This window comes from Suncus etruscus, chromosome 7 (genome assembly GCF_024139225.1).
Source record: "Suncus etruscus isolate mSunEtr1 chromosome 7, mSunEtr1.pri.cur, whole genome shotgun sequence".
NCBI lineage: Eukaryota > Metazoa > Chordata > Mammalia > Eulipotyphla > Soricidae > Suncus > Suncus etruscus.
In genome coordinates this window covers 114786635-114858723 of record NC_064854.1, presented here as the reverse complement: position 1 = coordinate 114858723, position 72089 = coordinate 114786635, and the positions used below count along the sequence as shown (strand labels likewise).

At 37.5% G+C, this 72089-nt stretch overlaps 2 non-coding genes across 2 annotated transcripts; one reads left to right on the top strand and one right to left on the bottom strand.

Annotated features, from left to right (window-relative positions):
* Positions 1-49603: 49603 nt before the first annotated feature.
* On the bottom strand, positions 49604-49737 carry LOC126014697 (small nucleolar RNA SNORA51). Its single transcript, XR_007497698.1, has one exon. It is a non-coding gene; the product is annotated as a small nucleolar RNA SNORA51 (small nucleolar RNA).
* A 1309-nt stretch (positions 49738-51046) lies between these two features.
* Positions 51047-51153, top strand: LOC126015086 (U6 spliceosomal RNA). Its single transcript, XR_007497985.1, has one exon. It is a non-coding gene; the product is annotated as a U6 spliceosomal RNA (small nuclear RNA).
* Positions 51154-72089: the final 20936 nt, after the last annotated feature.

The following is a 72089-nucleotide window of genomic DNA, read 5'->3' as shown; positions in this document are numbered from 1 at the left end:
TTCCTTTATTTCACAATTTGATTTGGGGATTGAAACAGGAAGGATAATTGGTCATTATTGTGGCCCTCAAAACATTTGAAACCAAAGGGATGAGTAGGTGCCAAGCAGAATTAACAGTGAAATAGAAATATGATCAACAAGTCTGGTGCCTGGTGGAGTGGAGGACTGTAACTCAAAAAGAAGACAGGGAAATAAGGCCAACAGAGAGGAGACAGTGCCAAGCTATACCATTTCAATTTTATTCTTATTGAAACTGGTGCTTTAGATGCTTTCAAGCATGGAAGTTATATGATCTAATTTAAATTTTAAAACATTTTTTGGGGTACTACATGGAAAATAAAATATGGTTAGATAAAAGAAGAAAAAAACAAACAGTTAAGAGCCTGTGTCTCCAAGTATGAAGATAAATGGTGGGTTCTGGAGCCAGTGATGTGGAGGTGGTTCTGTGAAAAGTGGTCAAATTCTGGAAATATTTTGGCAAAAAGAGTTAGTCTACTTACTGATGCCTGGGAATCTGCAGCAGTTAAAGAAATGGGGCAAAGCAACCATGAGTAACACTATGAGGCATTCAGAGAAACAGATAATCCTGCTGGACCCTCTCACCTCCAACTTTAATCAAAGGGAAGATAAGCCATCTTAATACTCAATAGTGACAACTTTAAAGACAAAATAACTCACGAACAATACAGCTTTCTCAGCAGATGAAGCCTGAAAGACCAATTCCTGCCTTTCTTCTTCCTACTGAAGCCTATCGGGCACTCCCTCAGAACAATGGATATCAATGACTTAAATAAAAGGAAAATGAGTATCTCTATGACACTAACACAGGAAGATACCTAAAGCCAACTCCAGACAAAGACTGACTTTTTTGTTTTGCTTTATCATTCCTAACTATTGAGCCAGAGAGAAATTACAAGAGGTTGGAGTGCATGCTGTGCATGCAGAAGGCCTGGATTCATTTCCCTGAGATATGTGATCTCTCATGCATTACACAGGAGTAGCCACTGAAAAGTACTGGATGTGGACAAACCTTGTCCCCAAGTTCTTTATATTTCAGATAAAATACTCTTAGTATTTTAATGATAAGTAAATGGTAATGCTAACAAATAATGGTAATCCACGACAATCTATTATAGGAAACAGCCAATTAGTCGACTTCTCAATACTCAGAAATTTTTAGCATCTAACTAGTGAAACAAAATAAACTAAACTTGCCCCTAGAACTCAACCTTTCAGCTGAAAAAAGGGGAAAAAAAAAAAAAAACCTATTTAATGAGTTTCTTTTCAGCTCTAAACTGAGCTTATCTTTTTGAACTCAATCTTTATTCAAAAAAAGAGCAGGTAAACCAGCAGCAACAGTTCAATAACAACCTTCTTCACGTAGAAGAGACAAAGCATTCCTCTCAGAAATGTCACACCTTCAGTATACTCATATGAAAACATTTATTATTCCTTATGAAAGATTCATTCTTTCCTGTCCTTTCCTCCTGAGACTGGTCAAAACACACATTTAACTAGGTTTGCCATTGTTATCCAATGGCCAACACCCAAACACTGTTTCTGCTTAGAGTTGAACTATTCTGACACATTTTGTATCTGAATTTAATAGAAGACTGAAAGAGATTCCACAAGAGATCTTCCTAACGGAGTCCTGTTCCAGGTTCTAGAATACAGAACAGCTGGTTTCAAATCCAGGAGGTTTTGTTCTTTAGATGCTGCCTCCTGACCACAAAAATAGGGCTGGCTTCGTCTCAATTCTGTGATAAAGTGTGCTGTGATAAAGCAATTAAGGACTGTTTTTGTCTTCTGAAGGATCCAGGAAGGTGCTGTTTTAGAATGTTCAAGCACTCATTATTTTTTCAATAAAAGATTCTTTGTACATAAAAAAAAAAAAAAAGAAGAAGAAGAAGGGGCCTATCATGCAATGGAAGCAAAGTCATTTCTATTTCTCTAGAATATTCCGCCAGAAAGGAGCTTGCCTTCCATGCTGGAGACCCAGGTTCCATCACTAGCATCCCATATGGTACCCCAAGCACTTCCAGAGTGATCACTGAAAGCAAATCCAGGAGTAAGCCCTGGGTACCACTGAATGTGACCCCAAACTAAAACCACAAACAAACCTGAAAAATGCTTGTTGAATTGCTGGCCAGATTTCAGGAAACAAGATACATGATCTTGTATCCCTCTGACTTCTTCAGAAGGTAGAAAAATAACAGATAAGCTGGAGAAAGATTGATGAGATAAAAAGTGAAAGTCTTATTCATAACATGTACACTTCCTATACACACAGGAAAAGTAACTGAGCACATGACCCTAGACATCACCTTCAATTGCACTAATATAGAGACATTTTATCATAAAGAAAAGAAGTTTGTGGGGTGGGGTGTTATTTGAAAATTACCACAGTAATCAAGGAAAACAGATTAAGTACATATTTTCCCTTGATTAACTGTCCTCCGGTATATTAGAGGAACCTACATGAAATCTTTCAAAGGCAACATTTATCAACTTTGAGGTCTCCTCCTGTAAATGAACCTTGGCCCAGACATCACTTTTGCCCCCACAAGAGCCAAGAAGATACTATAGTTAATAAGGACACAAATTTTCTCTATAAGTGTCTGGGTTCTCATTGGACTTTAAATAACTGTGGAAGTTTAGGCAAGGTTCTTTTGTTTGTTTCTGTCTTAACTAGCCCATAATCAAATTGGCAGACCATCTCAAACACTGGTTGAGGACTTTTGCATGTATAAGAACTGTCATGACCCTGGATATAATTCAAAGAACTAACATATGCATCTTCCATTCCAAGACGCGAACTATTAGCCAAAACACTACATGGGGACTGGCATGATAGCACAGTGGTAGGGCATTTGCCTTGCATGCAGCTGACCCAGGACAGACTTGAGTTTGATCCCCAGCATTCCATATGGTCCCCCAAGCCAGCAGCAATTGCTGAGCAGAGAGCCAGGAGTAATCCCTGAATGCTACCAGGTGTGGCCCCAAAAACCCAAAAACATACAAACAAACAAAAAAACAAAAAAACCCACTACGTTATTCCTTGTACTGGTATGTATAATCCTTATGACACCCAGCTTTTGGATTTGGCTCCTGAGAAATACCACTTAGCTGACCTGAAAACTAAAATACCAGTCACAGGCATTCACATACAATTCATCCATTTAAAGCATGTAGATAATTTATTAGTTTTTAAGTCTATTCATAGACTTATAATCATCACAATTACTTTGAGATGATTTTCATCAGAATCCAAGGCTCTTTTAAAAAAATATACCCCAGGTCCCGGAGAGATAGCACAGTGGTGTTTGCCTTGCAAGCAGCTGATCCAGGACCAAAGGTGGCTGGTTCGAATCCCGGTGTCCCATATGGTCCCCCGTGCCTGCCAGGAGCTATTTCTGAGCAGACAGCCAGGAGTAACCCCTGAGTACCGCTGGGTGTGGCCCCCCCCAAAAAAAATACCCCAAAGCTCATAAAACATAATCTCTGGGGCTTATACATAAAGTATCAGTAGTTGTGAAGATACCCAAATAATTACAAATGTGTAGACATGTTTTGGAAGCAGCACTTCACTTTCTGGATTACATAGAAAATAGGCACAAGGAAATTCTCAATAGAGAGGTTGACCTCTAATAACTACTAAAGTGGGCAAGCATACGGAAGAAGATCAAGGAATGGATCATTTAAAGCATTGCATTGGAATTTGTCTAGTTTGAATACTGTAAATGGTAATGTTTTAATCATAACACATTTGACAATAACATACTTCCAGATACAGCATACTGAATGTCTAGTGTGGAAATAAGAGCGTCAGTGTTGGGGGAGGGAACCTGGGAACATTGGTGGAAAGAAGTTGATACTGTTTATGGGCTTGGTACCGGAGAATTATATGAATAAAATTCAACTAAGAATAACTTTAAATCATATTATTTATTCAATAAAATAAAATTTGAAAGAAAAGAATGTCAGAGTTGGATAGAAACCATGGGGAACCATGGTTCCCATCAGGAGCCCACAACTTCCTCATCACAGAGTAATTATTAAGTTTTTTAGCATTCTAAGAAGACTTTTAGCCTTCAGGGTGTCATTAAAGTAGCTACCCCCTCTTGAAGACTTTCTCCACTGAATTTACTTCAAAATAGACCTATTCCGGTTAAAACAGCACTTTCTATAGGATGTCATTTTTACTTGGAAATTAGAGTCCACATTTTTTTTTTTTTTTGGTTTTTGGGCCACACCCGGTAACGCTCAGGGGTTACTCCTGGCTATGTGCTCAGAAGTTGCTCCTGGCTTGGGGGACCATATGGGACACCGGGGGATCGAACCGCGGTCCGTCCAAAGCTAGCACAGGCAAGGCAGGCACCTTACCTTTAGCGCCACCGCCCAGCCCCTAGAGTCCACATTTAAGAATGAGCTCTCTAACAATAAGCAATAATACTAAATATATTTTAAACCACCCCTAGAACATTCTACATGATCCAGGAAATCAAATAAAGTTTTCTGTATTGCTACAAAGAATTTGTAGCAAATAAGGCCTATGAAAAAATGGGTGAAAATATAAAGTGAATTTTCTCTAAAGTTCCCAGAACACTTAGTAACCACAATAGCTTATAGAAGACTGGAGAGTAAGACCAGCAATTGTACTATAAAAAATGTATCTGAAGGAGTGTTGCTGTGAGTTTTCTTTTAAACTTTATTGATTGATTGATTGATTGATTGGTTTCTGGGCCACACCCAAGGCACCCAAGGGTTACTCCTGGCTCTGCATTCAGAAATCGGCCCTGGCAGGCTGGGAGACCATATGGGACGCTGAGAATCTAACCAAGACCCTTCCCAGTCAGCTGCATGCAAGGCAAACACCCACCACTGTTCCATCTCTCTGGCCCCTGCTGTGAGTTTTGTTTTGTTTTATTTTATTTTTGAAGGGGACCAAGGTCTGTTTTTATTTAGATGCTCAAGGGGCAAAGGTGGATATTTTTTTTTAGATTAGTATAGCTATGATCTTCTCATTAGGGCATGGAATATGTGTTGTTTCACATTTTTTTCCTTTTGATTAGGCCAGCAGTATTACAGTCTGTAAGACACTTGCCTTGCACTTACCCGAATTGGACTCTATCTCTGGCACCCTCTATGCTTTTCCAGCATTGACACAAGTAATCCCTGAGTACTGTTGGATGAGGCCCCCCAAAATACTACATAAGATAAATGGCACAACCAGAGATCATTATTAAGAATACTAAATAATCTATTACCAACAACAAAATTAAGGGACAAAAATCATAGTCAAAGAAAAACAATTAATATCAATTAATTGTATTTTATAGTATAGATGATTAAGCAGAAGTCTTTCAGCTTTTATGTATTTATTTACAGGTTCAGTTTAAAGTACACAGAAATTTGCTTGTGTATAAGCAAACTATTTGAGAGCAAAAAAAATAAAAATAGGTTACCTGGGGAAATTTTCAAGAGGAAGAGCAAAAGAGTGCAACATTTCTGCAATGGCAGAGTTCTGGGAGTGAGAATAAAAGGTAGGAAATCTTAAGAAGGAATAAAGAAAATTTACATATTCAAATGAAATAAATTTACAATTAGAATAGTGCTTACATGATTACACAATAAGCAATGCTATTAAGAAAGGTTCTCTGCAAAGAGCATTCTTTGAGAAGAAAAATACAAAAAAGATCAAAAAGCAAGTTAACAAAAGTTCTTTAAGTAAAGTCCATCAGAACGAATTTCCTTTCATAATATTTTCCTTTAAGGGTCAGATAATATTTGATTTAGGTCACAGCAATGGAATCAGGAAAGACACCATATGTCAAAAATCAATGAATCATGATCTTTGGCCTTAAGTTTTTTCATTTTTAAATGAAGGAACCATTAAGATAGCATATTTTATTGAAATTGTTGTCCCCAGTTATACTCTTCCATTCTTTTCTTTCGTTATGTGCTATGCCATGTTTCTTATTTCAAGACCATGGCGTGTTTTTTGTTTGTTTGTTTTTGTTTGTTTTCTTTTGTTTTTTGTTTATTTTTTGTGGTGCTTATCGATATAGCTGGAGTCCTCACTGGATATTTGACACTTCTTTTGGTACTGGTGGAGTGTTTCACCTTCTTTTTCTCCTTCATCTCTCAAATCGATGATGAGAGCCTCTAGAAGGATTCCGCCCATTTTCGGTGTATTAGACTCTTACCCCAGTTTATTACTTTTCTCTTTTTCAAACAAAACCATGCAACTTGAACTAGCTAGTCCTGCCTCCAGTTAGAGGGGGGGAATAAGGGAGGCATCAAGACCAAACAGGTGCAAGACTACTAAGTAGTAGGTTAGATACAGAGGGGACCACATATTCTAGCCGCCCTGGGGGTGAGGGAAGAGGAAATGGGAGGTAAGACAAAAACGGAGGTGTAGGGAGGACAATTTGGTGATGGGAATCCCCCCTAGTTTTATGTAAATATGTACCTAAAATATTATTGTCAACAATATGTAAGCCACTATGATCAAAATAAAAATTATATTAAAAAAAAGATATCATATTTTCCAGCTTATTCTAGCAAATTTAACAGTCATTACTTGAATGAAGTATTCCACATTCAAATGAATTGAGAAAGAATTGGACATTCCAAATATAGGTTTTTTTCCTTTAGGAAGAAACATCCATAATTTGCTCAATATGTATCATTTTATTTAATCCTAGGTTTGCCTACAGGTAGTAACTGTTACTCCTGCTTTCTGGGTGATAAACATAGTGAAAAAAAAGTGAAACAAATCTTCCTAATCCCAAAAATCTCAGTAGCAAATCCAGAATTTAAATTCGTGCTTGCTAGGTCTCAAATACCAACTGATCCCTACAACTACCTGTTTTTGTGTCTGAGGTAGGTTAAGTCACTCATGGTCCCAAAATTATGAGAGATAGTATGGAGGTAGGGCATTTTCCTTGCATGCAGAAGGACGGTGGTTCGAATCCCGGCATCCCATATGGTCCCCGAGCCTGTCAAGAGCGATTTCTGAGCATAGAGCCAGGAGTAACCCCTTAGCACTGCCAGTGTGACCCAAAAACCAAAACAACAACAACAACAACAACAACAACAACAGAATTATCAGTATAGAATAAAAATACAAAGTATAAAGATCCACGTTTTAGGTGAGTCTGCCTTCAGGTGGACGGGTCTGATGAAGAAGGGTAGTAGCAGAGAAATAATTCGCATGCAGTCAGTTTCATTGGAGTCAACTTTTTTTTTTTTGTTTTTTTTGTTTTTTTGTTTTTGGATCACACCCGGCAGTGCTCAGGGGCTACTCCTGGCTGTCTGCTCAGAAATAGCTCCTGGCAGGCACGGGGGACCATATGGGACACCGGGATTCGAACCAACCACCTTTGGTCCTGGATCGGCTGCTTGCAAGGCAAACACTGCTGTGCTAACTCTCCGGGCCCAGAGTTAACTTACTTTTATTCCATTGCTCTGTCCGCCACGTGCATTTTCTCACAAGACTTATTGCTAAACATTTTTCTGCCCCTCTCTGCCCTTTGCTTCTTTTCTCTCACCTTCCCCCAGCCAAACCTTTTTATTCTTTTTTTGTTTTGTTTTGTTTTTAGGACCACACCCGATGACACTAGCAATTAGTTTTAATGACATTTTTTTATTAGAAGCAATTAGATGTAGTATTGGAAACTAAGAAGTTATTGGTCTTATTTACATCTAACCAACAGGATAAAGTCATATCAGACTATATATATATACACACACACACATATATATACTATATATCATATATATGACCCAAAACCAATATATATACTATACATATGTATATATATATGTATATACATATGTATATATATATATATACATACATATATATATATTTTTTTTTTTTCATATAGGTTTTTGGGTCACACCTCAGAAATCGCTCCTGGCAGGCTCAAGGGACTATATGGGATGCTGGGATTCGAACCACCGACCTTCTGCATTCAAGGCAAACGCCTTACCTCCATGCTATCTCTCTGGCCCCTGACTATATATTTTATTTTGGGGTTTTGGGGGGGCCACACTCGGTGACGCTCAGGGGTTTCTCCTGGCTATATGCTCAGAAATCGCTCCTGGCTTGAGGGATCATATGGGATGCTGGGGATTGAACCAGGATAAGTCCTGGGTCAGCTCCTGCAAGGCAAATGCCCTACCACTATGCTATCGCTCTGGGCCCCAGACATTTTTTATTCTTTATTTAAAGCAGCCTGCCCCATCCCAGGTGTGGGCAAGTCTGATCATTCAGGTGGGATTAACATCTCAAAAGAAAGCTTAGGTAAAAGGGTGTTGGGGGAAGGGTTCATTTTACAATCAGCATTCTTCTCCACCACATTCTTTCCCCTGCAAAAAAACCCCATCTCTTTTGAATTTCAACTTCTGGGCAGAAAAGACATTTGCTCAAAAATATACTAGTCCCGTGCCATTTCCATGTTCTACGTTCTCTCAACCTCCTGTCAACTCTCAGGCACCTAGCTTAGTGTGTATGGTGAAACAAGGAAGAAAATCCTGAGCTGAAACCTGGAAGATTTCAGGTTCTGCCAAGCCATCCCATGTATGTCCCCCCGACCCCTAGTAATCAGTATCTGCCTCCGAGAGGTCCAGGATAAACCTGCAGAATTCATAGCAGCTCTGAGAAGTAGAAAATCTAGCATACTCCAGACTTGTTTCGCTGTTTTCTTGAAAAAGAAGAAAAGACAGCTGTTTCCAATTCAAGACTAACAGGGCCAACAACTCTCCACATCTGGATTCTCACCTGTTCCCTTCCAAACAAGAAGGTTCTGTAATGGGTAACAATTTTTGGTGTGTTTACTTATGTTTCCTGCTTTTTTTTTTTTTTTTTTTACTATTATATTCTACTTTCCAACTTAAAAAACTGTGAGACTGAAATTGAGAAGTAGTTTTTCAAATGGGAAGCCACTTGCGAAGCAAGGGAAGGACATGAGCCTGGAAGTTCTTTCCAGTAACTTTCCCAGCTCTCATTTCTCTAACCTGTTCTCTTTAGGACTCTTCTTGCAGAACAAGAAAAACAACTACACCTGAGCTGAGATTTGGCTTATAAAATATAAGCTGCATGCTTCTATCTCTTTTTATGTTAGATTTTGCTTAACTATGGTTCTTTTTACTGAATGATCGCTTCCAAGAATACTACCAATCCGAATTATATTAGCTTAAAGTAGTTCCACCTGGCGCATCGCCTCAAAGTGGAAGGCGCCATAAAGTTTTCATAAGTTTAGAAAGTAGTCAGTCACCTGAAAAGAGTGATTTTGAATTGCATGTGAACTCTAAACTTTTCCTCCAAACTTCTCAAGAATCAATCACACTCTGGAAATGGAAGCAGCTTCAAAATCATGTAGTTTATCCTTAGACAAAAATAAAAAATCCCTATCTTGACTGTACCATGTCCAGTGGTTGGATCACACTGGAACTAAGAAATTATCTAAAACACATTGATATTGACATGTGCATGTACAAATACTTACGTAGCTTAATACAACTGTAGCACTGGTGTCAACAAGCTAAGTTTTTGGTTCTAGACACTCCATATTTTCAAGTCAAATACAAAGTCCTGAGACTAGAGAAATAGCATAGTGAGGAGGGCACTTGTCTTACATTTGGAAAACCCTTGTTCAATATCTTGTTCCATATATATTCCTCCCCATCCTTGGCAGGAATATATATTCCTCCCCATCCTTGGCAGGAACATATATTCCTCCCCATCCTTGCTCAGGGATGATCCCGGAGCAACCATAGGTATGGCAAAAATAAGTTTCATCAGTTAACCAGTGTTTGAAGAAGAAAACCATCAGTGTTTGAGGAGGATGACTGTTTTTTGCTCCTCTCCATCCATCCCTTCTGCTAGTAGGGTAAGAACACTTGCTATAGATATTCCTTGCATTCCTGGTATCCCCTCCTTTCTGAGACAGAGCCCCTTCCTTTTCCAAAAGACATTTTCCAAATGGCCTTTTCCTTATGTGCTTGCCTCTAAGGTTGACTGGGGGCTTCATGAGTTTGGAAATATTCCTTCTCTTGATACAGAAGAGAGTGACTAAACAAATACATATTTTTTTTCAAATACATCATTTTTTAAAATTATAGTCTTCAAAAAGTCTACCTGCCAGTAAGTAAAACTAGACAGATAGTGACATACAAGGTAGTGATCAAGGTCAGAAAAAATCTAAAGAAAGGGTCTTCTGAACTTGGTAAAATGGTAGAAATCATTCAGTAAAGAACATGAGTAAGAAGCAGTGGGTCATTGGTAGTGAAAAAAGAATGAGAAGTTTGTTTATACAGGAAAATAAAGTAAATATATCCAGCAATTCTTGGATCAGGAATTGCTGAGGTAATGCAATCAGCAAGGTAAGTGGAGATTCAGTTGACAAAAGAGTTTTAATACCGAACTAAATATTACAGATACTTTTGTTGTTGTTGTTGTTGTACCTTAAATTACTCAAGATCCACTCATGGCCTGTTGCTTAGGGACACTCATGTGATGCCCAGAGGATTATATATGCCAGTTATTGAAATAAAGTCTCCCCGAAACTAATTATGCACACTAGATCCCCAGCCTCACTATAATTATTTCATTTTGTCTAGATATTAAAGAGTGAACATAAGGGATATTAATCTTGCTATGATGAGCAGAAGTACTTAGAAGACTGGAACTTACAGCAGTCTTTATGATGCATATGCATTAGGTATAGAAACTGGTTTGCACAAAGCAGAGGAAACCCATTCATTAACTATTTTGATCAAACAAAATTTTCTTTTGAAAGACCACAGCACCAAGAAAATGATCATTAACAGAAAACAGCTGGTAATAGAGACAGAATTCATAGGTCAGATGAGATAGATCTTTCACATACAAATTCTAATTCAAAACTCAGATTCGAGAACATTCTGCACAAATAAATCAGCAGATTGTTTATTCATCAGGAAACAAAATTTATTCCGAAATTTGCAATCCCAGAATTTATTCATGTGAGAATTTAACACTTAAATAATGTGTTAACAAGTGAGCTGTGCCAATGGCCCCTAAACTAGCAACAAGGAAGAGTGACTACCAAGCCTTTTGCTGATGGACAGGAATAGCTACTCAATAGTATTACTCAAGACCTATAAACCCTGGAGGCAAGGAAAAGAACTATGATGCCTAAAAGAACCTGTGAGCATAAAAGGCCTCATCTATAGCCAGAGAAGAGTCTACAGGGGAAAAGAGAGAGGTAGAAATAGCCTGACTTATTCTCTATTCACTCTCCAGATTTTATGCTGAGGCCTCCCACCAAACAAACCAACAAAAACATGTCGAGCATGCAGAAGACCTGGGGAATGGGAAGGTGGAGAAAGGGTGAAAGGTAAAGACAGAAAATTCATAGGCAAAAGTGGAGATAGAAAATAAGAGAGAAAAGTTCAAAAAAGTATGGGGAGGGCATGAGAGAGATCCCAAAGAAAGCTGAATTCTAAACACTAAGAATTTGTCACCTGCCATTACTCTGGGGGAAAAAGCAAGCACAAAGGAATAAGGGAAACCTGACCATTGTTTAGGATTCAACAACATGTGATGATAAAGCAATTCCTTTGCCCCTAATTCCTTGGAGTGTAAAGAAACTAAGACTTTCTCTTCCCTTACCACATCAAGAAAGCTGTCTTTTGTTTCAAAATGTCTGTGGTGAAACACAATTCTATGATGCTAATCAATTTATTTCAATTGAGAGTGAAACATAAATGAAAGCTCCCTTTTCAGAAAAGGCCATGAAAATGTGAAGACGTTATTAATTCCGAGTTGAGAGGCGAGGCAAGATTCTCTGCCTGGCACATTTCAGAAAGGTTCAATAAGCCAGGGCAGGGGAATAGATTTAAAATAGGAAAGTGATGGGAAAAGAGCTTTCCATGTAACAGACATGGTGACTGATGAAAAACTATCCCTGTGGAGCCAAATCTATTAATACCCATTTTTTTCCCCAAGCAGCTGAAAAAAAATTGAAACCCTACAGACTTGTCATTTCCTATAGCTTTTGGTTTTAATCATGTAGTATATGTCCAAATATTTTTACATATTTATGCAATATTATCTATATACAGTGATTTAGATATATGCATGTTTAAATTGTAGATCACTATATTAAAATTGCTATCTACATATGGGAAAATAAATAAGCTGTTTTTTTTTCAATAAATGCCTAAAAAATATTTTTTTCTCTTGATTTTTTTTTTATATATTAAAAAAACCCTTCACCAGTGCAACATTCCCATCACCAATATCCCAAGTGTCCCTTTTTCACATTCCACACTGGCCTGTATTCTAAATAGGCTTTCTACTTCCCTCATTCAGTCACATTTTGTTATGATAGGTCTCAGTGTAATTATTTCTGTGACTGCTCCCAGCAAGCTCTGTGATGAGCTTCATGTCAGGAGCTGGACCCTCCAGTCCTCCTCTGTTTTGTCTCTGAGAATCATTACACAAATATTTTTCATTTTTCTCAAAACCCATAGATGAGTGAGATCATTCTGTTTTTATCTCTCTCCCTCTGACTTATTTCACTCAACATAATAGATTCCATGTACATCCATGTATAGGAAAATTTCATGACTTCATCTCTTCTGACAGCCACATAATATTCCATTGTATATATGTACCACAGTTTCTTTAGTCATTCATCTATTGAGGGGCATCTAGGCTGTTTCCAGAGTCTGGCTATTGTAAACAATGCTGCTGTAAACAACAATGCTGATGTAAACAACAGAAATAAACAGATGGGACTATATTAAGCTGAAGAAACTTCTGCATCTCAAAGGAAATAGTTCTCAGAATAAAAGAGCCACCCACTGAGTGGGAGAAACCATTCCCTCAATACCCATCAGATAAGGGGTTAATATCCAAAATAACAAGGCACTGACAGAACTTTACAAGAAAAAAAAAAACATCTAACCCCATCAAAAAATGGGGAGAAGAAATGAACAGACACTTTGACAAAAAAGAAATACAAATGGCTAAAAGGCACATGAAAAAATGCTCCACATCACTAATCATCAGGGAGATGCAAATCAAAACAACTATGAGGTACCATCTCATGCCACAGAGATTGACATATCACAAAGAATGAGAATAAGCTGTGCTGGCGGGGATGTGGAGAGAAAGGAACTCTTTTTTTTTTTTTTTTTTTTTTGGTTTTTGGGCCACAACCGGTGACGCTCAGGGGTTACTCCTGGCTATGCGCTCAGAAGTCGCTCCTGGCTTGGGGGACCATATGGGACACCAGGGGATCGAACCGCGGTCCATCCAAGGCTAGCGCAGGCAAGGCAGGCACCTTACCTTTAGCGCCACCGCCCGGCCCCGAGAAAGGAACTCTTATTCACTGCTGGTGGGAATGCTGTCTGGTCCAACCTTTGTGAAAAGCATTATGGAGATTTCTCCAAAAGCTGTAAGTTGAGCTCCCATACAATCCAGCTATACCACTCCTAGGGATATATCCTAGGAACACAAAAATACAATACAAAAATCCCTTCCTATATTCATTGCAGCGTTGTTTAAAATATGCTGTTTTTAAAAGAAATTTAAAAAGCATATTGGCCAAATATGGTAATTACCAGCTTTCTGAGTTCTTCATTGATCCACCAGGTACATATTAGGCATTTGAACACTTCATTGTCCTCAGCAATGAACACCACTAAGCCACTTTAGGGAGCAGACACCCAGAAACTAATTTTAGAATTCAGTTTCATCCACAAAGTAAAAAATAAGTGCATATTCATATATCTAAAAGTTCCTTATATTTCTCTTCCCTAATAGGCTCCTTTCAATGGGGTGCTCCATGCTCTCTTATGGATCAAAAATAACAGGAACAAGTTAATGTCTTCTGACTATTAAATATGTTATGATTCATACAGAAGCTACATTATTCATGAAAGTACACTAAATAAAGCAGTTGATAATAAATCTTTAGATGAAAATCTAGTCAATGGTGTCTTTATTTTATTTTATTTTATTTTATTTTGGTTTTTGGGTCACAGCGGCAGTGCTCAGGGGTTACTCCTGGCTCTATGCTCAGAAATCACTCCTGGCAGGCTCAGGGGACCATATGGGATGCCGGGATTCGAACCACTGTCTTTCTGCGTGCAAGGCAAATTCCTTATTTCCATGCTATCTCTCCGGCCCCTGGTGTCTTTAATTTAATGGCTGAGTCTAATTCCAAGCTATGCAAAAGTAGCATTTTGTTAAAAAAAAAAAAAGTGTGAATTGACTTTTGTCATACTGTTCTTAGTTTGAGGAGGCTGTACATGGTGGTGCTCCAGGGATAATCACAATTCAGTTCCAAGATAAATTCCAAAAGTTCTTGCAGACAATGTGATGTCAGGGACAGAAGCTGAAATTCTAGCTTAAGACCACTAAATTACCTCTTGGCTTCTTTTAGTCTCTCTCTCTCTCTCTCTCTCTCTCTCTCTCTCTCTCTTAGTCTCTCTCTCTCTCTCTCTCTCTTCCTTCTCTCTCTCTCCTTCTCTTTCCCCCCCTCTCCCCTCTCTCTCCCCCCTTTTCTCTCTCCCCTCTCTCTTCCCCCCTCTCTGTCCGTGTCTAATGGTGAATGTAATGTAGTATAGACCAACATTTTGGTTGGACATTTGGTTAAATGTTCTCTGTAAAAAATCACCCCACATTTCCCCCATATTTCCAAACCCGGGTGAACAAGTCTGAATCCTTTTGAACGAGTCACACATGAAATAATTCAAACCAGGCTGAGGGTGAAACACGTAGTCTGGCAATCTTGTACCTCATATGGAGAAAAGCTGCCTGCCAGAACTGTCTTTTTTATTGAGTACAGAGACTACCTCCAGGTAGGAAAGGAAGGACAGAGTAAGGAAAATTAACTCAGGTTATCTTGAGCCTGTCCCACCTAGGAAAGTAAGGACAGAGTAAGGAAAATTAATTCAGGTTATCTTGAGTCTGTCCCACCCAGGTTTAAGTATAAGATAATCTTTGCTTTAGGTTAAATCAAATTGTAAACACACAGATACAAATAAACTAGGGATGATCTTTGTTTTGGGTAAAACAAGATGTAATCTAACAGTCCTCTACCATGTGTCCCCAATATGTTCCAATGGGGCCTGAGGTGGAAATTAAATAAATGAAGAGTACAACAATAAGGGGTTAAGTAGAGAGTGTCACAGAAAGTAAACAAGGTCCATAGGGAGCCCTAGTCAGAAAAGATTAAAATACACTGGTACAGACATTGATTTTTAATGATATGTACATGAAACTTTTATAATCTTTTACAATTCAACTTTGGTAATTTAAAAACCTATTTTCACACTGAGAAGTCATCAATAATAATAGCTTTTCTTGAATATTTCAATTTATTTGAAAAAATAAATTTCCACAAAATGAATATATGTAATTGTCCAGCCACCCCAGGACCTTTATGAAAACAAGATGGTCTGTCTTAACAATATTAGCTTTGAGTGACATTTGAATTATTAGCTGCTTCATTAGCTGCTATGAAAAGAGACTTCAGTCCTCCACTTCCTTTCTTATATTAGCAAACAATAAGACAATGGCTTTAGTAATTCCAGGTAACTTCAATCCCACTAAAACTTCTTTGAAGGCTACAGGGATCACCATACATTTTAAAGAGCTGAGATCAAGAGTGGTCTTCAATCATCAGTTAATGAAGTACTAATAATACCTATCTGACATTGTAGGAAAAATAAAAACCACTGGCCAACCATACAGACTACAACTGCCCATTGTAGAACAGTCTTAAGGACAGGTGTCCAGCTACAGGTATGAATAAGTCAAAGAATGCTGGCTTTAAACACAATATGTCACTAGCCTACTAAGAGAATGAAAACGATAAGAAATGGATAACAATCTTCCCAAATCTGTTTCTATATGCAGAGGATAACACTTAAATATACAAACAAAAGTAGAGGAAAACAATCTTTTAAAATATCTAGTTGGAAAAAATTATTTTTTTCTGTCCTTGTAATTTAGCCTACAGTTTAAACTTGGGGACTGGAGGGGGGGGCAGAGAGATAGTCAAGTAGGTAAGGCATTTGCCTTCCATATGGCCGGCCAACTTGGGTTCAATTCCCAGAACCCCTTATGGTCCCCTTAGCCCATCAGGAATGATGTCTTAGTGCTGAGCCAGGAGTATGTTCTGGGACCCACTGAGTTTGGCCCCCCAAACAAACAAACAAATAAATAGAGGAGGAGAGTGATCTTTTAAAAACAAATACAAATTTGGTAGGGTGTTGGCACCTTGCCCAGCAGTCTTCAGGGCTATTACTGATACTGTGCTCAGTAGAGTGGTCAGGAAATAAAGGCACTTCACAGGATCAAACCAGGAATGGCTGCATGCAGAATACCTTAACCCTGTCCTATCTCTTTAGACACAAGAGGACCTTATTCTTATAAATTTCTGCATATTTTCATTTGCTGAAATTATCCAATTTATTTTCTATCCTATGTTGAACAAATTATTTTCATTAACCATTTCATAATAATTCCAAAAATTAGTCATTTGGGGCCAGAATGATAGTACAGTAGGTAGAGTGTTTGCCTTACATTCATTGTGGATAATGATGTTAGTATTTTGCAGTAAATAAAAGTTTTATTGAGGAGTGTCACACTTTATTTTAGTGGTAAAGTCACACTAAATAAATATATATATTACATATATATATATATATGTAGATATATATACGTGTGTATATATATACAGGCATTTCCAGATTTGTTTTGACTACTGAGGAGAGTAAATCCCTTTAAAACATTTCCTAGAATCTTCTTTCATATACTTTGTCTTTGGACATAAAATTAATTGCTGACAAAGAGACAGAATACACATAGCAAAGGAAAGTAGTTTATGCCCTGACCTGTAATGTCATTTCAAGAGACACTGTCACAGATCCTTGCTCCCCGTGTTCAGACACCAGCAATTATCCTTTTGCCAAGCTCTGTGGTAGAGGGTCAAAGGTACTTGTATATGGGAAAGTTCCAGATCATAAAAATGATGTGTATATTGACTAACTTAATGCACTGGGGAATGGATTGCAGTTTCCAAGATATTTTTAAGCCAGTGGCTATAGTTTGGTTAAAGTAAAATGGCATGCATGTGCCACATACATGTGACATGCATGCAAATAAACACAGATAAATCTAAATACACAGATATAAGTACATTTTTTTTAATTTTTAAATTGGCTACCCTGTTATGACAACATGGAATAAACTTGAAATGTGAAAACTGGGAATATCTCTTTTTCCACTTAATAAAGGGAAAATTTTGGCACATTCTCGAGAGTAGGGAAAGAGCCTTCTTAATGTCAGCCAGGCACTTCAGAGGAACATTAACATCTTGAGATTTCTAGCAAATTAACAACCTAGGTAACAAAATGCAAGAGACTCTGGCCAGTCACTTACTCACCCAGTCGGATCTGGCCACTTCTCCATGTATTCCCACCACACTAAATGGAGCATGAGTCATTTGAGTAATGAATCAGAAAATGTTTAGCAGCCTCAGTGCAATAGCCAATATGAAGCTCAAGATAAATTTCAGATGTATTAAGATGGTGTCTTTATGTCTGCTCTAGTAAAACCACATTGGGGATGAATGAATAAAAACATTTCCCTTCTTCCCAGTTAATAACAGTGAACTCAGATTGTATGTAATCTCAAGACCCTTTCAAGCCAGAATAGATAAGATTTCAAGTAAAAGAATTTTAAAAGCCAAAGGCAGTGTTTTAAAGCAGTGAAAGATGCCTTCCCCATGGCAATGAGTTCTTGGGATGTACTCAAAGTTCTTGGGACATAATAAAATCAAGAGACATATTTTGAAGAAGTTACCCTAAGACTACCAGGACACACCTAGTGGAAACTATAACTAAGAACTAAGGAGACCAGCAGGAACAAAAGCCAGGAAAGGAAGCTCCAATAATATCAACTGACAAGAACTCTTCCCACTGGAAATCATAATAGGATTCAACCGAGGTAGAAATCCCTATGTGGGGAAGATTGGGAGAAACCCTAAATAAACTAACTTGGAGCAAAGGAGAAGGGCACATGTGCTCCTAAACCCATGGTCATGTCACTAGTATTTCCCCTCTTGAGACTTTGACGCTGGGTTGTGTTCTGGGGTTCACTCCATCTTTGGAAAAGTCCACATATTCTCTTGAAGAGTAAGTAGTTTGCCTAACAATACAGAACTGACAAGCAATCTGACTGGGATCTGAAGTTGGGAAACTTCTGTAATATGTTCTCTCAATAACATCACAGTATTGGCATTGCTTTCTTATTAATATCAGACTCCTTTATATGTATAACATCTTCTCTTTTTTCCTAACAATCTTAGAGGTCGGGAATACTATTATTTTTACTTTAAGGAATACATAATTAATCTTTCTTCAGTTTATCAAATGCAGTGAAACTCTAGCAATTCTTTTTTTTTTTAAAAAACTTTCACATACATGATCTCATTTATTTTTTTGTAATGTTAGTTTTTTTGTTTGTTTTTATTTTTTTCTCTTTTTTCTTTATTTTTATTTTAAAAAAAACAAAACAAAAAAAAAAACAAAAAAACCTTCACCAGTGCAACATTCCCATCACCAATGTTCCAAATGTCCCTCCTCCCCATCCCACACTGGCTTGTGCTCTAGACAGGCTTTCTACTTCCCTCATTCAGTCACATTTTGTTATGATGGTTTTCAGTGTAATTATTTCTCTACTGCACCCATCGTTCTTTGTGGTGAGCTTCAAGTTGTGAGCTGGACCTTCCAGTCCTCCTTTCTTTTGTCTCTGAGAATCATTGCACAAATGTCTTTTATTTTTCTCAAAACCCATAGAAATTTCTCAAATCTCTAGCAATTCTTAGAGAACTAATAATATGGTAATGATACTAATATCCATGTATATTCACCATAATCTTAATTGCATAAAATTAACTGTAAATAAGTAGAAAATATTATCTTATAAAACCATGTTATATAAATGTACTTTATACATTTTTTACTTTTACAGGAGCTCAAATGCCTCTGTAGAGTTTTGAGGTTATCCAAATCTTAATGATTACTGGTCCCAAGGACAACATGTCATGTTATCTGTAGTTAAAGCAGTGAAAATATATTTTTGTCACCCTCTCTTCTATCTAAAATTTTATTATTAACATGCTAATGAAATTAGATTGTCATTAAATTTCCCTGGTGATGAGATTCTAAAAAAATAGATGTTGCATTTACCACTTCTTAAGAAGAACAAACATCATAGTAACACATAAGCAAGGTATTTGTTTCACTTTGTTAAAAAATTTTTTCAAAAAATTTCAAAAAACCTAAATTAAAGGGTTTAAAGCAGGGATTTTCAGCCTTAATTATAGACTATACTTTGAAAGAAAGTCTGTGGCAGAGACATTTTTAACATGAATAAATAAATAAATAAATAAAACCTAAGTGATAACTATATCTCATCCTACAAATTCTGATTGAAATGTATTTCTATATTGAGTATCATGTGATGAATGTAATACATTTACCTAAAGATGAAGCACCAGGGTTGAACTAAGAGTTGGGGGTCAGGGTGGAGACTAAATATGAAAGTAATGAATGTCTAACTGGTGAAAACCATCTTCAGAGTGATAGGATTCACTTGTACAGTGGAGTTTCATCTTAAAGTTTACTTGTTTTATGAGCAGAAAGATTGCAGCAGAAAATAAATTCATAAAATAGTTGTGCAGTCTTAAAAAAAAAAAAAAACAATTTGTGTAGTCTTTACCAAAATTATTTTCTCCCCTAACTAGAATTATTTCCACTGGGGGATGGGGGGCAGAGAGATAGCATGAAGGTAGGGTGTTTGCCTTGTATGCAGAAGGACAGTGGTTTGAATCCTGGCATCTCATTTAGTCCCCCGAGCCTGCGTAGCGATTTCTGAGATGGAGCCAGGAGTAACCCCTGAGCACTGCTGGGTGTGACCCAGAAACTAAAAAAAAAAAAATGTATTTCCACTGGAGGGCAGTCTCCTATTGGGAAGATGTGAATGAGGACATAACCTTCTCAGAGCAAAGTTTAAGATATTGCCTGACACAAATTTTATTTCAAAGTAATTTCCAAGAGATTGAGGATGTGGGGTGAAAAGAATTTGTACTATATGTCAAGAGATTACCAAATTAAATATTTATATCTCTCTGCTAAAACTAAAGGGATAAAATCTTAACCCAAAAGACAAATGTGCCCTTTTGGGAAGGCCCTGGGGTATATAAACAGAATAATAGCAATAACAACCAACAGTAAGTAGCATTTATTATAACCTTATTAGATGTCAGATATTGTGCTAAGCATTTTAAACATTTCTCTTGATTCTCACAACGCTATAGATGTCACAGGTAAGAAAACTGAAGAAACAAAATAGAGAAATAGCATAGCCCGTAGGACATTTGCTTTACTGACCTGTTCAATCCCCTGCACCCCATATGGTTCCCAGATCCCTACAAGGAGTAGTCTCTGAATGCAGAGGCAGGAGTAAACCCTGAACATCACCAGGTGTGTCGTCTCCCCCACCCAAATAAAGCTGAAAATGAAAACTGTTAATATAAATCTGTTGAAGACCATATAACAAATAAGTGGTTTATTTATTAAGAACTTGAATCCTATCTGTTCCTACTCCAGGTGTTCTCTATACACCAATGGTAATCCTTTAATGAGTCATAAGTATAAAGATTCCTTTCTTCTGCAGACACTCTAATTCCAAAGATATCAACACAAGAAAGAAAAGAAATATATATGTTAGGATGAAAAATTAAATGGATAAGAGGTTATTAGGCAAAATGAAAAATTAATTTCTCTTCCTATCCTAGTATTTTTGAAAAATATCACAAGGTATTATGGCTTTTCTTTTTTTTTGTTTGTTTGTTTCATTTGAAGGTATTTGACTCCATTATGGCCAGGGTTTATTCCTGGCTCTGTGCTGAAAGATCACTCTTTGTTTTGCTCAGAGGATCATATGGGAGGCCAGGGATTGAACTAAAGTTAACATATGCAAGCTAAGCATAATAATCACGATACTATCTCTTTGGCCTCCATCTCTTCATATTTTTATGTAATTCCTTTCAGTAGCAGTAAGGGTAAAATTGACAACTTATTGCTACAAAGCTTAGAGTTAGCAAGTCATATCCCCAAAGACTCCAGATGTATTTTCTACTTAAAGAATTGGTAAACATGTTCTGTAAAAGTCAAACGCTATTAGTTCTGTTCTCACTGTTTCCTCCATAAAGATCTTTGAGGAGAACATGTGCCCTGGCAGTGCTAGGTGTTGAATCAAATAATTAAGGATTGAGCTGGATTGCGATGGATGGTGAAGGATGGAGGCCTTTGTTCTTAGGCCCCGGCCACGTGGCTTCATCCCCCATTTACCGGCGGGTCTGGGGTTCAGGAAAGCAACGGGTATAGAACTCACTCACAGGCAGGCATCAGGAAGCATCATCTTTATTCATGCCCTAACCACCACAGGTGTGTGGCCTATCTCCTAACCTTTCAAGCATTCGGCCATTCTTAGCCCTGCATCTTATAATTCAGCCATTTTCCTTTGGCCTCCATCCTGGTCAAAGACCAAAAGAGGCAAAGAACCTCAAGCCAGGGAGCGCAGCAGGGCAGAGCCACCCCTAATCCCCTGGCTCCAGGGTTTATCTACCGATTCCAAGACCCCTCCCAGGAATGGGCCGGGTCTTGCAGGTAAGGTCACACCTAATATCCGGTTCCCAAGACCCCTCTCAGAAATGGGTGGGTCTTAGGTAGCTACACGTAAATCCAGGGTGGAGTAACACTAGGGATCAAATTGAGGTTGGCTACATGGCCCAACAAGTGCCTTACCCCCTCTGCTATCTTCCTGGCCATAGATCCTAACTTTTAAGCTTCATAAAACAAACAACTCCAGATGAGATCCCCAAAGGGAATATAAAGGGTCTCAAAAAATTGGCAATAGTAAACTGTTTCCAAGTACACAATGACCAGAATTAAACAAAATAAACCACATAATGAATCTGAGGTGTTCTTGGCAGTTCTTACCACTGTGGAATTTCTGAGGATGTGAGGGAGAAGAGTCATGAGTGGAAAAAGTTTTAGAAGCCCTATTTTAGATGATTAATAAAATTTACAAGATTCTAAGGCTGTATTTCAATAGATCGTTGGAATGATCATTTTCATGTATGACAAATCAGCATTCCCCTTTTGAGTTTTCAACCATTCAGAAATGTAAAAGTCAGCTAGACCAGCCAACCCTTATTTTAGATGATAAGGTGTCCAATGTTTAAAATATTCATTATAGGGCCAGAGAGATAGCATGGAAGTAGGGTGTTTGCCTTGTATGCAGAAGGACAGTGGTTCGAATCCCGGCATCCCATATGGTCCCCTGAGCCTGCCAGGAGAGATTTCTGAGTATAGAGCCAGGAGAAACCCCTGAGCACTGCTGGGTATGACCAAAAACCATAATGTGATGTTTATGTTCTATGTGACAATGGCTTTATACCAAAAAACCAAAGGAGACCCCCATATACTTGTGTGTCAGAATCACTTACCATCTCTAAAAATAGATTTTGCTTCTACATAAATTCTCTGTATTTTAATTATCCCATTTAAATCACCAGTTCTTTGAGAAATATTAGTAAAAACAAATAATAACTATTTCAACAGTTTATCACATACAATTACAAAGCATTCTGTCTAGTAAGTACTATCTTGATAAGGAATTACAGATTCTGGGCTCTAAAAGAGAAGTTAATAGTCACATAGGCCAGTCATTTTCAAAAGTCATTCTCAATAGCTTTCTAGTGTCTTAGAGGTAACTGCACAACAACTTCACAAAATGGCCAAGAGTTAACAAACCTAGCTGAGGTTCCTGGGGCCAGAACTTATGGGTAAATACTAAGAATTTGTGAGTCAGCGTGATGTCAAATTGATTAGCTGCAATTGAGCAGGGTAGGAAAATTTATACCACTGATATCCCCACTTAACATGTGATATATATACATATATATAAATCTTGTCCCCTCTTAGAATCAGTTATTAAAACCCATTACTTGCTGCCAACAAATAAGTCTTATAGAAAATTTTCACACATATCATGTATCATACATTACACACATATACCATATAACATGTATATACCCTCCCAAAACCACAATATCACAACACACCACAAACCACATATACTTCCATGACTAAAGGGGAAGAGTTGGTGATGAAAGAGTCAATCCCTATTTTCTATCATATTTAAGTCATACTTAAGTTAAATCAACTGGTAACTGAGGAATTCAAACAAATTCTTCAGAAGCAAAATACTATCAAAATATATTAATGCCTCTATATTGTTCTTCTAATAAAGATAAAAAAAATTACAACTCCACTACACACCAATGATTCAGGAGAGACCACTTCACCTTTGCATAATGCAAAATAACCAGGCTCAAAGCTCCAGTCCATTTCCTTTTCATTTTATTTTTTCCTATTGCTAAATGAAGAATTTACTATATGTTATAATATTGTGTGTTGTAACATAAATTGTAATATTTAATAATGTCTATATATGTGGGCTACATATGATTGTGTTTAGGCAAGAGGTTCTCTGATTTTTCTGATTTTTGGTGTCACTTCACTACATTACATGAACCCATAAACCTAATATAAATAAATCAGTCTAAATTTATCTTTTCTGCATTTGCTGCCTTTGTCTTCATTTTGCATCACTTCAGTCATCAATGAAACCTTTTTAGAACAACCCTTTACCTTTGCAAGATTAGAAAATAAAAAGAAACAACTAAATGAAACAACTAAGCAACTAAATTTAGCAACTAAATGAGGTAGGATGACTATCCCTTTTATCAGTAAATATGGTAACAGTTTAACAGGCTGAAATAATGTGGTTTGTAGCTAATTCTGAAATAATTTTTTAAAGCTTAGATTCTTTCCAAGCTTTAAAAAGAATATCCAGAACTCAAATGTTTCTAAATTGTTGCAACAATATATTCATGCATAAACAGAAATGTGTATACTCTAATAAATCTACCTACCCAATCTTCAGAAAGCAATTTTTGTAGCCAGACATAGATGAATTTCCTTAGGTTCTACTGAAACTCTTTATATTATATGGCCTCAGTGGTATTCACCCTGAGATTATTCATACAGGCTTTTAAATATTTAATTATGGACTCACGTAGTATCATTTTTTTTTCATTCAGATGCATAGCTAGTTACACATTCCACAACAATATATTTAAATGAAATTCAGAAACTCACTAAGTCTTGCAGTAAATGCAACAAGATCTATCAATAATCTGAGTCAACAGAATACACTTATAAATTAGACCAAGTTTGGGAGTCAAATACACATCTCAACATTAACACTGCAACACATAAATTCTCCCAGTTGCTGTTCAAAGTATACTCTCCAGTGGACCATTTTCTACTTTGAATGGTTTACAAGTAATAGAGAACAGTCAATTATCTAGGGCCCTTTCTCAGTCTACTTACTACATCAGAGCCTGGAGTCTATGGGACACTGTTAAGAAATGAGAGTCCCAAGAAACACATTTTGAAGAGGTGCTGGTGCATAAGACACAGCTGAGACAGAAACACAAGTGCCAAAATGAGAACAGTACAGGGAGTGATGATCACCTAAGTGTCTTTACACTGGCAGCAGGAAGCTGATACACAAAGCTGCTGACAACTCACCTATTTTCAGATCTGTCAGAAGGATAGGTTTCCCCAAGCTGTTCTGAACAGGTCTTCTCAAGATATGCCATTTTAGCTATTTCCCCCCTTTCTGGGGTTCACCGTTAATAGGGATCTAAGGATTGTCTTGATGCATGCGGCAAAACCCCGATTAAGCTGGAGACCTCAGGTTTAACCTAGGTAAACTTTTTTTTTTTTTTACCTTTTTTCTTTTTTAACTTTTTTTAAGCTGTCTTAAAAAAAAAAAAAGACATTGAGCTGTCTTCTTGTGGGGGATTTCAACCAACAAAGAAAGCAATTAGGATTGCTTTGGCTTGTATTGGAAATCTGCAGGAGGTTTGTGAGAAAGTTTGTCACACCCTTATCTACCTAGAAGAATGAAAACTGGAGGTTTCATCTTGAATTAAAGTGACTCTAGAAATATTCTTTCTCTCTAACTCAGCGTTTTCTCTTCATCATGTGACTCAATCTCTTTTCATTATGTGAGGCCTGCTCCTCTCTCTTTAACATCCCAAGCCCCTGGCTTATTCCCTAGTTCAGAGATCTCCCACATGTTGTCTCACTAGATTTAGAAATCTCATATCTACAGAAATTCCTTGACTATATGTAATTAGATTTGATTTTTCTCCTACTGAAAAAGTCTAATTTTAATTATTATCTGAGCAGAAGTGTTATGGCTTTTCCCCACTATTCCTCTAAAAAGGATAAGTGTGAGAAGTTAACATTTATATAAAATAATTGCCCCAAGACTTCTTGAGAGTTCCCATGACTTAACATTTGGTTATTTAAATAGTCATGTATGTATAGATTTGGATCCATTCATCCATAGTTGGGCATTTAGGTTGTTTCCATGTCCTAGTTATTGAACTAAGTACTACCATGAACATGGGTGTACACGTTTACATATTGGGATTCTATGCAGCTCTGAGAAAAACAAATATATAATTTTTCATTAAATGGATGGAACTAGAGGATATTATGCTGATTAAAGTCAGTCATAAGGAGAGAGACAGATACAGAACAAACTATTGCAAATGTATAACTTCAGGTACATAACAAGTTAGCAGCAAAGAGATAAAAAGAAAAGAGAAAAAGCAGGAGAGATGAGTTGAGATGGTGTTTGAATGGAAGTGGTACTTGGGTCCTTGGATGAAGGAGGTGCAAAAAGTGGTGATTGATACGTGTATATAAAAAAGCCATTATTAGGGCCAGAGTAGTAGCACAGTGGTGGGGCATTTGCCTTGCATGCAGCTGCCCAGGGCAGGCCTGAGTTCGATCCCCTGCATCCCTTATGGTCCCCTGAGCCAGGAGTGATTTCTGAGTGCATAACCAGAAGTGATCCCTGAGCATCACTGTATGTGGCCCAAGCCCACCAAAAGCCATTATTATTAACGATATTGTAAATTACAAAAAATTTATGCAATGTTTTCTAACTCATAAAAATTCTACGGGCTTTGAGCATATGCTTTGAATGTAGAACATGCAGTTTCAATGGCCAGCACTACATGATCCCCAAACACCTCCAGGAGCAACTCTGAGCAGTTACAAGCACCGTCTTCTGAGCACTGCCAGGTGAGCTTATTTCTCTATCCCCACACACACACAAAAAAAACTCATGTTAGAATTTTTTTCTTTAAAAAAAAAAAATAGAACTAGGATACACCTATAGCTAAGAAGATTCCAATGGAAACTAAGAAATGCAAAAATCCTGCCTAGGATTACCAGCATACGGAAAAGACATTCTTCCATATAAAATCTACATATAAATAGTATATTTATGATAAACACTGGGTTTTAAGTAGGAATTTTTAGAACAATTTTTTATGTTTCCAAAAATAAGATAGTAGTGAAAATGAATGTGCCCTTAGATGTTAGATGATTCAACTTTCTCATTTCACCTATAAGAAAACTCAGGTTCAAGACTAATATTTTAGAACTGCAGTGATAGTACATTGGATCAGGTGCTTGCTTTACATGCAGATGAACCGGGTTCAAGCCCTGACATCTCATAGGATACCCTCGAGCATTCCCAGGAGAAATTCCTGAGTGCAAATTCAGAAGTAACCCCTGAACATTCCTGGGTGTGGCCTCCCCCAAAGAAACATTGTGATTAAAGTCATGCAAGATGAGAGCAAGTGATAGGATAATTCTGCTCAAACCTCTTGACTGTGGATTCAGTGAACTAAAGTAAGGGGCTCCCATGTGGTTATCTGTATTTTATTTTTTATTAATATAATTAGCTACCAGTTACTGACTTGCTGATATACATTACACACCACTATGTTAAGCCACTTACAAATAGTTTATTTCATCTTCTGCCCATAAATCTAACCCTTAATTTACAGCCATGACACACAGAAATTTTATACCAAGGGCTGGAGCGGTGGTGCAAGCAGTAGGGCATCTGCCTTGCATGTGCTGACCTAGGACGGACTGAGATTCGATCCCTTCCCCACATCCCATATGGTCCCCCAAGCCAGGAGTGATTGCTGAGCACATAGCCAGGAATGACCCCTGAGCATCACCAGGTGTGGTCCAATAACCAAAATAAAAAAAAAATGGAAAAAAAGAAATTTCATACCAGATCCATACCATATAGCTTTCCAGGAGTAGAAAATGTGCAATACAAAGTCAAGTCAACTTGACTTCAAAGACCACACGCTTCACAAGACTTCCTTTTTCTCCCCCATCCAGCCCCTTTTTCTGCCATTCCATCTCATTCGGGTTTCCATTTAAAAGCAGTTATAATTAAAATCAAAGGCCATCTGCCTATAACTTAACTCAAATGTTCCTTCTCCCTGGCTTTCAGAGATATATAACCATCCTCCATCATCTTTATGCACCAAAAAGGATTTAGGCTGAGATGAATATGCAGAAAATAATATGGGGCTCATTACAAATTAGGCACCTTGGAGAGGCCATTCTTTAGCCTCTAAAGAAACTGAACTGGATCATAATTTCTTTATTTCTATCACATCAAGTAAAGATCAATTGACACAGAATGGATGACTTTCTAATATTTTACTGACTTTTTTTTAAATGTGTGTCATTTTTATTGACTTTTTTAAGTGTGCCATTAATAAAGGAGTCACACAGTTAAATGACTCTGCAGTCATTTATAAAATTTGAGAAATGCCATTCTCTGAACTTCTGAGCAGGAAGAGAGGGAGGAAAGATAAGAGATATAGTTTTTCTCTACTAGAGATCCTTAAGGCTAAGACTTCTGTTTACACATGGACCAACTGAACCAGAATCCCAAGACTGAATTTGAAGCTCCTCTGCTAATTATAATTTGCAACAAGGTCAACTTAATTTAAGAAATGATTTGCACCTGCCTACATTGTCTGTACAAATGACAATGTCAGGAGGAATGAGCCAGTCAAGTGCCTGCCTTGCCAATGCCACACCAACTGTACCTACCATCCACAATTGCTGCTTCCACAATAGCCCAACTTGATCACTCAACCACAGAGCTCTGCAGAGATGCCAAACCTATCAGGTATACCAGTATTTCCGGCTGACATCTCTGGGACTTTTGGAGAGTGAGTTTGGGTACCCAGCCCACCTCCACACCATCTTCTCATACTTCTTAAAATCCTGGCAGCCGAAATCATGCCCCTATGCCCAGCAAACACAGTTACCATGTCTACATTCAGCCAGCTCCAAAGTCACTTTATTCTCAAGAGATGTATACCAAGCTGTGAGAAATTAATTATATACTTGACACATAGTTGAATATAGTTATTTATGGAGGAGAGGGAAAGCTAAATCCCCTGTCCTGCTGAAACCAGGCCAGTTGCACCCACTACCCACAACCACTGTTTTGATAATGGCCCAGCTTCAACATTCAAAACTCAAAAGACGAAAAATAATCCTCAGAGCTTGGAATGTTTTTAATAGCATGAACACAACAATTTAGACATCAACATGGATTCAAAGCCACCTAATATTCAAAATCAAAACAAATAATAAAAATCAACTAGCAACAAATAATTTCTGAAAAATAACTTAATAACCTCATTGTGAGGTACATTAATTTCACAAATTTTATTCCTATACTTTTTTAATAACATCATTTCCACTTACCCGGAAATAAACAATATAAACTATATTATTTTGTGCTTTCCAAAGGAGTAGGCTTAGGAATGGGTGGAAATCAGGAAGGAATTTACATTGGTGGTAGAATTCATCTTGGGTCAAATGAATTATGAGCAACTATGTAATATGGTCTTTAAATAAAGTAATTTATTAAAAGTTTTTAAATTAAAATAATTATTAGTTCAATTTGCAAAAAAAAAAAAAAGTGATTTACAGAAAAATTGCCATGGTACTCCAATTTTCCCAAGCCTCCTTGATGAGAATTTGGCTCTGGAAAGAAAAGGTCATAGATAAGATGTCACAAATAGGGAATATATAATGCAGGGGTTAGGGTCTGACCACAGTTCCACCCCTGCAGTACATGGTCCATGCTGGGTGTTGTGCTAGAGGTTCCCAAGTACAACCATTGTGGTGTTGTCTGCCACTGAAGAAGTCAATGAAGTTCTGTTTCAAAGCTTAATCATCAGTCTGGTTGGCTAAGAATGACCAGCAGTGACCCCTGAATTTCCTGAGCTTTGAATAGAAACTCTACTGGCATTTGTCTTAAACTCTGACTTATTTCACTTAATATGACATCCTCTAGTTTCATCCATGTTGCAGTTGAACTCTATAATTCCAAAAAAAAAAAAAAAAAGAAAAAAAAAGAAAGAAAATAAAAGAAAAAAGGGCCCAGAGAGATAGCATAGCGGCGTTTGCCTTGCAAGCAGCCCATCCAGGACCTAAGGTGGTTGGTTCAAATCCCGATGTCCCATATGGTCCCCTGTGCTTGCCAGGAGCTATTTCTGAGCAGAGAGCCAGGAGTAACCCCTGAGCACCACCGGGTGTGGCACAAAAAACAAAAACAACAAAAAAAAGAACTCTATAATTCCATCTTTTTTACATAATATTCTTGCACAATACTATATTATATATACAATATATACATATATCCAGTCAGCTATCTATTCATCTGTATTAAGACATTCAGATTGTTTCCATGTCCTGGCCCCTTGCACTAGCACTTTAATAAACAGAGGTGTGAATATATCTTTTCAAATTAATTGTGTGTTTAGGTTTACCAACACCAAGAAGTAAAAACACTGGATCATATTAATACTTTTCTCTATTCTTTTTTTACATTTTTGAGAAATATACAAAAGCAAATTTTTACAGAACATAGACTTCAGAGCTGCTTTCACTGATTTAACTCCATTGGCAAAGACAACGAAAACAAAAATAAATGGGACTACATCAAATTTAAAGTTTTTACATAAAAAAGAAAATTAGGTAATATAAGAAGATACCCTACTGAATGACCACAATATATCAAATAAAGGCTGATATTTAATATATATGAAGCACATATAAAATTCAACAAGAATAAAAAGTAAGGGGCCGGAGAGATAGCAGGGTGGTAGGTGTTTGCCTTTCATGCAGAAGGTCATCGGTTTGAATCCCAGCATCTCATATGGTCCCCCGTGCCTGCCAGGAGCAATTTCTGAGCATGGAGCCAGGTGTGTGACCCAAAAACCACCAAAAAAAAAAGAATAAAAAGTAAAACACACTCAAAATGGGAAGATATTAAAATTTCACAGAAAACATAAGAATGCAAATGATCATAGACATATGAAAAGTGTTCACACAATCACTTATTATTAGAAATAAACAAATCTGGGCCAGAGTGGTAACACAGTGGTAGAGAGTTTGCCTTGCTCATGGCTGACCCAGGATGAACACAGGTTCGATCCCCTGGCATCCCATATGATCACCTAAGCCAGGAGCAATTTCTGAACACAGAGCCAGGAGTAATCCCTGAGCATTGCAGGGGGTGGCCCAAAACACCAAGTACCCCTAAAAAAAGAGAGAGAAAAATACAAATCAAAATGATAATGAGATAATAACTCACCACAGTATGTGTGTATTAAAAAGTCTGAAAATGAGTGTTAATAGGAATAAGGTGATAAAGTAACCTTCATTCATTATCAGGAAAGTCATACAATTCATCCTCTATGAAAAATAGTATAATGCTGGTTATATGAGAAAGTGCTGGTTGTACGAGAAAGTACAGAAATATTGTTTTAAGTTTCTTGAAAGAAAGTATAATAAAAGCACAAGATAATTCATGGAAATGACTTCATGTAGCAAAATAAAGAGTCTTCCTCCCACCAAAATCCTTCAGGCACAACAACTTGTTTCCAGAATTTTAGAAACACACTGCAGGAAGAACAACACACACATATATATATTTGTATATTTTCTTCCATAAACACAATGAATAAAGCACATGATACACTGCTAGGTAGGTTTCATTTTTCCCCTCAAAGCTATATTTTGGAAACCATTCTCCATATTACACATGCCTCTAGAGAAATCTTATTTAACATATTCAGGGCTAACACAAGTAGGTATTCCATAAATCACTGACTACTTCACTTCTAAAATTGATATCACTTTCAATTCTTTCCAAAACAAATGAAAGTACAATGAATGCTATATATTTAGTCCTCCATCTTTGTGCACAAATAGGGGTTCTCTTTAAAATAAATTTCAACCAGAAAAGCTACAAGGTCAAAGGACACAGTACATTTTCATTTCGGATACTTCCAGTCTTTCCATTCAAAGAGTTGTATCAATTTGAACTTTCATGAATAGAAATGTCTTCATGGAATTATAGAATATTCGTAGCATTATAGACTTCTCCTTTTTCCCCACACCCTCACCAATAGAGTTTATTTCTGATACAAATTGAATTTGCTGCTGAGTTTTCTTACTACTGAAAATGTTGACCAGATAAAATGAATATAGCTTGGCATCTATACTTCACCTAGAGAATGAACACATTCTAATTTCTAATTTATCATCTTTTTATGAGTTAGGAAAGCCTCGACCCTTCTCAATTCTGTGTAAATGTGCAATCTTGAATGTCCAGACCTATAATCCTAAGTAAACAGTGATGTACCAAGAAAGATATATGTGAGTAGGAGAAATAGTTCACAGAGGGTAAGGCACTTGCCTTGTACAGCCAGCCTGGGTTTAATCTCTGGCAAGAATATGGACACGGAGCACTGCCAGGAATTACAGAGTCATGATTAAACCCAGAGTACTTGCCCCACATACATACCCCTTCAAAAAAAAAGAAAAAAGAAAAAAGCTGCAAATCAACCAGGCTCTGTATAAGTGTTCTCTTTTTTGTTATTTAAAAATGTAGATATGATAAAATTAGAATACTTCTAGTACACAGTACCTTGGGTAAGACTTCTCCTTTGAATGTAGTATATCCTGGTTCAATTCCCACAACCACATATAGTATGCCAAGTACTACCAGGAAGGACTCCTGAGCACAACAACAAAAATAACTTGAACATGTGTGGTCCCCAAACCAGAAATATTTTCTCTAGTTAGCAGTAAATAACTAAAAATAAAACAACTCAAAAAAAAATTGAAGATTCTCTTATTTTGGCTTTGTTTGGAATTTTTTTTTTTTTTGGAGGGGGGCAGGTGGTCACACCTAACAGTGTGCTAATCCTGGCTCTGTGGCCAGTGATCCATGCAGAAATTGTGTGTTGCACTGGTGAAGGAGGGGAGGAGGGTATTATTTTTTATAACTAAAATTCAACCACAAGTATATTTGTAATAATGGTGCATAAAAAAAGATATTTAAACTGACAAAAATAAAATAAATTGAACCTGGGCCTCCTTTATGCAAAGCTTATGCTTTAGCTAATTGAGCTTTATTTCCTTCTCAACAAATTGTTTCAATCATTTTGGAATAAATTTTTGTTTTTCAAATCCAAAAGAAATAATAAACATTGTTGAATGATCTTGCTCAAAAATATCAACCCATAGACTCACTACCCCGCTCTTGCATTCAAAAATGTCAATTAATATCTATTCGATTATGTTGTCAGATTGTCAAAACAAAAAATTAAAAATCCTCTGTACCCTTCAACTCTACATTCCTTCTGCAAGGAATAGCAGAGGATGAGCTGTTTCTTCCAGTAATTCTCAGGATATCATCATTTTAGTGTTCATTTTCCCTAGCCATGCACTTAGGAGGAAACAGGGTATAATATATATGCACTTTCAGAAAACTGCTTTAATGTTGTAAATAATATCTAAAACCATTAATGAGCCTTTCAGAAATGCCTGCTTTGCAATAGAAATTACTTAAGCACTGAAAATTCAATCAACAAGTATTTTTGCAACTTATATGAACATACCTAATAATTTTATTTCAAAAGATTAATACATGATATCAACATACATTTACTGAGCATTCACTAGGTACTGGGCACTGAGCCAATGCAATAGCTCCCAAAGGGACAATGGTAAAACCTGATTGGGAGATTACAAATAGCCATAATGAAGATAAAGTCAAAATAGACAAATTTAGAGCATGAGATATCATAAACTCATTGATAATGGAGTCAAATAATAAATAAGTAAATTAGAGAAGGCCTCAAGGAGAAGGAGGAGGAGATTAAATACTATTCCTTAGCAAGAGTCAGCTATAAAAATAATTAACATATACAGAAAGGTATTGTTTAACCTTAACAGTTTAACTAAATTCCCTGAAACTCAACAATGGACCAATAGTTACTGGAACCAAGGTTAGAAAAGAACATAAAAGAAATTCATAAAATGTTTTCTAAATGTTTAAACCCACCAATAAAATTAAAACATAACTATACACACTGAGATATATTTTCAATCATAAATATCACATATCCTCAAAGAAACTGAATGTACATTTTACAGAATCTAGAAGAATTTGCTGCTGTGCTTTTGCTTTTTTTTCTCATCCATTAAACTGCAGCCTACATCTTTGGTTTTGAGTCTCACCTTCTCTGCACTTTTCTGCACTTAAATCTTTTAGAGCCTAATTAGAAATAATCATAGAGGAAGATGATGGGCTTGCAGAACTAAGACATATTTTCCTTCTCCAGTGCTTATATAATTTTGACAGCAAAGGGACCTAAAGTAGGGACTGGTGCTAAGAAAATTCCCCAAAGATTAGCAATAAGGAAAAACAGTCACTGAGCTGTAAAATCTCACTTGATACAAACACTTACTCACACATAATAATCAACATCTGAAGTTTAATCCTTATAGGAAAGCAATTTCAAATTCAGGCACATTCCTTTGGCCCTCCCCACGGTGTAAAAAAGTAAAGTTAATAGCACTTCAACATGTTATGCTAGAAAACAAGATGAAAATGGAGAAAGGAAAATGAAGTGAGCCTTCTGAGGTTCATTCTTTAGATTTTTCATTCAAATATACTGCAGAAGAGGGTGCTTTCCATAAAGAAATTATTCAATTTTGAACACTTGTGCTGTTTGGAGAATTGCCTCGCTCTACCTAACAGCTGACATTTCCAAAAGTGCCACAAATTATAGAGTTTTGACAAAAGAAAGAGTTTTGGAGGTTAAGGAACAGGAACATTTATTGCTATCATACCGAAATGATTTAGAAGTCAAATTAGATGACTGGAGTCACTATAGACTCTGTGTCAATCAAACAACTTCCAATACATTATTTTGTAGAACTTAAGAAGTGATAAAAGACTCAAATTTCAAGCCCATCTTTTTAGTACAGGTCTTTTCAAGTGCTTTCTCTTAACTGGGCTACCTTCAGATTAAATCTATAATATTTTAAACTTTATATTTACCATCAAAATTAGAAAAATATACATATACAAATACATTTTTACAACTTACAAATAATCCACAAATGTTATACAAAATAGTTTATCAAGACACCAAAGAGTATTTTTTTGTTAGAACCAAGTGCCCCTTCAAGAAACCTAATCTAGATGCAAACTCTTTATATCTCAAACACTGTATAACATACAAATGCATCAAGGCTAACTAAATGGCCATTTGGATAACAAACTTTCCTGCCTCCCTGAGTCATGGGGGATGACAAGCAACTCCACCATTCAAGGTCATACATCATTGATCTCAACAAGACATGCTTCCTCTGCAGTGATGTGTTGTACACGAGACCTTCATTAGCGATGCTCATAACCATGAGTCATGCAGAGTTCCTGGAGTTCGGTGCAATTACCACATTGGAGGTAATCTCATCAGAACTGCTTATCACCTATAATTAAGCTCCCTTCTTTTTATTTTTTAAATTAAATCACTATGAATTACAGAGTTACAAAGTTATTCATTATGAAGTTCCAGCACCAATACCTTCATGTCTCCTCTCCATCAATGCCCAAATTTCCCTCCTGACCCCCAACCTGCCTCTATAGCAGGTACTCTTTCCCTCCACCATTTTCCTAGTGTTTCTTTTCCGAACCTAGCCCCAATCCCACCCCTGCCCCAGTGGCAAGCTTTCTTCTGAAGACCAATGCACCTTCCTCAACACTCATTGTCCTTTGTCTTAATAAATTATGCCTGGAATGGGTCATAGACACAATATTGGGGCTTAAGGTGATAGGGACAAAAGAGGAAAGACTGGGTGAGATTAGGGATAATTTCACTGGTCCTAAATTGGTCATAAACCTAGACTGGTCCTAAACAAAGGAATTACCAGTATGGAATGTCATGAGTGAGGAATAACTGGTACCTGATATTCTGGATAAACTAGGTAGGCCCTGCTAGATCCAGACACCAGAAAATAATCATCTCCGTATGCACTCCCTTGTTTTAATTGCCCACATTCCTAGAGCATAATAAAGAAATGCTCATCAACTTACCTTTGTTAAAGAGGTATAAAAAGGGAAGGCTTTATCCTTCACGTTCCTGCTGTAGGAGACTCCTCTCATAATTGAGGAATTTCCGTGTATTATTTTCCCTTTCTACCCATTATCCTAAATAAAACTTTTACTGAATTCAGCTATTTAGTCTTAGGTCCCTTACTTTCAATTTTGACTATTTGTGAATAAAAACCTGAGTGCCTGTGCCTGCATATGCTCTTCCCCCTTATATCCCACTTTGAGACCTTTGAGAATCACAGGGAATGACCCTGAACAAAACTAAAAATCAGCCCTGCACACCAAACCAAGTCCAAGAACCATAACAAATAAAGACTGAAAATAAAAGAAATCAGTCATTATGACTAATTATGTAACTGTAAATTCATATACATGCATAAAGATACAAGTAAGCATGCAAAAACACATTTTGATAACTGTGACTGGAGACAAAACTTGCAATCAGCTAAAATAAGTCTACAGCCCCCACTCAGCATCTTGTCAGCAGAGAAGAGACCCAGCTCCACTACCAACCTCCAAAAGAAAATGGCTGCCAAATCTTAGGTATCCCTTCCTATAGGTTCCCTTGCTAAAGATAGCCCACAGTCACGCCTACTATAGGTTCCCCTTGCCTAAAGATCCAGCAGCCCACAGTCACGCCTAACCCTTTCCAAAAGAAACTGTCCAACTTAAAATTTAACCTTAGCAAATTGCCAAGCCACCAAATTTGTTCCATCAAATCTCTATAAATTTGTAATCTATAGCTCCTCGACCATGTGACCAAAATTTCATAGTAACAGCCATCTACAAGGATCACAGCAAATCTGATGAAAGGTCAGGGAGAATGAGAGGAAAATTGGGGACATTGGTGGTGGGAAATATGCATTACTGAAATTGTTGTATATTGTATGACTAACTCAATCATGAACAACTTTATCTGTGAAAAAATAAAATTATGAACAACCTTGTAACCACGGTGTTTAAATACATATGAATCATTAAGTAATTAATTTTAAAAATCTGATGAAAGTTGAACAGAAGACCACCAAGCACAGTGAGCTCAAACAATAACACAGAGGGCCCAAATAGAATATTCCAGTAAATCCTTAGACAATGACTTTATAAACATAATTAAGAGATGTAAAAAGGATAACAAATTGACCCTTATGGATCATTTCATTTGCAATTGTGTTGGAACCAACAATAAGAACTAAATTTGTTTGTGCCTGCAAGGGGTCCAGCTGGGGTGATGCATAGGAAAATGGGGCACAAGTGAAAGGAAGGTCATACTGCTGGTGAAACTGGTGTTTGAACAGTTCATGCCTAAAAGTCTTATGAAAAACTTGGCAAATCACATGTTAAAACAACAACAACAACAACAAAATAAGACTACATACAGAATTCAAGGACATCATCACCCTTAGGGATGACCCAAGAAGGTCATACCAGCCACCATATCTGCTGCTTTGGTAGCTGACTGGAGCCCATGCAGCTTCCAACCTTAAGGACATATTCTAGCTCTGTTTTTTATCACTGATCACTGCCATTGACCAAAGGGGTTCTATAACCACTTTTTTAGAAGAGCCCATGCTAGAAAGGTAGACTGTATTCTCTAGGCAGTTTGGGAGACTGACAGACTCAATAAATCCTGATAATAAGAAAAGACCATGGGAGAGGAAGTGGAGCCAAGCAACAGTACAGGAAACTGTGTTTGCCTCTTTCTTTTTGTTTTGTTTGGAGGCTAAACCCAGGGGTGCTGAGGGGGGTTATTCCTGGCTCTGTGCTCAGGAATTTCTCTTGGTTGGCTGAAAGTGGGGGGGCGGATAAAGAAGGAAAGGGGAGCTGGGGAGGAAACTGAGGAGGTAGGGCATATCATAAGCCAGAATATCAAAGCCAGGTCGGCCGAGTGAAAAGCACACGGCCATACCCCGCTGTGCTGTAGCTAAAACCTCTGTATTGGCCTCTTGCAATCCCAGCAAATCTGCAGGAAAACCTGGATCCTTCTATGCAGAGATCTACTGGGAATTCCAGCAAACAAATGCTCTGCAGTCAAGGTCAAAAGAGCAGTTCTCGGAAGGAACCGAGGGGGAGGGACTCACCCAAAAGAAACCTCGCAGGCAACCAGTTGCAAGCAGATTTGTAAAATGCAGAATTTTGCCTTGTGGAACTGGGGTATTGTGGGGGAGGCAGAGAGGGATAAGAGTCTGTACACCAGACCCCTTACACACAGAACCCACCCTTGCAGTGCAGGACGAGAATCTATAGGGCTTGTACAAGGGCCTTTGAGTCCAGGTGCTGGGGAAGTCCCAGTGACTTCTTCCGCAGAGACTGAGCTGCAGTGATGACGCTGCTATTTTAATTCTGAATCTCCATAGTTACAGACCAGAGGGCAAATTCCTCTGCAAAGCTCCACCCACCTCCAGTGAATACCAGTTCTTGCTGGGGGTGGAGAGATTATGCATGCTTGCTTTTGACTAATCCTTCCCTGCCCAGATCTGACAGACAGCTAGCCCAGCCCCTACAAAGTGAAAGTGCCCTGGAGACCCAAAAGAGCCTCATAGCCTGAATCCTTCACTAAAGTCCCTGGGCCAGATAAACTTAGCTTTTAGTTAGGAGTATGTGCTCTGTGGACAGCTAGTGTTAAAGGTCACAGTTCTCTCTTTTGTTGGCTTTCTTTTTTTTTTTTTGTGGTTTTTGGGTCACACCCGGCAGTGCTCAGAGATTATTCCTGGCTCCAGGCTCAGAAATTGTTCCTGGCAGGCACGGGGGACCATATGGGACGCCGGGATTCGAACCGATGACCTCCTGCATGAAAGGCAAACGCCTTACCTCCATGCTATCTCTCCGGCCCCTTGTTGGCTTTCTTGCCTCATTCCACCCCCACTTTTTTAGGGGAGACCATGCATGGTCACACACCTGGAGGTAATCAGGGTCCTACCTATAGGATCAAGGACTGGCCCTGAAGTTGATCAGGAACTATATGCTGTGCCAGGGATTGAACCTGTATGTCTCACTTTCCTCTCTATAATCCCAGCCTCTGGCACCAAAATCTCTGGATGTGGCAGATTTCTGGAATAGTTCCATAATCCCACCCTAGACGCTCCCAGTACCAGAGCTGGCGTCAGCACAGACATCTTTGAGGGTACATACCCTCAAGCTGCTCAGAACTACTGGATTGCCATATAAGTGACCCAAAATACATGTGCCAGCTATCCCTGGTAGTTGCTAGGCCTACTGAATACTAGATGGCTGCATTGCTGGATAGATTTTTGTCTTATATCAGTCCTATATATGTGACCCATTGCCAGCAAGGACAGAAGTCTCAGCTTACTTTTAGACTCAGCTTACTTTAATAAGGAGGCCCCAGAAACCACCTAGGTTTGCATGACTAAGGCACTTCTGAAGTGCAGCCAGCTCTAGTGACTGTGGGATTCCTTTTCACTGCAAAAGACCTACTTGACTTTGACAATACAGCCAGTGACAATTACTCATAAAGTAAATTCTTGGTTGTTAGCCAGGTCTGCTGGATCTCGGTACCACTGTTGATAACAAGAATATGCTACTGTGATTTTTCTCAGGCACTGCTAGGCCCCTGTGACTCCAGTGTGACATCTCAGGCCAAGAGCTAAAAAACGACACTAGCTTATAAAGACACTAGCTTCACTCAGGCCCACTTGCTTTTGGGGCCAGAGCCTATATCAAAGGTTCACAATTGTGAATTCCTACACATCCTTTGGTTTGACAACATGCCATGCACACAAGACTGCGAACTCATTGGTCATAAATGAAGCAGGCAGGTAGGTAGTGAAGGCCCACCCATGCAATGAAATAAACTAAAAGCAAGAAACTAAATTTGAAAAAAAGAATTGCTCCTTTGTTTGTTTCTTTGTTTATTTTGGCATGCCCGGCAATGCTCAGGGATTACCTCTGTTTCTAAGGTCTCCTGACAGAGTGTAGGATCAGGGTCCTAAGGGATGCCAAAGACTCAACCTGAGTCAGCTTTGTGCAAATCCAAGTGCCATACTGGCTGTATTGTCCAATATTTACTCCTTTTCTTTTTTTTAAATTTAATTAATTAATTAATTAATTTTGGGTTTTGGGCCATACCCGGTGATGTTTAGGGATTACTCCTGGCTATGCGCTCAGAAATCACTTTTAAAGTAAGACCCTTACCTAACACCACTGCAGAGAAGACTGGACCTTCAACCAAAAGACGCATCACCAGGAACAAAACGCAGGAAAAGAATATAAAACAAGACCATCAATTACCACCCTGGCAACAACAGGAATCCTTACCTGGGTAGAAACTGCCTCACAAGAGGCAGGTTAGGGAAACCCTATAAAAGTCAACTTGGAACAAAGGAACTATAAATGTGTGTGTGTTGACAGCCCCTGCGTACAGTGGCTGCACAAAAAGGTTGCCTGCATCTCCGCTCTTGAGATGTGGACTTTCCTACACTAGGATGTGTTCTGGGCATTCTCTGCCTGTCTCTTTATCACTGTCAGCTCTATCTCTCTCTGTCTGTCTCCGTTTGTCTTTTTGTCTCTCTCCTTCTCTCTCTCTTTCTCTCTCTCTCCAACATTAAAAGAGGCTATGCACATGCACTCCCTGGGCCCATGCACAAGGTGCCAGCATACATATGTCACTTCTTAAGATGTGTGCTTTCCTATTTTGATGCTGCTTTGTGTCCAGGGGTTCTCTCTGCCTTTGGAGAAGCCCACATTCTCTCTTGAGGACATTAGTCTTTCTTATCCTCTCCCTCCCCTTCCTTGGAATTTTTAAGTAAAACCTGTTTTTTACTTCACTGCTCTCCTCTTGAAATTATTTTCTTTGAAGGATGGCCAGGGCAAGATCTAGGACTGACTTTCCTTTTTATGCAAAGGCAATTCCTCACTCCAGCCTGAATTCACAGTTCCTGAAGAAAATCTCTAGGATAGTGGGAATTAAATTCTGTTCTGGATAGAACAAGTGGACATCAGCTACAGCTCAGCAGCTGCCAAGTGGGGATGGTGGCACTTGGTGTCCCTGCCACAAAGGGGCTCACTACAGATTTTATTAGTCATAGGGTGGCAGAGGTAGGAGAAGAAATTGGTAGATTCTCTTCTTGGAGCTGCTGCCTCTTCCTTCTCTCACTTCACATAAGTCACCCTTAGGACCCCCACATATACCACAATAAAATCCATCCCAACTCATAGCTAAAAGCACTCTCAACTGTGAAAACTCAGTTGTTGCCCAAGCCTACTTCAATACAGGCTTCCAGTTTTCATGGCAGTGCCAGGGATCAGTAGACATGGAACAAAGGAAAAACTCATGGAAACTGACAGTTCAACAGAACTACCTGGGAAAACTACCAATAAGAACATACAAACTACCCAAAGAAGACTTTGAAAAAATAGTACCAATGAGTTTCATGGAAATGAAGGGGAAAAAAGATGAGAACTTCAACAAAAGCAGGAAACATAAAGTATAAAGCTCTAGAGTAAGGGGCTGGAGCAGTAACACAAGTGATAAAGCATCTGTCTTGCCTGTGCTAGCCTAGGACAGACCACAGTTTGATCCCTGTCCCATATAGTCCCCCCAAACCAGGAGCGATTTCTGAGCCAGGAGTAACCCCTGAGCATCACTGGGGTGTGGCCCAAAAACAAACAAACAAACAAAATACCTCTAGAGTAAAAAAAAAAAAAATAGAACTGGGCCAGAGCAGTGGCACAAACAGTAGGGTGCTTGCCTTGCACGTACTAATCTAGGATAGACCGCTGTTGGATCCCCAGCAACCCATATGGCCCCCCAAGCCAGGAGCTATTTCTGAGTGCATAGCCAGGCGTCACCCCTGTGTGTCACTGAGTGTAGCCCCCCCAAAAAAAGAAAAAAAATAGAGCTAAATATTATAGTGACTGAACTAAAATAAAAAAAAACAAAAACAAAAACAAGAGTGGAATGGGAAAGTTGATAATATAACTAATAAACTCAAAGAAGAGGTGACTATCCAAAAGACCTACAAAATAAGTTTAAAATAAGAATAATAAAGATAATATATAAGATATATTTGTGTATATTTGTTTGTATATATACACATATATGCTTATGTATCAACTTTTGTATCATTAGAATTGATAAAGGGACAGAATTTGTACAAGTAAACAATAGCTGAGAACTTCTCCAAAATGAGAAAGGAGACATTTGATTTAGAAAGCTCAAAGAGTTCCTTAGAAAATGAAACTGGGGGGCTGGGCGGTGGCGCTAGACGTAAGGTGCCTGCCTTGCCTGTGCTAGCCTTGGACAGACCGTGGTTCGATCCCCCGGCGTCCCATATGGTCCCCCAAGCCAGGAGCAACTTCTGACCGCATAGCCAGGAGTAACCCCTAAGCGTTACCGGGTGTGGCCCAAAACTAAAAAAAAAAGAAAGAAAATGAAACTGGGTGTTTCATAGCCAAGTATATCATAATTAAAATGGAAAAATCAAAAATAAAAAATACCAAAAGCAAAAAAGTAAAACAAAACGTAAAAATCTTTAATAAGGAAATGCCTATAAATAGCAGATAATAATTAAAATTATAACAAATATTGATTCTTTGAAAAGGTAAACTGAACTGACATTCATGGGCATTCCAGCCTCACAGCAAATCTCACTGAGGCCCAGTAAAATAAAGCACAAGAAAAGACAGAACTAATGCAAACAAACCTGTGGACTCACCTCTCTCAGAGCTATTATTGCCAGAGGAAGAGATGGAAGGAAACATTCAATACCAGTGATAGGATGTCTCTAATCAATGTTGTGGAAAGATAGTGGTACTTTGGTGATAATTATGGTGTGGTCATAGAACAGAATCTTTTAAGTGCTGTGATATATATATACTATATCCTTAAAACACTTATTTCTGTATAAATTATTGATATCCTAATTGATCAAGAGTAACTCAAAGTAAGGGATTAAAAGAGTAGAGTGTAACATGTATATATAAAGGTTTCCTAAGAAATGATCTTTTCTTTCCTTTTCCAACTTCCAGCAGTAGAAAGATTCAGACTAGACCTAATTTTCCTGAAGTTTTTCCCTGATTGGATTGTGATTGTATTACACTAATATAAACTCCGATAACCCAGATAACACTTATTTTTATTTGTTGTTTGTTTTGACCTCTCATCTAATGGTGCTCAGAGTTACTCCTAGATTACTCCTGACAGGACTTGGGGATAAAACGAGGGGCTCTCCTCCGAGCTGTGCTATTTCTCCAATCCTTAAAACTCACCTTTAATAACTTTCCCAGAAACATTAATTTGTACATGCCTACATTATATGAAGGAAAGTTATTGGAAATTTTGACCAGAAAAACGCACCTGAAATTAACACGGAGCCACATTCAGAGTCAAGAACGTTAGTTATTTTTGTTCTCTGTATTGGCAACTTTCAGTTTTTTGCTGATCAATGAAAATACTAAATAGTTTGGTGATTAAAAATTTTTTTATCTTAGAATACAATATAGCAAAAACAAACGAAATAGAAAGATCAAAAAAAAATAAAAGAATACAACAATATAGCTTTGTGATAACAGGAAATGACAGTTACCTTTCTCTGTCTGATACTGTGTTAGATTTTAGGCAATTCCCTCCATTTGCTTTTTTTTTTTTTTTTTTTTTTTTTTTTTTTTTTTGGTTTTTGGGCCACACCCTGCGGTGCTCAGAAGTGACTCCTGGCTGTCTGCTCAGAAATAGCTCCTGGCAGGCACAGGGGACCATATGGGACACCGGGATTCGAACCAACCACCTTAGGTCCTGAATCGGCGGCTTGCAAGGCAAACACCGCTGTGCTATCTCTCTGGGCCCTCCATTTGCTATTTCTGATGAGTAATGAAGAGATCTACTTCTTTTATAAAAGTAAAACATTGTCCTTTCTTTTCTTTTAATGCTTTTTATTGAGACCCATGTGAATTACAAGTCTTTCACAGTTATATTTAAGGTATATAGTGACAGTGAATTAGGGCAATTCTCCAACAGTGTTGACCTCCCTTCGCCCCTATTCCCAGCATGCATCCCGTACATTCCCCCCACTTTCGCCCCCTGGACAGGTAGTGTAACCGGTCCCCTTTGTATCTGACTTGTTGTAGATCATGCTTCTGTTGTTGTTGACTTTGGGTTTGGTTTTTAGGCCTGGTCATTATTTATTTCCACTCAATGTTCACGTGACTGTTTGTTCCTGATACTATCCACTTTCTATTTTTTCCCCTTAATTTACGAGGCAGAAAAAGATTTCTTTCTTAAAGCTAACAGCTCTAGAACTAAGAACTCAGATCTAAGCAATGTACAAGGCACTTCTCCCCAATGTCATATTCTTAGGTAGGCCAGAAAGTCAATCAAATTCTACTTCACAAGTAAAACTAATGCCTATAATATACCAGAGGATTCATTAATATTTCTAAGGCCAACTCTTTCCCTCAAGTAATAAAAAGTTATAGCGGTGACAATTTCAGCTCTCTATTGACTTCTCGTGGTATAGGACAGTAATTAGGTTTTACGGCTGGGTTGAGAAACGCAGTTTGAGTAAACACAAAAGAAAAGCATTTTGAATTTTACTTTTAAGGTTTCCATAAAAGTTAACATTTATAAAAATATTGTTTCCAGTTTCTGTATTGCAGCCAGAACCTTTAATTACTGCAGGGGGTGTGTGTGAAAGTCTGTGGAACACAGTGTACTGGCATAATGCCACCTGGTATAGAGCAAGATTATTATATTATTATTTAGATCTGGGTAGGACACAAATCAAAGTATTTCTGCAATTTATTGAACATGCACACAGTGAAAATGACCTCTAGCCATGAGAGACTAAATATGCAAGGGACAAGAGCCAGATTTTATATATATATATAAACAGAACTCTGACCCATCATCTGGTTTTTAGCAATTGGTCCCTAAGGTCTACACAAATAACTGCCCAACTTCTCCAATTTAGGGATTGAATTCAAGTTTCGAACCAAGGGGGAGAAAGTTAAACTCTTTCAGCAAACCACATAAAATATTCTACTTCTAGTTAGCCCTGCTCCAATTTCCATATGCCCACAACCACTAATCTGGACACAGTTGAAGCATGACTTTTTTTCCCTTCTCTAGAAAGTTCTTATAGCTGAGTCTGCCAAGTGTAAATGGTGATTGACTCCTTTGCTATTTATTAATAGTCTTTGCTTGCTCCTATTCTTCCTTGTTTCTATGTCTCACAGGTATCACCAAGACAGTAAAGTACAGTCCAATGGCATCCCCTGATTAAGCACAGTGGATCTATTGTGAGGCATGAAAAATAAAGAACATGGTCTCACCAAGAAGAGTTCATTACAGGTGTGTTCACCTGAACCAAACTGTGAACTGAAATTGAGTAGCAAAGATCTGGAATCTAGGATCAGAGAGATAGCTGAGGATTTAAAGAGCTTTCCTTGCACACAGATGTCACTGGTTATGTCTCCAGCAGCATATATGATCTCCTGAGCTCTACTAGGAGTGAACCCTGAGAACAGAGGCAGGAGTAATCACTTACTTAGCATTGCTGGGTATGTCCAATGCCTCTCCCCACTTTTCCCCAAGAAAACATCTGAAGCTAAGAAAAAAAAGAACAAAAGCAACAATAATTATCAGTAATCAATTGAGAAGTCATAGTGTTTGGCATCAGGAAATCAGAGTGGACAATAGCAAACAAAAAAAACAAAAAAATTAGGTATCAGAGGATAATAAACCCTTAGTAAAGAGAATACAACTATATAAAATTAAAGCAACTGACAGTTACCTTGTTCTCTTCACACTTTGTCCACAGTAAATCAGAAAGATAAAAATGAACATGTTCACCAAGAATATGGAGAGTTACCAAATTATACTTCCTTCACTTAATAGTCTAGAGTTAGCATTTAAATCACACACATTTTAATCAAGGTCCTCTTCAATGTTTAGGGAAAACTGTCTATGCTTTATCTTTAATCTTCTTTTTCTTGATGCCTAGACTTTTTGTTTCTTTTTCCTTACAAATAAAAGTACACTCACCCATGCTTAAGTCTTAAATTGCCATCTTTATTATCCACAAGCATTCTTGAAGGACTTATTATAAACATTCGATCTTCACTAAATCCTCAGATGATTTAGAATGATTTTATTAGAATAATAGCATGAAGGCACTTCACCAACAGCGTTGGTGTCTTAACTCTATTATTCTCATAGAAAAGTTCTCTTAGGTTGGTTAAGATGCTGTGAAGATTAAAAACCTCACACTCCTTTCAAATCTTCAGATGTATTTTCTCTTGGCTTACCTGGATTCTTTCTTTTACCAAACTCTTCTCAGGACCATTGTCCTTCTGCACAGCTTAACCTGCAGTCCTCTTTTTCCATTCCTCAGTTCTCTCTACTATGAAAATTTCACCTAGTCTTCACAATTTATTCTGTTATTTTTTGCTGTATCTTCAGAAATAGATAAGTATAAATTGCCCTTTGCTGGGTTAATGTTTGATTTATTCCTGTAGTAGTTTTCTAGAAAACCCATCATTGCTGGGTTCTACTTCTCATATAGACTGTAAGCTCCTGCTAGGTAAAGATTAAATCTTAATGTAACATTATATCTTCAGGTCTAAGACCAAAATCCAAAACAGTAATAGGTAGCGACTCTGATGTCTGGCCACCAATAAGCTGATTATAATAGTAGTTTGGCCTTATTAGCACAATGCCAAGCATGTTGTATGTTACTATTATTTTTTATCAAAATATGACGGGTAAATTTTAAGGAAACTTACAATGTGATGACATGTTAGTGTTATTATCTCATGAAGTTTCTATTGTGTGTGGCTCTAGATATTTCAGTAAAAATATGCTTTGATATCTGGGAGACATTAAAACTCAAAATTACAAGATATTCCTGGTGTACGTAGTTTTGTAGAAAAATACTATTTATTGATTATTTTATATTTCACCAATTATACTTCATATACTCAGCTCAAAGAAGAAGAAGAAAAAAACCTAGAAAATTATAGTATTTTAATGATCTTGGAAGGAAGAGGAACTCAAATGTGAAGGTAATGGGGGGAAAATAGAAGTAACAAACAGGAAACTGTCAGTTGAAGTCAACATCAGTTAGTATTGATATAAAAAGTTGGTGGAGCAATGATGAGGAGGAAGATTATTTTTCAACTATTCTGAATCCCACAGCTCCAAATCCTTGTATTGATTTCTAATAAAACAATAATGAGAATGCTTTTATGAAATTATTTTTACAATAAGTGATAAGAATTAACTGTCTCATGATAAATATAAAAATGTTATCAAAAATTTTAAGAAATTGTTTTATTTATGTTTCTTAAAACTTTTTTAAGAAATTGTTTTCATATAGGCCTAAAATCTTGCTGAAATTTTTGCATCTAGATAACAGCATAAGTTCAATCTTAATTTTGTTCTTTATGGCTATATTCACAGTGCTCAGAATTTACTCCTGTCTCTGTGCTTGGGGGGGTCACTCTTGATGATGCTTAGGGGTCATAGGTAGTGCTGGGGATTAAACCAGAGTAAACCACATGCTAGGCAAGTCTTGACTCCTGTACCATTTCTTTGGCCACAAGTCATCACCCACTTTATTGTTTTTGTTTTGTTTTGGGGCCATACCTGGCAGTGCTCAGAGGTTAATACTGGCTCTTTACCAAGGAATTACTCCTGTTGGTGCTTGGGGGGCAATGTGGGATAGTGGGGATTTAACCCAGGTCAGCCATATGCCAGGCAAGTGCCCTACAATTATATTATAACCCTGATTCTTCCTTACTCACTTTCTAAATAACATTAGGAAATAATCTCCACCCCAAAGAAAATAATATAGCTCTTTCTATTTGGTAAACAGCAGATTGGATTCTCTGAGGATATAAGTAAAGTTTTAGTCTAAATTCTTAGTTTCTTTTTTTTTTTTTTTTTGGTTTTTGGGCCACACCCGGTAACGCTCAGGGGTTACTCCTGGCTATGTGCTCAGAAGTTGCTCCTGGCTTGGGGAACCATATGGGACACCGGGGGATCGAACCGGGGTCCATCCAAGGCTAGTGCAGGCAAGGCAGGCACCTTACCTTTAGCGCCACCGCCCAGCCCAATTCCTAGTTTCTTATTATAAAGAAATGACAGGGGATTTAAGTCTACCAGAGGTTCTCAATATAAGAACAACTCTTAAATTGGGTAACAATTAGGCCATTCTACTGGAATCTGAATGGAAACTAACCAAGTTCTTGAATGTACAGGCTCTCAATCTAAAATTCATTCTTTTTGCTTTATCTGCACTTAAGTTTGAAGTTCTATAAAACAAAACCATGCAAGTTAAATGAGAACAAGCTAAAACTAGAAGTCCCAGTCTACTATTTGAGAGAGTCAACAGCAACCAAGAGTGCCAGATGCATAGAAAGAGGAATATAACCAAAATGTCAAATAAGTTCAAAGAGAAGGCATTTTACTTAAGGATGTATACGTGTTATTCTTTTATCTTCCTATTATAAAAATGTCTGAAAAGATGTGTTACAATAACCTAACATCCAGCTTAAGCACCTAACATCCAAAATTTTAATTGCAAGTCTTCTTCTTGCTAAACTTTGGAACTTAGTATTTGGAAACACTCAGATGAGATGTTTAAAATATAATTGAAGAGAAGACATGCTCCATCTTAATGAAAAACTATCGAGTAAATGTGTTATTTGTTTAGGAATTCCAGAATAATTATTGGCATTAAAGATAAATGTTGATACTTTTTCAAATTATATTTTCTCCCTTCTCAGACTTATTAATAAACTTATCACATTTTGGTTACAATATTCATTCACAGGAATATAAATTTTCCCAAAATAAACAGAGCAATGATATCTTAAAATATATTTCACCAAAAGAAATTAATTTGTGTTGAGTACTTGAAGATAATTCTACTGGGCAAACAAACTCTCTTAATCTTCCGTCTTGTCACAAGACCAAAGAGAAGCAAGTGCATTTTGAATGTTTAACTAGAAGTAAAATTAAGTGGATATAATGATATCCCACACTGCTATAAGTAATTAAGATAATTTTTTTATACTGAGATACAGTTAGATTTAATTTTTTTTTTTTTTTGCTTAGAGAGAACACAAGGAAATTTCGATAGTATTCAATAGCTTTTCAAGTACCACGTTAGAATGCTACTTTTCTTTTTTATAACTTTAAGGATTTTGCTTGGAATAATTTGAAGCGTTAAGAGTTTTAACAGTGACATGCTTTCAAAACTAAGAGAAGTTTGTGAAATTCAGACCTGATTGTGTTTGTCTTTAAAAACATTGTTCACATTTTGAGAAAAACTGCTGATGTGGTCTAATGAAACTGATCCAGTCCTGCCAAATCACCGACAGATGTGCTTCTCTGCTAAGGGATTTCCTTGGAATGTGCTAATATTTTTTTCTGTTTAGAGAAAGTTCATTTAAAATCTGTTTAAATATATTAATGTGAAATGTTGCATTATAGCATGCTATGGGCATATTGGCAAAAAATACATTGCACACGGATGCCAACAGAAAACAGACATAGATCCAAAGTAATAGTAGAATTCCTTGCTTCTGGCCTTTCAAGTTGGCAAAAAATTATTTTGTGTAATTTCATAGAGTGTTTAAACAGGTTCATCTATTTCTCCACACCCTTTTTAAATGTCCATGGCACTGCAGTTTAGAGAGTTTAAGTCATTCTTCTATAATTACATGGTTACTTACTCAGTGACAAGCAAGGATGTTACCTGCAAATATCAATTTAATTAAAAATTTAATTTCAAAAAAGAAAAAGGTGTTCTTATCTGTTAGCTTTACACACAGAATATGAAGCACAAGAATGAATCCTTTAAGCATGGAGCTAAAATTTGTATTTACTATCAAATCAGGGTTTTCTATAGCTCTTATTCTGCCATTATAGAGTAATCTTATTTCAGAAACCTCATTAGATTTACAAACAAGCCTAATCATTAAGAGAAGGATTAACAGGGCTTTCATTAGTGAATTAAAATGGACTTTTGGGTGTTGGTTAAAGGATCAGACAATGACTGTAGCCACAGAAGTAAAATGTTTATTTTTTCAAATAAAAATGTTTTTTTTTTTGTCCCCAATTCACAATACAGACCAGGCAAAGGGCCTGGGTTGAGGTGTATATGGGGTGCATTTACTGTACCTCCTCTTTCTGTACAGTTAGTGTAAAGAACACAGCCTGTGGTAAGAATTGGGAGGCTGTATCTTTTCTTTTCTTTTTTTCTTTTTTTTTGGGGGGGGGCACACCCTTTTGATGCTCAGGGGTTACTCCTGGCTAAGCACTCAGAAATTGTTCCTGGCTTGTGGGGACCATATGGGACGCTGGGGGATCGAACTGTGGTCCCTCCTTGGCTAGCACTTGCAAGGCAGACACCTTACCTCTAGCACCACCTCTCCGGCCCCTTTTTAAAAAATTTTATATATATATATATATATATATATATATATATATATACTGGTGAAGGATTGTATATATTATATATATACTGGTGAATGATTTATATATAATATATATAAATATATATAATCATTCATATTGGAATATGAATATAAATTGGGATATTGGTCATGGGAATGTTGCACTGGTGAAGAATTTCTAGAAAGCTTGTCTAAAGTAAAAATGATTTGGTTTTAAAGTTTGAATGAGATCAGTTTGTGCATCCATTTCTGAATTAATGTGAAGTATAATAAACACTATTCTGAAAAGTACAATAAACACTGTTGCTCTTGTCTGTATAAACCTTCCTTCTATAAAGTAGAATTTCTCAACCTCAGCACTACTGTCAGATTGCATCAATTTGGTGCTCAGGAACAGTGCCCCAAGCAATATTGAGGATTATATTCTCAACAAATTAGATGTAAGTGGAATCATCTCCTCATATATGACAACAAAAGCATTTATTTTTTATGAAGAATGTGGAAATATTGCTAGGGTGGAGGAGAGGAATATCTGCTTCTTCTTGAGAATCACAAGCAATTCACTTCCTATGCCTAGCAGGGAATTAGAACTCAGGCATCTTATGGTTGGGACTTTCCCAATGTCTGCAAATCAATCCTGCTAAAAACACTAGTTGCCAGCTTATCTCCAGGATCTGTTCTTTGAGTCTTTGTACTTACTACTCAGCATGTTCTCAGATTTCTTCCTTCTGATTTTCAAATTACATAACTGCTTACAGTAGTATATGTATATGTATATATATAACAAAACTATACCTTTATTATAAAAACTAAGCAGAAAAGAGTGTTCATTGTTTTGGTTTTAAAAAATTGCATTCCTTCATGAGCCCAGCGGTGTTTGCCTTGCAAGCAGCAGATCCAGGATCTAAGTTGGTTGGTTCGAATCCTGTGGTCCCATATGGTCCCCTGTGCCTGCCAGGAGCTATTTCTGAGCAAATAGCCAGGAGTAATCCCTGAACATCTCCGGATGTGGCCCCAAAACAAAACAAAAGCAAAACAAACAAAAACATTTTATTTCCTCTATATTAGTAATAGAGTAAGAAAGGAACATAGGTGCTGGCTTCGGCAACACATATACTAAAATTGGAATGATACAGAGAAGATTAGCATGACCCCTGCGCAAGGATGACACGCAAATTCATGAAGCGTTCCATATTTTTTAGAAATAAAGCTTTATTAAGTCAAATAAAAAAAAAAAAGAAAGGAACATAGAATCACACTTCCTCGAAGTCAACTAAAATAGTGAGAAAGGAAAAAGCATTAAAGAAGTGTTTTACCAGTAGTTATAAAACCAGAAAGGGGTATGAGTTTAAAGTAGACAAAGTTGAACTAGAAGCTAAAGAAGAAAATGAAAATTCTGGTAAGGTCAGTCTCATGAACTCCTAACTAAACCCTGAAGCACCACCAAGAAGAGGTTAAATTTTACTAAATGTTGAGAACTTCATTAGATTCACTAAAATTTACAAATCTCTGAATTAAGGGAACTAGTTAGAAAAACCTGAAGAAGAAACTTCAGAAATACAGCTTTACTAGAGAAGTGTCAGAACTTACCAGGTCTGCCAATGCATCCCATTGATATTCTATGCAAGAAAAGATGCCCCGCTGGTTAGATCAATTAGAAAATGCCATCCCTTCCTTTGGATAGATGCACGTGCTTTTTGAGTGGTATGTAAGCAGAACTCTCTGTTTAAGGTCTTTCACTCAGACAGACATCTTGATTCTGAGACCACCTCCATAACAGTTCATAGAAGTCCTGCCAAGTCAGTCAAAAGGCTGATTCTCAGAACAACATGTCATGTAAGGAATATATTAAAAATCAGAAGAGTGGATACTCAGGATTAAGAAATGGGTTGAGGGACAAGTTATTTAGAAGGATGTTAGAAGACAGACATTGTAGGGTTTAATTTCCATGGGATTCTGCTTCTCCTCTACTTTTCTTTTTTCTTTCTTTTTTTTTTTGGGGGGGGGCACACCCGGTGATGTTCAGGGGTCACTCCTGGCTACTCGCTCAGAAATCGCTCCTGACTTGGGGGATCATATGGGACGCCAGGGATGGAACCAAGGTTGGTCCTGGGTCAGCCACGCCCTACCTCTGCACCATCACTCCGGCTTCTCTCCTACTTTTCATGTCTACTGCAATGACATTTTAATTTTTAAGACTTTTATGAAAACACAGATGATGGGTGAAATCACAACTGGCAGGCTCGGGGGACCATATGGGATGCCAAGATTCTAAACACAGTCCTTCTGCGTGCAGGGTGAATGCCCTACCTCCGTGCTATCTCTCTGGCCCCTATCTTCTGAGTTGCTATCTTAATGTTGAAAGGAGGTCAAAGAATGTCTTTCATTAACAAGTGCTTCTGGTCTGAGGACCACACTTTGAAAATACATAATCTAGAAAAGCAGTATATAGACTTCAAACTAAACTCAGATGAGAAAAACAAGCTAGTCTCCAAACCTTGTAAGGCTATCGCAAAAAAGGGGGAGGGAGGAAGGGAGGGAGGGAGGGAGGGAGGGAGGGAGGGAAGGAGGGAGAGAGAGAGAGAGAGAGAGAGAGAGAGAGAGAGAGAGAGAGAGAGAGAGAGAGAGAGAGAGAGAAACCTCCATCTTCACAGTGAATAAGAATTAAGATACAGAAACTAGGGGGCCGGGCGGTGGCGCTAAAGGTAAGGTGCCTGCCTTACCTGCGCTACCCTAGGACGGACCACGGTTCGATCCCCCAGCGTCCCATATGGTCCCCCAAGCCAGGAGCGACTTCTGAGCGCATAGCCAGGAGTAACCCCTGAGCGTCACCGGGTGTGGCCCAAAAACCAAAAAAAAAAAAAAAAAAAAAAAAAAGATACAGAAACTATATGGATATTCTAACTGAAGTAGGCCATGGAAATGTGGATGGAAGAGTAGCAAAACACAAAGCAATATTATAGAGAAATTTTATTTGTAAGAAAATACAGCTAAAGTAATAGAAACAATTACACAAATACTTTTCTTTTTTTTGTTTTTTCTTTTTTGTTTTTGGGCCCCACCCGGTGACGTTCAGGGGTTACTCGTGGCTATTCACTCAGAAGTTGCTCCTGGCTTGGGACCATATGGGACGCGGGGGGGATCGAACCACGGTCTGTCCTAGGCTAGCGCTGGCAAGGCAGACACCTTACCTCTAGCGCCACCACGCCGGCCCCACAAATACTTTTCAATGTTAAAGAACAATCAGAATATTATATAAAAATTTTAAGTTTTAAATGATGTAAGAAAAACCCCATAATCAAGGAAACATTTTGCTAAATAGTATATACCTCTGACGATCTAATAAACAAATTAGAAACAGAAATAGAAAATGTCAGCATTAAAATAACATATAGAGTAACAGAGAAACTGAAAATAATTATAATGAATACACATGAAAAAGTCAAGACACTTGTTAAAGAAAAAGAAAGTAGAGAACTAATTTGAAATACAGTTAAAATAATTCAACAAAATATTAATTGGTATACCTGAAACAGTGAACCAAAAAATGAGTTACCATATTAAAATATTTACCTGAAATAAGAAAGAAGCGACTCCACAAAAAAAAAAAATTAAGGGAGAAATTAAGAGTAAGCATTAGATATCCTTACTGACTTATTCCACCTCAAAGATAAAACTCGAGTAATTTGACTACTCAAGAAAAAAAAAGTCAACTCCAACATAAAGTTCATCCTGGTTTGATTTTCATCACAACATCCTATCCCAGAAAAATATAATGGCAAAGTCTGAAAATTGCAGAGATTAAAAAAGAAAGTTAATACAATTAACTGGTTACAATTAAGTGGTTACTCCAATATAAAAACAATAGGTAGATAATCTCGACATGACAAAGCTCAGAAAATAGAATCATCTTACACTTTTCTAGAAAACTCTCTAAGATCAAAATTATCCAACCAAGAGATGAAAAAAAATGTATAGGCCTGGAATGTATAGCCCACAGTAAAAGATTTAGTAATAATCACTGTATCTAATAATAAAAATGATGCCATTACTTGACAACTTAATAATTACTTTTGAATAACAGAATGAAGATGTTATAAATTTTCAGCAAAAATAAGCCAAGCAAAGTTGTAAGGTTTGTGAGAAAAGTTTAAAGATATCAGAACTATGTAACCTTTCCCAGTAACTGTTAATATAGAAAATAAAAGGGCCCGGAGAGATAGCACAGCGGTGTTTGCCTTGTAAGCAGCCAATCCAGGACCTAAGGTGGTTGGTTCAAATCCCGGTGTCCCTTATGGTCCCCCATGCCTGCCAGGAGCTATTTCTGAGCAGACAGCCAAGAGTAACCCCTGAGCATCACCGGGTGTGGCCCAAAAACCAAAAAAAAAAAAAAGAAAAGAAAAGAAAAGAAAAGAAAAGTAGTTTTTTTTTTTTTAATCACATTAATTTTAACCCATTGGCTGCACTCAAGGGATCAAGGGTTATTCCAAATTAGAAAATTACTCCTGGTAGACTCTGGGGACTATATGAGATGCCAGGGGTCAATCTCACACAAAGCAAATGACCTACCTGCTCTCCTATACTTTGATGCTTAACTTTTGATTACTCCAGATTTTTTCATAATATTGAATTTTTTCATAATATTGAAAAGATCTTCAAAACAATTGGATAGTGAAAAATGCATATGTGAACTTCAATATTTTCTCACATTTATTGTTTCTTGCTGTGGATCTTTCTTCTGTTAAATTTTGATTAAAATTAACATTGTATTCTATAAAGCAAGTATAGTATTGTCTCAGAGTTCCAATATTATATGGCTAATTCTTGCTCTTGAAGGTTTGTCTCCACTGCCACTAGATGACCAATCAATTGAGGGACACAGACACAGTGGCAACGTGAGGAAGAGGTTTATTGGAAATAAACAGAGAGGCTGAAAAATAGACTCATTTCTGCAAAATAACCTTCTTGCCTGAGAAATGGTTTTTATAAGAGAACAGGGAAGTACATCTTTAGAAAGGGGTTTGCAGTAAATTCCCACCTTGGTCTGATCCCCTAAGGTACATTTTCCAAGTATGCATATAAAAATTTTGGATTACAGTTCCTATTTTCTTATTCATTAGGACAAGAAAAGGGGGCATCAACTTTTTAATCCATCTCCACTGACTAGTTTTCTGCTTTCTAATATTAAGTTCAGCTGTTTTTTTCCCCATCTGTACATTAAGTGAGGTTTAGTATGTTCTTCAGTAATTCTTGGCTGCTGTTACTGGAAGGTAGGTAATAGGACAATATAGTGCATTTATATTTTTCTAATGGTTACTTCTTTTTTTTTTTTTTAGTTTTGGTTTTGATTTTGGGGTCACACCAAGGGTGCTCAGGGGTTACTTCTGGCTCTGCATTCAGAAATCACTTCTGGCAGTCTCGGGGACCACATGGGATACTGGGGATTGAACCCGAGTCCACCATGCCCAAGGCTAACACCCTACCCACTGTGCTATCACTCTGGCCCCCTAATTGTTATATTTTCAGTGACAAGCATTATTTATGTGTTTACATGAAATACAAATACTACTTTTCTGACTTAGTAAGCGAACATAGTTTAAAATTTTGATGAAAACTTTTCTCAGTTATAATGTACATTAGAGAAAAAATGAAATGTAACTATGAGCAGAATATAGTAGTAGGTACAGCATTTTATTTTCTAAATAAATTTTTGGCTTCTATGCCAATAATTGGCAGTACTTAAGAGTTAACGAGTGCCTATGAGGTGCCAGATAATGAAATAACTTATATTAGTAGATATTTTTGTTATTTAAAATATTGAAACAAATATTTAAATATTTAATATTATTAATATTAGAGTTCCTGCCCTCTTATTCATTAGGACAAAATAATTAAATATTTAATATTTAAATATTTAAAATATTGATAATATTTTTTTTTTTTTTTTGGTTTTTGGGCCACACCCTGTGCCGCTCAGGGGTTACTCCTGGCTATGCGCTCAGAAGTTGCTCCTGGCTTCTTGGGGGACCATATGGGACACCGGGGGATCGAACCGCGGTCCGTCCTAGGCTAGCGCAGGCAAGGCAGGCACCTTACCTCCAGCGCCACCGCCCGGCCCCTAAAATATTGATAATATTTTTTAAAAATAAAGACAAAATTTAAAATTACTTAAATAAAATATTTAAAACTTTTTTGAGTAACTACAAGGAAATATAATGAAGGGGAGGAGGAGGTGGTGGCAGAAAAAGAGGGAAATAATAGCTTAGATTACTTAGTTCCTACTAAGTGCTAAGTAGTCTTACAAATTATTTGTATATAGTAACTCTTTAATCGGAAGTTTTTCTTACAACAAAAATTCATTGCATAATAGAGAGAAAAACCACGAATATTAGCCTTTAGAAATATAGGATTTATGCTAGTCTTCCTAGAGAAACTGCACAGGTGAACATGACCTTGTGTGAAGAAAGAATATATAGAAGAGACATGAAATTAATTGAATATTTCTGAAGCACAAAAGTGAAGGAAATAATGATTACAGATGGATTCTGACCATGTAGCTACAAAGGCCATGGCCAACTTCAGGTTGTCTTAGAAACAGGACTCCAGCCTTATAATGAGATAAAACCATAAGCTAATAAAGAAAACAGTAAAGTTTGAATCATACACAGAATCCAACTCCATCTTGGGAGATGATCTAAGAGGAACTTCAGACATATATTTGGCCACAAATAATTAAGACCTTGAGGGAAAGATTTTGCTTCATTTTCAAAGGGTCAGGTTGAAATTTTATTCTTAGGAATAATACTATTCTGAACATTACTTCTCTTGTCAGTCCTACCTAAATTAGTGTAGTGTAGTTAGCAAATTATATTGGTGCTTATCTCTTCCAGTTATCAATTTAATCAATTTCTGTTCAATTTAAAATAGTATAAGGTAGGAAAGAAGAATATTCGTGTTCTTTGTACCTTATGGACTCTCTGCTCACACTTCTGTTTGCTCAGCATATCTGGATCTATGCAGGGTGGAAATTAAACAGATCCACCAATTTTTATTTAATCCTTACAAGAATCTATGAATTACATTATTGTTATCACCCCACTTCACAAATATCACAATTTACAAGGAGGAACAGTATTCATTTGTTAAGTTAGCAATTCCTAATTGATTTAAAACTTTCTACTTCATTCTGATTTTGTTTGCTAGTGATTTTTCTATTTCTTAAAACATTCTAGAGGGAACCTTGAGTTCCCGGAAGAGGCCAGAGTGGGTGCAGGAGGTCGCCGACTAGGGCGGGTGAAAAGCGGCCATTCAAGGGAAGACGGACAGGCCAGAGTGTGAACCTGCACTGTCTGGCTTGAAGGGAGTGGTGATTGGTCAGGCTGGACTGAGGACGAGGGAAGGTCCAAAACTCAGCGACATCACCCAACATACTCACATAGCGACATCACCCAACATACTCACGTAGAAACACATCCCGAGGAGACCCAGCCCCACACCACAGGTGGCAAAAGCGGGCTGAAACCTGAAGCACTGCACTCCAAGCCAAGCCAATAAGTGCAAAGAAAGATGAGTAAACCAAGGAAAAATTAACAAAAGGGGAGATGGAGAGAAATCAGAACAAGTTCCCAAGTCCACCAAAACGCGCAGACCCAAGAGAGGAAGACCTAAAAGCAGCCATGAGAATAGAATTCCAAGCTATGCTAAAAGAAATGAAAGACACACTGGCCAGAGACTACAATAAATCAATAGATGAACAAATGAACCAATTTAAACAAGAACTCCTACAAAATATGAAAGACTCCATACAAACAGAATTAAATGAAATACGTAAAACTGTTGAAAGCCAGAAGAGCAGAATCGCACAGCTCGAGAATCACATAGAACAACTCAAAGATAAACTGCAATCAAAAAACAACAAAGAAGCCAACAAAGAAATAGAAGGAAAAGCACTGGAAGTAAATATCCAGTATTTAATGAACAAAGACAAAAGAAACAATCTAAGAATTGTAAGTACACTAGAAGGGGAAGAAACAGGGAAAGGGGAAGAACAATTAGTCAGGGAGATAATAGCGGAAAATTTTCCCACCCTCTGGAAAGACACATCTGAGCAAATCCAGGAGGTTAAAAGAGTCCCCAACAAAATAGACCCTAACAAACCAACTCCAAGACACATAGTAATTCAAATGGTAAGAAACAAAGAGAAAGGTGACCTACTTAAAGCAATAATATAGAAAAAAACCCTCACATACAAAGGAAGGAACATTAGAATCAAACCAGCACTATTCTGAAGCACCTAGAACATATACCTTATATACAACTAATACTCAACAATCAAATAACAGTGTTTAACAGGGTAGAAACCCCAAACACTGTAACAGTCAACATATGCCAGGGAGCAGTACCCAAAACACTTAAAAGAGGAACAACACAAACTCTTGACTACACACTATACCACAAAAACAACAACAACAACAAAAACAGCAACAGCAGAAACAGCAGCATAGAAAGACCAGGTAAGTAATCAGCCTTCTACTACAAAGGCCCATAATAAGCCTTTAGGGATCTTATACAGGATTACAGGCAAAGGATACCATGGGAAACCACTGACTCCAATGGAAGCATGCCATAGAAATATGTTTTAATGCCTTAATCTTTCTATACTTAAAATAACTTCTCAGCTTTTCTGTCTACTGGTGTTCTTGGATACAAAGGATGGACAAACTAAGATTGGATCTTGTAGCTCAATCACACGAGATACCATACCCAGCTTGCACTACGAGAATGTCCCGATAAAACTCTTTAACATTCCCTTTATCTCTAGGTAATACCTTCATTTAGGACTTGAGGCACGTGACCACCCAAACCACCGAAGCAGCAACTGTGACCTATAGGCTTATACTACAGGCCTACTCATTGAACACACTCAAACAAACTAGCATTCCCTCGCTCTTTTCTCAACTCTTCTCACTACTTTTTTCTTTTTCTCTCCTTTTCTTTTTAATTTATTTTCTCTTTTCTTTCCTGCCCCTTTCATATGCTTTCCCCTATCACCCCTTTGAAAATACGACTATCCCTTCACCCTGCAATCCCATCCAGATTCCCCACATTCAAACTCTTCACACTCAGTTTCTATTTCATTAGGCATCAAGAATAACCTCCTTCCCCAGCAAACCAGTAACCAGCACCAAAGCGAATGGACAACCAGTCAAACCCACACCTCGCCCCCTACAAGAAAAGGCAACCAACTCCCCGGCTGACTCATGCTGCATGGTCCTCCTTACCAACCCTTCCTAATGTGGACTGTTACTTGAAACCCCAATGTATGAACTTTTCCTAAGTCCTCCCTACCGCAAATCTTTTGCCAATCTCAAGAAGGTCAGGTTGGGAGATGGAAAGGTGCCCAGGAACCCACACACCACAAGAAAATCTCAAAAGACAATGGGGAAACCTATACTACCATCATAAGTATAAGACCTGTATTACACTACCTCTTTACCTGCTTTTCCCCAAAAGCAGGATACTTACTTGCATCACCTTGTTCCTTTAATTAATTTTTTATTTCATTTTTTAAAAATCTTTTTTCTTGTCATATATATATATACATGAACACATATATTTTTATTTCTATTTTTATCTTTTTTGGGTGTGTGGCATGTTTTTTTTCTTCTCTCTCCACCCTCAAATGCACCGGCAATATAATGTAGCACCACTTCTCCCTGCAAAGGCACACTAAAAAAAGGAGAAATCTTATGTATAAAAATGAGCTCTTATTTATTAGAGATAAAACAAATACTTGTATACAATACAGGGGTATCTCCCACCTTGAAAATATGTCACGTGGACCCAACTTAGACCCCAGGTGATTAGACACCAATCGTCCAGCCTTGAACCCTGGACCACAGACATAGAAACAACACACTTCTTCACAACAGCCACAGGAAACAAATCCCAACCGGGACATCCTTAACAGTGCTCGGACACCAACAAATGCCAGCCCTAATATGATACCCTGACAACGAGGAAAATGGGAACAACTTGACCTAACAGCAAGTTATCCTACCTCACCAGCTAACAATAAGACAAAATCAGAAGACTTGTCACCCTTTGGTCTGTCCAAATGCCAAGATCGTGATTTATGAATGACTGGCTGACAGAACCATGGCCAGACTGTATGTATTCTGGGACCAATAAAAAAGCCCTACTCTAGGGCGTGAGCTACGACCTGCATAACAAATATGATCCCTAGTTCCAGAGGTCTGTCTGAGACTATTGCAATGGAAGGGGACCTCTGGAAACATAACGTTAGACGCTATCCCAGGCCCATTCTAGGATCAGTGCAAAGACCAGGACTGCCAACCACAGAAGATGGATTAAAATGACACTGAGGGAACAGAACTTCTAGACCCACAAAGAAAGACATAATCATAAGTTCAACTCCTTGACTTGTGCAGATACTGAGACCTCTAGATACAGATGTCTGATGTTATCACCCAGGACGGAGCAGAAGTCTTCCGTACACCACAACAGCCCAAGGGGAGAGTAAATGAACCTGAAAGGAGTCTATAGTTAGTCTCATGAAGTATATACTTCAAGGGTGGAGAAACCCTGTATCTCTTAGGCAAAGGAAATTCCTTTTCGAATGACCCCAATATTTACTGTGCATCTGCAGGAGGGGAAAAAAAAGCACAAAACAATTTTTTATTATTATTTACTTATCTATTTTTTTGTTGATTGCATTGTTGTGGTTTGGCTATTGAAATGGATGTCTCCATTTATATTTATTTATTTATTTATTTTCTTCTTTTCTTTTCTTATGTGCTCTGCCACATTTTTTTGGTTGGTTTGTTTGTTTATGGGCCACACCCGGCGTTGCTCAGGGGTTACTTCTGGCTGTCTGCTCAGAAATAGCTCCTGGCAGGCACGGGGGACCATATGGGACACCGGTATTCGAACCAACTATCTTTGGTCCTGGATCGGCTGCTTGCAAGGCAAATGCCGCTGTGCTATCTCTCCGGGCCCGCCACATTTTTTTTATCTCAATACCATGGCTTTTCTATGGTGCTTACCTTTTTATTTTTTTATTTTTATTTATTTATTTATTTATTTTGGAATGCTCACTGGATATTTTATTTGACAGTTCTTTATGTACTGTTGTGGTGTTTCACCTTCTTTTCCCCCTTCATCTCTTAAACCAAGGATGAAAGCCTCTAGAAGGACTCCGCCCATTTCCGGAGTATCTGATTCTTTTTTCTTTTTTTTCTCCAGGTTATTACTTTTCTCTTCTTCAAACAAAACCGCATAACTTGAACTACCTAGTCCCGCTTCCCAATTGGGGTGGGGGAATAAGGGAGGTTCCAAGACCAAATAGGTGTAAGACCACTAAGTAGTAAGCTAGGCACAGAGGGGACCACTTATTCTAGCAGCCCTGGGGGTAAGGGAAGAGGTTATGGGAAGAAGGACGGGAATAGAGGTGGAGGGAGGACAATTCGGTGATGGGAATTCCCCTGATTTTATGTTAATATGTACCTAAAATATTATTGTCAATGATATGTAAGCCACTATGATTAAAATAAAATTATATTTAATTAAAGAAACAAAAAACAAACAAACAAAACATTTAAACAGACCTTTATTGTCTAGTCTTTTATGTATTGCCTCTCCCATCACCCCTGTGTCTCTCTTACCTCCTCATCTCCCAACCCTGAACCATTATCTTCCCCTTATTCAACCTTCTTTATCCTCAGTTCCTAACTGGGTAGACACCAAGACTGACCTTCTGCCCCAACACCATCATCCAGCTCCTAATTGAAAGACACCCTCTCGGTCCCCAGCTCATACCTCTACAAATAACTATAACCAACACGCCTGTTGACCCATGCTTGGTGGCCCCTCTTGCCCCCATAAAACTATAGACTGTTGCATGATACCGAAATCAGCTTCAGCAAAATCTCTAGTTCAAGGACAATATAGGGTTCCGTAATGCCGCAAAACATGTCTCAAACTCAACTATCACCTGTTGTCTTCAAATACCCTTGTTTTCTTTCTTTCTTTCTTTCTTTTTTCTTTTTAAAACATAAAAGGGTCACATGTATCTCCTTTGTATATATCAGATGTATTCCCTTAACATCTATAACTCTTTTCGAATATCCTCATATAGTGACAATTTTGCCCACTGGATTTGTTATTTGATTGTTTGATTTTCTCCCTTTGAGATCTGTATTATAAGCAATACTAGTAGAATAGTATCTCTGTATAGATTTCACGTTTATACCACGTTTATTTCACGTTTATGTTGGACATTATTCGTCGGCCCCAGATGCACCAACAATATCTTGTGGCATTGCTTTTCTTTTGCATGGGCACATTAAAATGGGAAAATAATACATATGCAAACAAGTTCTTATCTAATAGAGATGGGAACACAAATTTGGTAATCTAATTAGGACTTTTACCCTGAACATTGGCATAATGATTTGGCTCAGGCCTCAGAAGAATGGACATCGCCCACACACACCTGAACAATGGATACCATCTATGGAAATAACCACAATTGTCTATAACATTACCAGGATCCAAGCCTCTACCGGGGAAGACCTACCACTGCTTTGGCATTGACTTACTCCAAAGAGTGCTCCGAACACCCAGACAACTCAGCAACAGTCTGCATGCAGGGCAGATCGCTCTGCATTTAATGGTATGCTGAAACTAGAGGATGCTCCACATCAGCCTGACATCGATGAAAGAAATGCACAGAATCCAGAGTCTTTAAATATAAGAACCTGATACCAACAATAGCTAAAGTGTGAAAAAGTTTCACTGGGACCTTGAGAATGACTGGAGTTGGATAGACTGGTATGCCTGGAACCCAGAGTCTGTCTTATGCCAATAAACTTCTGGGGTGAGGCCTTTTTGTAATCAGGTCAAGGATTTTTTTTCCATTTTCCCCATTTTTCTGGACTTATGCAAACAATGGCTATTGACACTATCACACCTTTATTATATTTTTTTACTCTTATCCTTTAAGGAAAAAAAATACAACTTACTGAACTTAAAAACAAATAACTGTAGTAGAATGCCTGTCTCGAATACAGGCAGGGGATGGGAAGGGGGAGGGGGTAATGTTACACTGGTGAAGGGGGGGTGTTCTGGTTATGACTGTAACCCAACTATGATCATGTTACTTAAAAAAAATTACAAAAAAATTCTAGTCCATTGTTTTAAGGATTTTTGTATTTTATATGTATTTTTATTCAGAACTAAATGAAAGATTCTATAGTCAAGCACACACACAAAGTATATTAAAAGAACAAAAGATAACTTCCCCTGATACAAATATCTTTAAATTGAAAGCTTAGGGTATATCTTAATATGGTTTGGTTTGGTTCAATTCTCACAAGCTGGCTTTTGAAATTAAAGGTGTGATCCCTTGAAACCACTGTGATAAATGTGATTTGCAATCATACTATTGACAGTCATAATAGAAACAAATGCCTACTTACCACTCACAGCTCAACTCTGTTGAGAACAAATCAATAGAGTAAAATGCTTTCAGCTTCCCAGAGAAAGGTTTCACCTGACAGATACCAGGAGATCAACTATGCACATTGCTTAGAACCAAGACACATATGGATTCGGGCTTCAAGAAGTCAGTGAGAGATGACAGCATTAGTTTAAAATCTAACCCTACCTCTGGTCAAAGTTAAGTTTTATACTTACTCTTTATTATCTTTTATTTAGTTTCAGTTTCTTTATCTCCTTGTGTCTTTTTCTTTTTCTTTCTTTCTTTTTTTTTTTTTTTTGGTTTTTGGGCCACACCCTGTGACGCTCAGGGGTTACTCCTGGCTATGCGCTCAGAAGTTGCTCCTGGCTTCTTGGGGGACCATATGGGACGCCGGGGGATCGAACCGCGGTCCGTCCTAGGCTAGCGCAGGCAAGGCAGGCACCTTACCTCCAGCGCCACCGCCCGGCCCCCCTTGTGTCTTTTTCATATGTTTAAACTAAAATAAAAATTTAAATATGTCATACAAGGAAGCCTTTTGATTCAGTAACAGTTCATTTATTATGAAACCTTTACTAATGTTGGTGAATAGCAATAGATTGATGAATATCAATAGATGAATATTAATAGAATATCAATCAATAGAGCCAGCACAAAGGATACTATTGCTTATAGGAATTGAGAAGACTGCCTGAAGTTTTGTAGAAAATATCACAAATTGGGGCCAGAGAGAAACATAAAGGTAGGGCATTTGCCTTGCATACAGAAGGATGGCTGTTCAAATCCTGGCATCCCATATGGTCCCCTGAGCATAGAGCCAGGAGGAACCCATGAGCGCTGCTGGGTGTGACCCAAAAACAAAAACAAAAACAAAAATCAAAATATCACAAATGATGAGAAACAAGGACACAGAAAGAATAGGGAATTCTAAGATTTTGGTTAGGTGGTTTGTTTGTTTATTTATATTTGGGGGTCACAATAATTGTTGCTTAGAGTATTCTCCTAGCTCTGTACTCAGAATTATTTCTTGTGGTCTCAGGGAACCATATTTCAGGGATAGAAACTGGTGCAGCTACATGCAGGGAAAGAACCCTACTCACTGTATAATATTGCTCTGTCCCATGTGATTTTGTTTTATAAATATTATCTAGTACCAGGTTACTGTTTTAATTTTTTTGGTGATAAGTCAATTCTAAATGCCATCCTAGAAAATAGGACATTAATTCCCAAGTTTACTCAACTACATTTATTTTTATTTTTATTTGGGGGCCACATCTGGCAGTGCTCGGGACTTACTTCTCCCAGGGCATGGAGATCCCTACTGGATTTTGTGGCTGGAATCACTGGAACCACAATCAAGCTCTTAAAAGGCAAGTACCTTACCCACTTTACTATTTCTCCAGCCCCTATATAACTATATTAAAAAGAGTTCAATGGGGCTGGAGAGATAATACAGCGGTAGGGCATTTGCCTTGCATGCGGCTGACCCTGGAGGGACCCAGTTCGATTCCCAGCATCCCATATGGTCCTGAGCCTGTCAAGGGCTATTTCTGAGTGCAGAGCCAGGAATAACCTCTGAGCATTACTAGGTGTGGCCCAACAACCAACCAAGTAATCAATTAATCAATAAAGTTTTTTTTTTTTATAAAAAAGAGTTCAAGTTCTAGTCCCTCTGATGATATTTTTCTTGCTCATGAAAATTACTGGATCAAAAGAGACTAAATCTTTCAGCTAATTTCTTTTTTTTTTTTGTTTTTTTTTTTGGGGGGGGGCATACCCGTTTGATGCTCAGGGGTTACTCCTGGCTAAGCGCTCAGAAATTACCCCTGGCTTGGGGGGACCATATGGGACTCTGGGGGATCAAACCCCGGTCCTTCCTTGGCTAGCGCTTGCAAGGCAGACACCTTACCTCTAGCGCCACCTCACCGGCCCCATAATTTCTTTACAAAAATGTTCTTTTTTTCCCCTCCCCCCCAAAAAATGTTCTTTTTAAAATGTTGTTTCTTGGCCCTAATTCCTTTATGTAATAACATCTTTTTTTTTTTTTTTATGGAATTTCCCCCAACTGTAGAAAGTCCTTTTTTTTTTATTGTTCCAACTGTAGAAAGTCCTTATAGAATAAAATTAGCTGGCCACTGTACACCCAGAGCCATCTGATAGATTTTGTGTTGTTTACATTCTAGATAGATAAAGATGAGCAAGTAACTAAAGTTGAATTCCCTTCTCTTTCAGGACTTTGAAAAATTAAGTTAAAAATTTCATTCATTCATTCATTCATTCATTACAATGGCATAACTTCAATAGGCAATGAAACTTCATCTTGATTCCTTCTTGTTTTTAGTCTTGAGTCTCCAATTCCCATTTTGATTCTATTAATTTTTCAATTGTCTTCTAATAAGTTATTTTCTAATTCTTGCTATCCCAAGTTGCTTCCTATACTTGTATGATGTACTCTCAATACTTGCTTCTTATAAAACCTGAATTATTTTTTAATCCTTCCAGTAATGGGGATATTACTTTTATTCTCATTCCATTGGCAGGCCAAAGTATTTGTCACAAAGTCATTCATTTTAGCTAAAATAACTCCCCTATTACTAGGGTCTATCATAAACTAGAAAAATAAATATTAGTCTTTTCTCTATGACAGTCCCTTTACCAACCAAGGAGGATAAAAAATCATCAAGAATCAGACTAAGTCATTCCTTCTCTATGGAAGAACCAACCAATTTAATATTTTTCTAACATACTGAAATTTCCAAAACTACAGAAGCATGAAACTTTGGCTTCTGAATTGCATCTCAATAATTTTGCTGATACCTTAGAAAAAAAGCACTTCCTCAATCTCTTTGGAAGAGGGCACTTTCATGCTCATTGTCTATAGGAGTTGGGGAAATGTCGAATTTTTTTTTTAAGAGTGCAAATATTACCATAGATTTACTATACATTACTCTCTGTGTTCATCTCCACTCTGCCCCAATTAAAAGTATATTATTTTCTCTACTGAAGTTTGGATTAATTGGTGGTTATTTTCAGAGCAGCTCATCAGGATGATACAGATTGATTATTTTTAATTGAAGTAGCAAAGGTGTTGAAAATTCATTGAGAACTGATTAAATGTTTTTAAGGTTGTAATTTCCCCAACCACATGCCTGACAAATACCATGTCATAAATATTTGCAAACAGTCTAAAGGCACTCCTGACCCCTGTAATTATCGCTTTACTCATCTTAACATTGATTCTAACTGTAAGTTAATACTCATTTCATCCTTTTTTATTTTCCCCAGTGGTTGGGTAACCAGTGGGTCAGGTCTAACAATACTCAGGAATTATTCCTGGGTCTGTGCTCATGAGTGAATAAGCAGTGATGCTTGGGTCATATATATGCTTCAGGGATTTGAACAAATAACAATAACACCACAGTTATGCATAAGGTAAGTGATTTATCTCCTGCCCTATATCTCTGGCCCTTTCATTATTATTTTTTAATTCTATAAAAATTTATAAAGTTATATATTGATAGAATAGGTCATAACCTAAATTTCTCTGAAAATCAGATTCGAAATAGAAAGTGTGGCTAGAGGATATGCTTTTTATCTCCTTTGTTGTACTTGGAGTGCAATACTCAGACTTGCTCTCCTTCTGTCCCCATCTTCTTTAAACACACTCCTGTGATGAGCAAGAGTTAAGAAAAAGTAATTTGTTCATGATAAAGGTACAAGAGCTCCATATGGATTACTTTGTTTTGACAGAACTTTTGGGGGTTACAATGCAATACTCATGCAGAAATTAATAAGAATAAAAATCTCTCGCCTCACTCTTCTCCTGCCCTATTCCCTCACCTATGATTTCTTCTCCCTTCCCCCACCCCACTCGCTTTTTCCTTTCCTCAATTTTAGTGACTCACTAGCACTGAAGATAAAGCCAAGTCAAAATATGACTGCGCAAATAACGAGGACTAGTACCAGACAGACATGAATACTGTTTTGTTTTCTGGCTCAATTTCCACTGGTGATGTGGATATTCTAAGGTTTATTGCTTCTCATACTGTTCAGTTAAGATCTGGCTATCAATTAGGTCAAGAAGTAGTTTGTTTTGGAGTCTGGCTACTGAAACTTCTTTAATTCAGTAAAAGCAGTCACTAAAGATTGAGTCCAACCCACTGAGATTCTATAGATATAAAAACTCAAGGATTCAGCTAACACCAAAGGATGATTCTTGGCTTTCTGAATGCATGCTTTTTAGGAGTCCACCTATCCCACTAAAGAAGACACATTAGACCAAATAAAAAATAGGCCACACTAGAAACATAATGACTTCCCTTATTTATGTGATTTATAAAAAAAAAAAAACCCACACAGTAAGGGAATAACAAATGCTCAAAGGATATAGAGCCCAAGAACTGGACTATAGAATTGAATTTACCAGAGTGGGGCTGGGAGGAGGGTACTAAAAGGAGGGTACTCTGGTGGAAGGTTTGGTGTTAAAAATTATATATAAAATAATATCACTAGTAATAATTTAAATCATGGTGCCTAAAGTAAATTTTAAAATAAGAAAAAGGACATTGGTATATATCTTTCTAATAAAACCATAATCAGACATTTTTAAACTAGTGAAAAAATATACCACACAAAGGAAATATAAATATATATGTATAGACTTTTAACTTTGCAACTTACTAAAAATCATAGTGATACAGTGGTCAAGGATAAATATTTCAGTGACATATGAATCAGTGGAATTCTAAGAAAATGGAATAATATAAAAGTTGTCATACCATTAAAATAGGAGAAACTATTCACTCACTACCAATCAGATAAGGGGTTAATATCTAAGATATACAAAACTATGATTCAACTTCAGAATAAAGATATACAAGACTATGATTCAACTTCAGAATAAAGATATACAAGACTTTGATTCAACTTTAGAGTAAATCTAATCTCATTAAAAATGGGGAGAAAAAATGAATAGACATTTCAAAGAAGAATTACAGAACTTCACAATAAAAAAATATTTAACCCCATCAAAAATGAGGAGAAAAATGAATAGACATTTCAAAGAAGAATAACTACACTAACAACTATCATGACAATCTTGATGAGTGAGAGAAGTAGAATGCCTGTCTTGGATACAGGCAGGCATTGGGAAGGAGGAGGGGACATTGGTGGTGGGAATGTTGCACTGGTGAAGGGGTGTGTTCTATTTATGACTGACATCCAACTACAATTATGCTTGTAATCATGGTGCTTAAATACAAATTCTATTTAAAAGAAGAAGAATTACAGATGGTTAAAAGGCACATGAAAAAATGCTCTTCACTAATCGTCAGGGAGATATAAATCAAAATAACAATGAGATATTACCTCACACTACAGAGACTAGCATACATCACAAAAACATAAACAACCTGTTCTAGTGTGGATGTGGAGACAACATACTTGATTTTGGATTAAAAAACTCAAATTATCAACCCATGGCAAAAGGAACAGTGCATGAATGTTTGTATAGAAGGGAAGAGGGAGATGAGGGAAGGAGGGAGTAGTTGACGACATAGCTTAGAAATTACATAAGGACAGCAGTAGAGGTTTCTGGTACTGTGTTAGTAGTAGGGTACAATAACCTTGTACATCAATACTATAAACTTTACAACTGTTCATAGCTATTATACTTAAACTATACTAATAACTATTTTAATTAAAATTTGATTATGGGCCTATTCCTTCCAAGTTTGAAATAGTATCTGGATGAGAATTAGAATTATGTTCTCTGCAGGAAGGCTTGCCTTTCAAAGATAAAAGAAATAAAGGAGAAAAACAAAATTCTCAATAGACTTATCCACCCAATAGTACTAGTCTGGGTAGGTAATTTTCCTTGTGTCATCTTTACAGTATATCTAAAAGCCAGCTAAGAGAAACATGATACAACAAATGAAAAGGTTTTAAACAAGAGCCTTGCCCTTCTACCACCAGACTAAGGCTGATTATATTAAACAATGGGTTCCTTCATCAGGGGTGCATACCACAGAGCAGACCTATAGACACCATGGAGAGGCAGTAATAAAAAGCCAGGGATTATGTGTTGATAGATTTAATTCTGGTTAAATTCTTGTTCAATCTTTCTTTTATTACATCAAGGAGAAAGGCTCAGTGTGGTGCCACCTGTTTAAATCAGCTGTTTTACTCCTGGGAATATTCCCTTTTAACAAAGGGAAACAGCTTTCTGGTTCAATGCCTTGATCAGTAAAGAGTATGTAACTTGAATTAATTTGGGATAATTTGCCTTCCTTCCTCTCTTCCCATTGCAAACAGTAGGGGTTGCTTTTTAAGAGTACATTTAAGTGACTGGGAGATACTACAACAGGTTAGTCACTTGCTTTGCATTCAACCAACTCCAGTTTGATTCCCAGCATCCCATTTGTTCCCCAGAACCCTACTAAAAGTGATCCCTAGGCACAATGCCAGGAGTATGACCTAAGCACAGTTGTCCCAAACAAACAAATATAAAAAGCAAATTCAGTTTTTAGAGGTAATCCAAAGATAAATTATATGAAAATAAAGGAATGCCATATAAAGGTTATGTAATGGCCCCCAAAGCTGTATTTCCAACCAGGGAAAGTAGGTCTGGAGCAAGGGTTGCTGCAGGAAATAATCCAAATAAAGCTGAGGGTGAAATATGCATGGCCACGTAGCAATCTGAAAAAGAGCTGAAAAATAGCTGCCTACCAGACTGCAGTTTTTTTTTTTTTTTTGGTTTTTTGGGCCACACCCGTAAGATGCTCAGGGGTTACTCCTGGCTATGCACTCAGAAATTGCCCCTGGCTTGGGGGGACCATATGGGACACCGGGGGATCGAACCGTGGTCCTTTCCTTGGCTAGCGCTTGCAAGGCAGACACCTTACCTCTAGCACCACCTCGCCGGCCCCCAGACTGCAGTTTTTATTAAGTACAACAACCACCCATGAGCATGGAGTAAGGGCAGGTCTATCCTGAGCCAAGACCTGCCCAAGTTGGCTTGATAAGTACTAAGTAAAAAAAAAAAAAAATCTCTGTTTTGGGTAAAACCAAGTTGTAAACAGATATGAAGAAACCAGGGATTTTTGTTTTGGGTAAACCAACAGATTATACCTAGATATGTACAATGGGCATGAAGATAAATACAGCGTCCCTTTGCAAATGGTTGTAGAATTGGATAGTATTTCTTTTAAAACTCAAGAAAAAAAGCAATCCACCTGACAGTATGATCTTAAATTTTTCTCCTGAGTTGTGACAATGTCATGTCCATCACTGGTAACCCAAATCATCCATGTGCACTGCTTCTCTCCCAATACTGTCTTTGGCTCCATGACTCCTCCTGCATAAAGTTCATCCCATTGCCTCATTCTGAGAAGAATTACATTTTAGGATTCAGTCTCCTCTTTTTTAGTTAGGTACCATACTGCGCCACAAAGAAGATATCCATTTATTTCTGCCTGTATACCTTTCTTTTATGTTGTATACCCAACTGAAATGTTCTTCGAAGATTTTATTTCTTAGGTGCCAAGATGGTGGTATGCCTCTAGCCTTACTTGTATCAATATCCAGAGTTCTTGTCATTATAAAAACATACTGCATTCATAAAGCATATGTATATAATAAGGAACTCTATTCCAATACATTGTTTGCAGCAGGAGTAGATGACTGAGTATACTGTACTACATGCTTTTAATTATTGGTATAATCTAATCTGTCTCTAACCAGTTAATCGGTATTTAATCGGTTGCTTTAATTTTATTACAAAGCTGCTAGATTGCAGCTGTAGCTAGACATCAAACTTGTAAATAAAATGCATTATTACTTTTATTATATTTATGCATATGAGATTTATTCTATTGGTGCCGAAACTATTCTCATTTCCACTCCCCCAGTAATTTATGTGTATTAAATCATTATTGTACAACCATGTAATCAGAACACTTAGAAGTATCTATTTATTGCCAAGTGTAAGTTCTATAATACATTTCTGGATATACACACCTTTAATTGCCAAATAAGCTGAGCATTTAAACATTTGTTGTACTTCAATTACTAACATTGTTTCTATTAATTAATGATTCTGAGATTTATCTAAAAATAAAAAATACAGAAGCAGAAACAACAGAACAAATCCATGCTTACAAAAGGGATCCAAATTATGTGTCTAATATTCAGTGACATGCTAGAGTTTCCATGCAGTTCCCCTGAGAATGAGACACAGTGGCATTAATAAAAACTCTGCGTGTTTTAGAAGACTTTGAACATGGGTACAATAAGTTTCAAAGTCCTATGTAAGTATTTGAACAACTTGACCTTATTTCAGTTTCTTGAGCGAATTATTAGGGGCAGTCACAGAATCAACATGAAAAATTATTAAGGCCCCACACAGTGCTTTCCTGAAAGAACTCAGATAACTACAGCAGACTTCAGTAATATTAATAATAAAATCAAAACCTCTCAAGGCCGCTCTTTTAGATTGCTTCATATTTTTAAGAGGTAATTTTCTAGGAGGTCTCTTGTGCATTTCCCTGTCATTTCATCTGTGTTGGAACGTAGAGATCTCTCCCTGGGCCTGCCACAGAATGCTATTTCCCATTGCTTAAGGGTAGTGAACACAAAAGA